Raw genomic sequence first — 72,089 nt, 5'->3', positions numbered from 1 at the left:
AGAACTTGTCAGCAAAAAGCAAACTTCATATGATGGTTAGTTCTTTAATGTCTCATGAAATTTTCATGAATAATCCAAGCATAATTGTTAAGAACAAGTAAATTAAATAGATATAAATAACAGAAGGATATAAATGAACTTTTCAACAATAATTATGTTTTGTTGGCATGTCTACTTAAAAAATAGTTTCCAAAATTTTTGGCAACTTGAAATCTTAAACAGAAATAAGTTAAATGATACATATTCATTGACTAGATCATTTCCAAATAAAATGAAATACTGAAACATTAATTACTAAATCCAAGTTTACCTACTTTTGGCTTCCTTTTACAGAGAAACTGAAGATATGTGGGTCTACTAGTACACATGTTTTGTGCCACATGAAAAGTTTTCTATGAGGAACAATATACTTCTGAAAATTATGAAAGGTATGGTATTTATAAATTTGGCAATCCACAGAACGCTAGTGAAACAGTCCGTAATTGTTTACTTCTTCGTTTTCACTAGGAATTAAGAAATCAAAGTGTTAAGAATTCTAATCAATATGTATAGTTAAGGCTACTTAGAAATAACAAAGGTGAAAAGAAACAATTGTGTATGAAAAGAAAGCAAAGAAAGTAAAATGTTCTGGAATGACAAAGAGGGAAAAAATAGGACAAAATCTGAATGGCTGTAAAAAAGTCATAGAGAGTTCTGTGCAGAAAGAATCTTGTGAAAGGAATTTTGCGTGTGGTCAAGCTGGCTAAGATAGGAGTGGATTTAAGTTTTAAAGAATTAATTTTAACATCAAAAGTGCACTGATGCAAAATTAGAATTTGACTGTCTATTGCTGACAAGACAACTTTCTTGGCCTAGCGGTCTGCTTGTGTGAAAGTTTTTGTTGTTGTTTTGTTTTTGTTTTACCTCATAGGTAATACACTTGGAAAGCATAGATTTTGTGTCTTACCAAAATGGTTCAGTGTGCTTCATGTTGTCTTGGATTATTTAAGTAAACCCAGCTTTCTCAATATTAGAAGAGCTACGTTTTTGAGATGCCTGGGTGGCTCAGTCAGTTAAGCATCCAATTCTTGGTTTTGGCTTAGGTTGTGATTTTGGGGTACTGAGATCCAGCCCCAAATTTGGCTCTGCACTTAGTGTGGACTCTGCTTGAGACTCTCTCCCTCTCCTTCTGCCCCTCCCCGCTGTTCACGCGCTCTCTCTCTTATACATAAATCTTAAAAAAAAAAAAGAGCTAAGTTTTGTTCACAACCGTGTAATCTTCCATATTTGCCTTTAAAATCTTCTGTTGTCATTTTGGTTAAATATATAATTGGACATTATTTTATAATGATCTGTGATGTTATTTAATCAAATGTTCAGACCTTTTGACATTTTCTCAAAATCAAATTTTAAATGGAGTTTTTGGTCTCAAACTAATTTTGAGATTTCTCACAAGGTCTCTGGAAAAGCTCAAATGATTTGTCTCTTACCTTGTAAAGGAGTCATGATAAACTCTTTAGGCTTATTTGGTATGTTAAGTTATGTGGGAAATAAGTGATGATAAACTTTTTTAGGTTATATGTGTATGGATGTATATTATTAATACAAATATTCCTGAAATTGACATACTAGAAATTCAACATTACTCTCATTGTCCAATTATTATCTAATTGTTATAATTATTATAATTGTCCTAAATTATTATATACCACAGAAATAACTGCATTTCCTTATCTAACGAATTTTCCCTAGATCTTTAACTATCAGCACAAGTTAGGTGATTTACCCGAATGATCCCTGCTATCTCCTAAGCAAAGCAACTTCGCAATGGTCAACTTGCTTTTTTGGCTCATATAAGTTCCTTGTTCCCACTCCCTTGTGCCTATAAAAGTCTTTGATCTTGTACCTCCTCAGAGCTTTCTTTCTTCAGGATTGGCTGCTGCCTGAATTAGATTTTTTGCTCAAAAAACTTATAGTTTTAAGTATGCCTCAGTTTATCTTTTAACAAGTATAATACCACAGTTTAAAGACCCTTGTCCACTTTGTTCCCATAATCAAATTACAAATTATGGTAGATCAGAACCTGCTTTTCTACTTAGCCATGGGTCCTCTAAGGCAAAATAAATTGGACATTTTGAGCAGCTATTTAGTAATATAGTAGTAGTAGGCAATGGGAATGGGGAAAGATTATGTGCAAATTAGTGTGGATCATTTAAGGGCCCAAGTTAACATTTATTTCAGTAACTTTGATGAGGCCTAGAATGTCTATAAATGGCTATCATGATGAATACACATCTGTCAGTATGTGTTTTCCCAAACCAGCTCATTTCTTTCGACTATATTATAGCTTTTTCACATGTATTAGATGCTTCTCTTTTTTTTTTTTTACCTTCCACATCTAATGTGCTATTAGCCCATAATGTACCTTTGTACAAAAAAAGAAAAAAAAATACTACTGGATACATTCAGCACCATACCAGGGCTCATGGTATTTTGTGGGGCCCAGTGCAAAATGAAAATGTGAGGCTCTTTGTTAAAAGAAAATCTTGGAGTGCCTGGGTGGCTCAGTTAGCTAAGTGTCTGACTCTTGGTTTTGGCTCAGGTCATGATCTCAAGAGTCCTGAGATTGAGGCCTGCATGGGCAACGAGGTCATCGAGGAATCATCCTCTCCTCACCAGCTCTATCTCTCTGTCTCTCTCCCTCTCTCTGTCTCTCAAATAAATACAATCTTATATAAAGAAAGTCTTAATAATTTCAAGACAACAATAGCAGAGCATTAAACTAAGTTCAAAAACTTCCTAGGTTTGGACCTTTGTGACTGCATGGGCTACATGCCTATGAACATGGCCCTGGCTATGGTTTGGTCAAAGGAGCAAAAGCTGGATTTTGAACCACATTTGCCTCTCAGAGCCAAATACTCTCAGTCAGGAATAGTGGAATGCCTAGTTAACCGGGCTGCGGTAGATTCCAGCATTGACAGGAGTTATATAAAATAAATTCATTTTAAGATAGTATTGACTGCAATTTGTGTTTGGCTAGAGTATTTTTCTGGATTTTCCCCCTGGATTTCTGGGTGTGCCTGGTTCCCCAGAGCACATATATGCTGGTAAGTGGCAAATGGGGCACTAAGTAACTTTCCTTGCTAATCCAGCTAAGTACCCAATCAAAATTACAGATGGTTTTATTCATCTGTGATTCATTTTCATTGCTTAGTCACTGGGATAAGAAGTAGTATACTATCATAGATTAGACTCGGAAGTTAGATCTGAGTGAGAATCCAGACTGCATTACTTCTTGGTTAAGAACATTTGGCCAAATGACTTAAATTGTTAAGTCCCTCATCTGCAAAATAGGGAAAATATTTGTAACAGAATAAGTTAGATGCACCTCTCTGATAAGCATTCACTAAATAATATTTCTGATTATGCAAAAGTAAACTCAGGTTATTTCTTTAAATAGCAAAGAATCTATTAATGACCAATAGGTTTAGTAAAGAATTATTCAAGTTATTACAAATGATGCCATGCAAATCTGAAATAGAATTTCTAAAGTAAATGAATTAAGATCCTTTGTAAAGAGAGAAGGGGTTGTGAAATCAAGAATGAGATAATATCAAACGTATAATGACATGAAGATTTTCTTTAATAATACTGCAATAGAAGCTTAAATGAGGACTTTAGTTATTTTCTATGTGTGTGTATGTCTGTGTGTGTTTTAGGGGAAGAAATTTTTCTTGTTATATTTGTGCTTTCATTTACAAAGACCAATTATTTAAAGATACATCAGCACAAATATTAAGAGACTTAACCATGGATGAACAATGCAAAGGTAAATAACTAATACTCTGTGGAAAGAAGGCAAAGAATTTAATTTGGAAAACTTGAGTGTTAGCCAGTTAAAATATTTGCATTGTGCAAAATGATTTCCATAGCAATGGGATTTGGAGGTCTCAAACCAATTTAATTCTAACATTTCATCTCATTTCCTAATATATTTCATCTTGATGAGAGGCCAAAAATTCTTGTGATATCAAATGATATAAATATCAATGGATAAATTTTTGCCAGAAAAACATATTTTAAGTATAGAAAACATGATGTATTGGATATAGTATAGGATTTGGATTCAAACAGACCTTATTCAAATTCCAGCTCCCAACATTAAATAATATTTTTGTAATTTGGTAAGTTATTTCACTTCTCTGGCCCTAAATCCTTCATTCTTAAAATTAATAATGCCCACTTTATAAAGATTGAATTAAAAATGGAGTATAACACAAACAAGTAGCCTTCCAACCTAGTTCTTGCTCAATAAATGATAATTGTTGGTATTTATTAACATTAAGACATATTTCACTTTTATATTTTCATTTTATCTTCCTAAATAGATTATTAGTTCTTTGTGGGTGTCATAGCAAACTTCCTTCCAGGAGGGAAGAGATAGATTAAACAAGTACATAAATATAATGATAAATAATACCTGATGGTCTATCCCAATGTCAGGGGGCAATGTGAAGTGGAGGAACTATGACAAATGGAGGAGCTTATGCTTCATCCAGAAAGATAGCTATACTTCATCCTTAGCCAATTACTTTAAAAAAAGGTTTATGTATTTATTTTGGTGGGGAGAGGGGCCAAAGGAGTAGGAGAGAGAATCTAAGCAGACTCCTTACTGAGCACAGAGCCCGATGAGGGGCTGGATCTCATGACATGAGACAAAATCAAGAGTCAGATGCTTGACCAATTGTACAACCCAGGTACCCCATCCTTAGCCAATTATTAATAGTGAGATGTAGGCCCAGTATTGCCAGATAATATTTTTCAAATAAATATGGAAATTTAATATTTTGGTACAGTTTTCTTAATTGGAAACAAATCCATTTTATTTTAACATGACTATCAGCATTATGTTTACAAAGCCAAACATTTTTTGGATCCATTCCACTCAAAGGGCCACCATTTCACAGCATCTAATTTAAGGACTAGTAGATCTTAGAAGAATCTATAGACCTCTTGAAGACATGATTCTATGGCCAGCTAGCTGAGTGGTAGTTCACTGACCATTCCTACCTAGAATAGAATGGCAGTGAAAAATTCAATACACATATTCTTATTACTAGATACAAACCCTAGCATGAATAAATGTCAATTTCCAACTGTACCTATAGAGATCATTTATGAGACTTATTGCCTATGTATTACTTGTCCTATTGACAATCACTCCTTTTTCTTCATTACAACTTCTCTGTGTGCTCCCCCATCTTCAAAAGTAGAAATAGATTTAAAAAAAGGAAGAATTAGAATATAGCACAAATTACATTCTGGTAATAGTTTTGACCCATTTTCCTAATTAATCCAAGTGTCAGGATATCTTTGATTACTACTGACTGATTGAAATTAGTCAAAATAATAGTAATCAATGCATTCTTCAGGCCCTTCCTAATCACAAGGGATTAAAGAAGAATTCTTGCTTTATTGCTGTCAAATGGAGGTGTCTTGTAAAGATGTGTAATGAGGTAAGGAAGACAGGAATAAGCCTCAACAGCTAGAGTAGGGTTTCATAGAGGAACAGAATGCTATTGTTCTGGTTCAGAAAGAAGTTTCTGAACTTGTGGTGATTCATCACCTCTTTTAGCATTGCCTCCTGAAACAGGCATTCATTTTTTTCCTAATACAATTATGTTACCCTGCTACTTTCTCAGCTTTTTACTTTCAAATTTTGTATGTTAAAAAAAATAATAATAAAATAAAATAAAAAACAGAATAAAATAAAAAAACACAAAATTTGTATGCTACTATTGAATTTTTCTATCTTGTAATTGTTACTACACTGTTGACTTGCATAACTGCTACTTGTCTCATGGTTTTTATTGCTTGTGCATCAGCTCAAGCTCATACGGAGGGAAGATCTTAAGTCTGTTAGTCACCATTCATATTATATGGTATTGTTCTTGGTAGAATTTTTAGGACAGACACTTAGGATAGGCTTAGCTGGGGGCCTATCAGTCAATCCATGGACAGATGCCTTGAGGTCAGGTGTCCATTTGGCCCAGTTATGGCCAAAGCTGATGGAATCACATGGTTTGAAATCCAAATACTCAATCATAAGAAATTTCTTCCAGGAGGGATGAGATCATGACAGAAACTCTGAGGCTCCTCAGATGGAAAAATTTTAGTTTATAGTGCCTTGAGGGGCAAGTACAGATAATGTTTCCCTATACCCTCTGTATAACTATTGGTTGTAAAGATTCTTGATGATTCACTTTCAATTCAGTAAAACAATGCATTATTCAATATTTAGTTTATTTGTGTTGTGGCTTCTGAACTTAGAGGGGTTACTGTGTCTCTTCTGTTCTTAAGTGGTCAAGACTTTTGATATTAAAATTCTGTTAAGAGTTTGAAAGGAAAAGAAAATAAAAAAAAAAAAGAGTTTGAAAGGTTTTATTTTTTTAAAGATTTTATTTATTTGGAGTGGAGGGAGCACAGAGGGAGAATGAGGGAAAAGCAGAGTCCTCAAGAGCAAAGCACCTGATATGGGACTTGATCCCAGGACTATGAGATCATGGCCTGAGCAGAAGACAGACGCCTAACCAACTGAGCCACCCAGTATTCCAAGAGTTTGTAAAGTTTTAAAATAGAATTAGAAATTTCCATATTACTCTCCACAAAGCTTACATACATAAGAGCTCACTAATATTGTGAAGTGGAACTGCTTATGCCATGTAATTCTGGACAGTGGATTAGTAAAATAAGAAATCAATTATTGGGAGAGATTTATACAAAGTTTGATTTCTAATAGGTAGCTAAAGTATCTGTCTTGAATGTTTGATTTCTAAATAGCTTTGAAGTTCTAGAACTAGGGAATTATGCATCGACTCAGGAGGGAATCCTCCTTTGACATAAACAATGAAACTCTAGGATGAATAATGCCCGTTAAGAACTCATATCTCCATTTTGATAGATCTATAATTTCTTATTCTACTCAAAGTGCAGTAGAGTTCAGGTTTCTGAACAAATGTTAAATTTTAATTCTGAAACTTTATATCTGTGAAGCCATTTTATTTCTTGTTTAAATTCAAAATTAGAATGTTGTATTTAGGGGCACCTGGGTGGCTCAGTGATTGAGCATCTATCTTTGGCTCAGATCATGATCCCATGGTGCTGGGATCGAGTCTTGCCTCAGGCTCCCCACGGGGAGTCTGTTTCTCCCTCTGCCTCTATTTGTGTGTCTTTCATGAATAAATAAATAAAATCTTAAAAAAAAATGTTGCATTGGTAATAAAGTCCATCTTCTCCTCCAGAAGGATGTTCAGTTGGTTCTCACACATTTACACATGCACACATGTGCATCTGTATACACAATGAGAAGTGGAAAATTGAGATGTTCTAATTACAAATAATTCAACATTCCCTGAAATAATTTGTTTTCTATTCAAGTTTTACTTTAGTAAGTCTCCAAATTGAATGTCTTGTCTGTGGTGGTTGGAAAACTTAGAGAAAAGCTATAGTTAAAAAACAACAACAACAAGTGATCAGAAAGGGAGATCTCTGTGGGGTATATTAACCTAAGCCAATATTAATGAAAAGACAATTGTCTTTTCATGTCCTTTTTTTCTGCTTTATGTTGATTTTCAGTAAACTTCAAGTTGGAACATAATAAAAATTATGTCCTTTGTGGGGCTTTTGGGTAGCTCAGTCAGCTGTGTGGCCAACTTTTGGTTTCAGCTCAGGTCTGAGATCGAGCCCCGTGTTGAGCTCCCTCTCAGCATGGAGTCTGTTTGAAATTTTATGCCCATCCCCTTGCTTGTGTCCTCTCTCTCTTTCTAAATGAACAAATGAATTCCTTTTTAAAAATTATGTCATTTTCGTAAAACTCAGACCACAAGAACTTTCCCTTATGATTTTCCCTTTTCTAAATTCATGATAATGAACATATAGCTTGAAATCTACCCTTGAAACAAATTTTATATACCACAGTATCATGTTGTTCACTATAAGCATAATGTTATAATGTTATACAGTGGATATCTAGAATTTTTTTTGTTTTGCGTAATTGAAACTTTACACCCATTGAGAAACTCCATATTTTTCTTTCCTCCAGTCCCTGACAACCACCATTCTACTCTCTGCTTTGATGATTTTGACTACTTTAAATACCTTGTATATGGAATGGAATCGTGTAGTATTAGTCCTTCAGTGACTGGCTTATTTCACTTAGCATATCTTCAAGCTTCAACCATGTTGTAGCATATGACAAGAATTCCTTCTTTTTGTGACTGAGTAGTATTCCACTGTATGTATATATCAAATATTAAAATTCATTCATCCCTTGAGGGGCATCTAGGTTGTTTCAATCTCTTGGCTGTTGTGAACAATGTTGCACTGAACACAGGAGTGCAGATAGCTCTTTGAGATCCTAATTTCAATATTTTTGGATGAACACCCAGAAATAGGATTGCTGGATCATCTGATAGGTCTGTTTTTAGGTTTTGAGGAATCTCCATACTTTTCTTCACACTGGATGCGCCATTTTTTATGTTCCTAGTAACAGTGCACAAGAGTTCCATTACCTCCATATCCTTACCAATGCTTATCATTTTGTTATATTTATTTAATAATGGCCATCTTAATGGGTATATGATATCTCATTGTGGTTTTGATTTGCACTTTCCTGATAATTGGTGATACTGATCATCTTTTCGTATATTTGTTGGCCATTTGGATGGTTTCTTTGGGAAAAACAAATCTGTCCCAACCTTCTGCCCATTTTTAAATTGGGACATTTTTTGCTATTGAGTTGTAAGAATTCTTTATGTAAGTTGTATGGTTTGCAAATATTTTCTCTTATTCTTCAGGTTAGGTTTTCACTCTGCTGATTGTTTCCCTTGCCGTACAGAAGCTTTTTAGTGTGATGAGCCCCACTTGTCTATTTTTGCTTTCATTGCTTTACTTTTAGTGTCATGTAAAATAAATCATTTCTAAGCCCAATGTCAATGAAGCTTTTCCTCCAAATTTTATTCTAGGAGTTTTACAGTTTCAGGTATTATATTTAAATCTTTAATCCAAAAATCAAATCAGTGATTTTTTGTCTATGGTGTGAGATAAGGATCCAGCTTCATTCTTTTGTATGCAGATATTCCAGTATTCCAAACTGTTAGGAAGACTTTCCTTTCCCCATTGTGTATTCTTGGCACCCTTGTCAAAGATCATTTGACTGTATATGTGTGAGTTTATTTCCAGATTCTGTGTTCTGTTCTTTTGGTCTATGTCTGTCTTTATGTTAGTACCACATTGTTTTGGTCACTGTGGCTTTGTAATTTGTTTTGAAGTCAAGAAGTAGGAGGCTTCCATCCATGTCTTATTTCTCAGGATTACTTTGGCTATCTGGAGTCCTTTGTGGTTGTATATGAATTTTAGGAAAAGGGTTTTACTATTTCTATGAAAAATACTATTGAGGTATTAATAGGGATTGCATTGAATTCGTAAACTGCTTTGCATAGCATGAGCAACATCAAGTCTTCCAATTCATGGAGTGAACATGTCCTATCTTTCTGTTTATTTGTATATTCTTTCTTTTTTTTTAAGTAATGTTTTATAGTTTTCAGTGTTCGGTCTTATTACCTTGGTTAAGTGTATTTCTAAGTGTCTTATTCTTTCTGATTCTGTTGTAAATGTGATTGTTTTCTTAATTTCCTTCTCAGATTATTTGTTGTTATTATTTAGAAGTGTGGTTGATTTTTGTATGTTGATTTTGTATCATGCTACTTTGTTGAATCTATTTATGAGTTCTAACGGTTTCATCATTGTCACTGTTGAATCTTTAGGTATTCTACACATAAGATTATGTCATGTAGAGCGGTACCTGGGTGGCTCAGTTGGTTGGGCATCCAACTCTTGATATTCACTTGGGTCATGATCTCAGGGTTGTGGGATCAAACTCTGAGTTGGGCTCCCTGCTCAGCGTGGAGTCGGTCCTTCTCTGTCTGCTCCCTCTCACCTCATTGCCCATGCACACAAGTGTGTGGGCATGTGCATGTGCTCTCTCAAATAAAGGAATAAATAGAATCTAAAAAAAGAAAAGATTATGTCATGTAGAGAAAATTCTATTTCTTCTTTCTGCTTTGGGTGACCTTTGTTTCCTTTTCTTGCCTATTACTCTGGCTAGGACTTTCAGTATTAAGTTGAATAGAAGTGGTAAGGGTGGGTGTTTTTTCATTGTTCCTGATCCAAAAAAAAAAAAAAAAATCAGGTTTTTCATTGTTGAGTGTAATGTTAACTTATATGTGGCCATTATTATTTAAGAAAGTTTCCTTCTACCTGATATTCCTACTTTGTTGAGTGCTTTTTTTTTTATTATAAGAGTATGTTGAGGGATCCCTGGGTGGCGCAGCGGTTTGGCGCCTGCCTTTGGCCCAGGGCGCGATCCTGGAGACCCGGGATCGAATCCCACGTCAGGCTCCCGGTGCATGGAGCCTGCTTCTCCCTCTGCCTGTGTCTCTGCCTCTCTCTCTCTCTCTCTCTCTGTGACTATCCTAAATAAATAAATAAAATATTAAAAAAAAAAAGAGTATGTTGAATATTGTCAAATTCTTTTCTATATCTATTGATATGCCTATGGAGTTTTATTCTTGTGTAATACACTGATTGATTTTAATATATTGAACCATCTTTACATCTCAGGAATAAATTTAGGTTGATCACAGTCCAAATGACCCTTTAATCTGCTATTGAATTGAGTTGGTTTGTGTTGAGGATTTTTGTATCGATGTTTATAAGGAATATTGGCCTTAATTTTATTTTCTTGTAGTGTCTTAATTTGCTCTGGTATCAAGGTAATGTTGGTATCATAAAGTGAGCTTAGTAATGTTGGCTGCTCTTTAGCATGTTGAAAGATTTCAAGGACTGACATTAATTCTTCTTTGAATGTTTAATGGAATTCACCAGTGAGGCCAACTCATCATAGTTTTTATTTGCTGGGAGATTTTTGATTACTGATTCAATCTCCTTATTAGTTATAGATCTGTTCAGTTTATTTATTTATGTATCTCTCTTGGTAGATTACATGTTTCTTGAAATTTATCCATTTTTAAGATTGTCCATTTTGTTGTCATGTATTTATTTATAGCAGTCTCATAATCCTGTCTATTTCTGTGGCATGAGCTGTGATGTCTCTTCTTTCATTTCTGATTTTGTTTAAATGAATCTTTTCTCTTTTTCCTAATTCTAACTAAAGAATTGTCAGTTTTCTTGATCTTTTCAGAAAAACAACTCTGAGTTTTCTTGATTTATTTCTGTTGGTTTTCACTCTCTATTTTGTATACTCCTGCACCAGTCATTATCATTTCCTTCCTTTTGCTAACTTTAGAGTGTTCTTGGATCATAACCTTAGGTATACTTCTTGTTATGTATACTCTTTAGTTATAGGCCTTATTTCCTTCCTACTTTCTCAGACTGATTTTCTAAACCCATGGCAATTCTTCGAGCTTTTGGTGTCTTTCTACTGCACTTCCCTTTAACTTAAAAAAAAAAGTCAGCCATATTCCATTATCTCAAATCAAGAAGCTGTGTTAACTTTCTTTTTTTTTTTTAAGAATTTATTTATTTATACATGAGAGACATAGAGAGAGAAAGAGTCAGAGACAAGCAGAGGGAGAAGCAAGCTCTATGCTGCTTCAACAGTGACAATGATGCAGAAAGAGAGAGAGAGAGAGGCAGAGACATCAGGCAGAGGGATCCCGATGTGGGACTCGATCCTGAGTCTCCAGCATCATGTCCTGAGCCAAAAGCAGACGCTCAACTGCTGAGCCACCAAGGCATACCAAAGCTGGGTAACTTTTGAGCATGAAATGTAAATCAGACTGTTCATCTGTATTAAGTTCTATTATTGAGGTAGACTGATGGCATTAATGGTTTACTTTTTCTTTGCTCCCTGTATACACATCCTTTGTGATGTAACCTTAAAGCTATTTCCATAAATAAAAATATATTTCCTTCCCACATGTTATTTACTTTGGCTAGTGTATTCAATGGAAATGCCAGTGTACCAGTTCTAAGCCTGGGCCTCAAGAGGCCTTAAGTACTTGTTTACTTTTTCATTTCTGCTGCCTGCTATGAGAAGACATTTCTAGGGATTCTCTGATCCCATGTGAAGGATGAGAGGCAAATGGAGCAGAGCTGAATCACCTAAGGCCCAGCCTAGAGCAAATGAGCCTGAACTACATCTGCTAAGTGACTTAGACATATGAGAAAGAAATGCTTATTGTGATATGCCAAAACATTTTGTTGTGGTTTTACATGGCCAAAATCACCAGTGTAATTGTGGTGTGTTATTAATCTCAAATTTTCAAATGAGATACAGAGGCTTGAAAAACTAAGGATCTGGTACATAAAATTTAACTAGCTAGTAAATAGAAGAACAAGGATAAAATTGACAGTGACTGCAAAAAAGTGCATGGGCTTCCACTATTCTATGTGAAATCTGATATAGCAATAGTTCTGTATGTTCAGTAGCCTACATATAGGATGGAATCCAGTAAGAAATATTAAATTTATTTTTTATGATTCGAATTATTTTCTTTTACTCTGAATCCAAGCATCTCCCTTCTTACTTGTACTTTTAGTCTGATATTGACTCACTCTTTATCAAACATGTCTGATACTGAACCTTTTTTATCAAACATAATTTTTAATCTTTTTTTAAACTTATATATCAGTTAGGAGGACTTTATACATTACCGAACACTATTGCTACAAATAGTGTGGTGCTTGGAATAAACACTACCACCATGGAGACAGTTATTTGCTTAAAGAGATACTTAGCAAGGTAGAGGTAAACTTTTCTCCCACAGGAAAATATAGCTCATAATTTTACTACCATGGAAATCTAAGGTATAGGAAAAAGAGTTTCAAAAAAATCAACCTATATTAAAAAGGTAAAATAAATTAGTGAATAAAAGCTTCCTCTAATAAAATCCCTCTCTTTAAAAATAACTGTTAATATTTTGTTTTATTTTATTTTTTATTTGAATGAAAAAGAGAGAAGAGAAAGAGAAAAACAGAGCATGAGCAGGGGGAGGAGCAGAGGGAGAAGCAGACTCCCCGCTGAGCAAGGAGCCAGCCATTGGTCTGGATCCCAGGACCCTGGGATCATGACCTGAGTCAAAGACAGATGGTTAACTGACTAAGCCACCCAGGTGCCCCAACACTTTATTTTTGATATAACATGTATATGCATATTTTCCCCCATCAATTATTTTTCCTTAGTGAGGAGCCTTATAGGTTATTTCCATTGGGGGAAAAAACTCTTACAAATATATCTTTGAGTGCTTATATAATGCTTTATCTTCAGGGTAATGTCAAACTGAGTTAATGAGTATGGGCAAAATTTTCTTAGGTAGTGTCATTTTGATTCCTAGAAATTTGCCCTGATTTGTGCTTCCACACATACAGACACACAAATCTCAATTGGCATTTATAAAAAAATTCCTCATCCTTGCCATGCTTAGTAATTTGGCAGGTTAAAGAAAAGAAATATTTTGATTATATTTCAGCTCTTTGCATAGTAACAGCTGCCTACCCCAATCCTACAGTTTTGTGGCTGGTAGCTGTGCAAATACTCCAAGAGAAGCTTACATATTACTTCTGGGAGCCAAGGTAGGCAAAAAGGACACTTTGGTCCAAATGTTGGAGATAGAGGTGCAGACAAAGAGATGGACAGTCATTGTTGCACCTATCTGAATTGTTGCAAGAGCATGCCCCTACAGACAGAGTGACTTCTTGGGATTTAAAGAGCCAGTGCCTCCCACTCTCTCTTCATTTTTCTCTTTTCCTCCTTTTGGGAATTGAACATTAAAGATTAGGACATTCAAAAGCAACTGCACACTTAGTAGAAATTGGGAAGTTGTTGTGCATACATAGGAAAAGGCAGAGTAGAAGACACGAGTATGTCTTAAGTGTATACCTTAGGCTGATCCTTGGCACAGAGCAGTCTATAAAAATCAAATAAAAATGAAACAAGCCCTGCGGAAGAGGAAAAATCTGATTTCCATGGTTACATAATTAGATTCATATATATCTAGTTTTCAACAACAACAAAAAAAATCACAAGGCATATAAAGAAATAGGAAAGTAATGTCTCATTTAAAAGAAAACAAAGAATTATTCCTGAAAAACACTTGATAGCAGGTCTACTAAACAAAATTTCAAAACAATTGTTGTAAAGATATTCAAAGAACTAAAGAAAACAGAAAAAGTCAAGAAAGTGATTAATAGACAAAATGGAAATATCAATAAAGAGGTAGGAAATCTAGAAAGAAGAAAAAATTATGAAGCTAGAAAGGACAATAATTGAGATGAAAAATTTGCTAGAGAGATTCAAAGACAGATTTGAGGCAGAAGAATGAATCAGCAAACTTGAAGTTAAGGTGATAAACATTATTGAGTCTTAGGAACAGAAGGGAAAAATGTTGAAGAAAAGTGAGGAGTCTAACAGAGTCTTTTAATTTTTTTTTAAAAGATTATGACATTTGAAGAGATATAGGGAGAAGCATCCCTTATATAGCATGTAGACAACCTCTCATTTAACTTATCCTGAAACTGACATTGTAAGTGGACAAGTTTGATTGAGATTATCTTGTCCATTTTTTTTATTATTATTTATGATAGTCACAGAGAGAGAGAGAGAGAGGCAGAGACATAGGCAGAGGGAGAAGCAGGCCCCATGCACCGGGAGCCCGACGTGGGACTCGATCCCGGGTCTCCAGGATCACGCCCTGGGCCAAAGGCAGGCGCCAAACCGCTGCGCCACCCAGGGATCCCCTAACAGAGTCTTTTAAAAATAAAAATTTACAAGAGACAAAGGACACTATTAGCAAAGATTCAATACAGCAAGAAGATATAATAATTATGAATATTTATACACCCAATAATAGATCAACAAAATATATGAAGTAAAATTTGACAGAATCAAAGGAAGAAATAGACAATTCCATAATAATAGTTGGAGCCTCCAATACCCCACAGAACAACCAGACAGACTATAAGTAAAGCAATAAACTTGAACAGCACAATAATCTAAGTAGATCTTATAGACATATACAGAACACTCTACTCACCACCAACATACACTTTTTTTTAAAGGGAGAAGTAGGCTCCATGCTGGGAGCCTGATGTGGGACTTGATCCCGGGTCTCCAAGATCAGGCCCTGGGCTGAAGGCAGCACTAAACTGCTGAGCCACCCAGGCTGCCCCAACATACATGCTTTTTTTAAGCTCACATGGGTTCTTTTTCAGGTTAGATCCGCAGGTTAGGTCACAAATTAAATTTCAATAGAGTTTAAAAGATAGATATAATACAGACTAGTGTATTCTCTAACAAAAACCAGATGAAGTTAGAAATAAGTAACAAAAAGAAAATTGGAACATATACATATTTGTGGAAATTGAACATTGGATTTTAAAATACAGTGGATCAAAGAGGAAGCCACAAGGGGGATAGGTATGAATGAAAATGTGAAAACGTAACATGTCAAAACTTAGGAGACATAGCAAAGGAATGCTGAGGAAGGAATTTATAGTTAAAATTGTTTTAATTAAAAAAGAAGGGAGATTTTCGAATCAACAACCAGCTTTACAATTCAAGGAACCAGAAAAAGTAGAAAGTAAGTGCAAATTCAGAGAAGGAATGAAATTATAAAGATTAGAGCAGATATACATAAAATAGAGTATAGAAGAACAATAGAAAATATCAACAAAACCAAAAGTTGGTTCTTTGAAAAGAGTGACAAAATTGACAAACTCATAGTCAGATGGATTAAGGAAAGATGGAGAAAAGGGAAGAGAGAAGTCTCATTTTACTAAAATCAAAAATAAGAGTGGAGACATTACTACTGATTCTACAGAAATAAAGAATTATAAGGGTACTCTGAACAACTGTATGCCAACAAATTGGATAACTATATGACATAGAGAAGATCCTAGAAATTTAAAACCTACCAAGCCTTAAGTATGAAGAAATAGAAAATCTGAACAGACCTGTAACAGGTAAAGAGATTGAATCTGTAATCCAAAATCTTTCAACAAAGAAAAGCTGCGTACCTGATAACTTCATTAATGAATTCTACCAAACATTTTTTAAAAAAGATTTTATTTATTTATTCATGAAAGACACACACAGAGAGAGAGAGAGAGAGAGACAGAGGCAGAGACATAGGCAGAGGGAGAAGTAGGCTCCATGCAGGAAGCCCGATGTGGGACTCATCCTGGGACTCCAGGACCACGCCCTGAGCCAAAGACAGACTCTCAACTGCTGAGCCACCCAGGCATCCCTCTACCAAACATTTAAAGAAGTAAAACCAAGATTGGTTTTCCAAAAAATTTAAAAGAAAGGGACACTTTGAAAATCACTATAGGCGGCCAACATTATCCTGATATGAAAACCAAAGAAACTACAAAAAAAATGAAACTGCAGATTGATAATTAATATTCCTTGTGAAGACTGATAGCAAAAATCCTTAACACAATGCTGGAAAGCAGAACTCAGTATTATACCAAAAGAATTCCACTCATGAGCCTACTACAAATATATATACACACATATATATGTAATATAACCATATATTTATGTAATTTAAATGTCAATACTATCCAAAGTGATCTATAGATGAAATTCAATCCCTATCAAAAATATCAATGATTTTTTTTTTTTGCAGAAATAGGAAAACCTATTCTAAAATTCTTATGGGATCTGTAGGGCTGTGAATAGTCAAAACAATCTTTAAAATGGAGAACAAAGCTGGAGGACTTACACTATGATTTCCACACTCTTACAAAGCTAAATGAAACAATGTGATATTGTTATTAAGACAATAGACCAATGGAATAGAATAGAAGAGGGAGTCAAGAAATAAACCCTCACATATATTGTCAAATGATTTTTTAAATGCTATTTTTTAAAAAGATGAGAGATAGAGACAGAGATTGAGATAGAGAGAGAGAGAGAGAGGCAGAGACACAGGCAGAGGGAGAAGCAGGCTCCATGCAGGGAGCCCGACATGGGACTGGATCCTGGGTCTCCAGGATCAGGCCCTGGGCTAAAGGTGGTGCTAAACCACTGAGCCACCCGGGCTGCCCCCCCAAAAATACTATTTTGAAGTAATCTCGATACCCAGTTTGGGGCTCACACTCACAACCCTTAGATCAAGAGTTACATACTCTACCAACTGAGCCAATCAGGTGTCCCTATGGTCAAATGATTTTTTAACAAGGGTACCAAGGTCATTTAATGAGGAAAGGACAGTCTTCAGTAATTAGTACTGGAAAAATGGAACATTTACAGGCAAAAGAATGAAGCTAGGACCTTACCTGACACCACTTACTGAAATTAAATCAAAATGGATCAAAGACCTAAATGTATGAACTAAACTATAAAACTACTAGCAGAAACATGGAGCAGAAGCTTCCTGACACTTGATTTGACAATGATGTCTTGGGCATAACATCAAAGATGTATGCAACAAAATAATAAATAGACACATCAGACTTCATGAAATAAAAACATTTGTCCATCAAAAGATAATTTCAATGGAGTAAAAAGCAACCCACAGGATGGGAGAAAGTATTTGTAAATCATATATTTGATAAGAGATTAATATCCAGAACATTTATAGTACCTCTTAACTCAGCAACAACAAAAAACTAACAATTCAATTAAAAAATGGGCAAAGACTTGAATAGGCATTTCTCTGACATCAAAATGGCAGTAAGCCCATAAGTAGATGCCCAATGTCACTAATCATTAGGGGAATGCAAATCAACACTATAGTGAGGTATTTCTGCACACCCACTAGAATGGCTACAATCAAAAAAATAGGAAAAAACAAGTACTGGCAAGGATGTGGAAAAATTGGAATGCTGGTTCATTGTTAGTGCAAGCCTTAACTGGCACACCCATTATGGGAAACAGCATGGAGGTTCCTAAAAAAATTAAAAATACAACTACTATAAAAATCCAGGAATTCCACTTCTTGATATATACTCAAAACAATTGAAAGCAAGATGTCTAAGAAATATTTGTAAAAAAAAAAAAGAAAAAGAAATATTTGTATACCCATTTGCATCTGAGCATTATTCATAATAGCTAAAATGTGGAAGCAAATCAAACATCTGTGAACAGATGAGTAGAGCAAGATGTGGTATATATATTGAATGGAATATTGTTCAGCCTTAAAAAGAAAGGAAATTCCGACACATGGTACAACATGGATAAACTTTGAGGACATTATGTTAAATTAAATAAGGCAGTCACAAAAAGACATATACTGTACGATTTGATTTATGAAATGTGTAAAGTAGTCAAACTCATAGAGACAAAGTAGTACAGTGGTCACCAGGGGCTAGAGGTAAGGGGAGAATGAGGATTTATTTAATAGATTTTCAGTTTTGCAAGCTGTGTTCTGGGGATGGATGGTGGTTATAGTTGCACAAAAATACAAATATATGTAATTCTACTGAACTGTAGGTTTAAAAACTTAAAGTGGTGAAAGTTTGTTACAGTATTTTATCACATTTAAAATATTGGAAAACTGGTACCACTTTTCTGTTTGATTTCTTTGAGAAGTTCAAGTCCATTTCATATATTTATTGATTATTGGTACTTCATTTTCTGTGAAGTACCTGTTCATATCATTTGCCCAATTAAAAGAGTTTTTTTTTCTTATTGATTTGAATGAAGCGTTCTTAAAACAGTCCTCTGTCTGACCTGTCTATGATAAGCAAAAGATTTAATCATTATCTGGGAAATTAGAATAACAAAGAGTTAGTCTGGTGTGGAAACAATTAAGGCCGAACAACACAGATTGGTGATGGGCTACTTTTTCAGTGAACCTGTAATTTGTAGTTCACTCAGATTATATTATTCTTTCAAATCAACTTTCAAAAATAAAGTATTTCTATATCCCTAGGAATTAAAGTCCCAATAAGGTTTTTAAAGTTTTATTTTTCCATAAATTACAATTATTATGGTGTGTTTGGCTTTTATTCTGGTAGATTTTTCAATTCTAAAAGGTGTTATAAAAATAAATGAATTGATTTATAAAAAACACTATGCATATTTTTATTTTTTGTTCTCATAATACTCATTTTCTGTCAATTTCTAAGTGAGTAATGTATTGCAGTAATTCTTCACATACACTATTTTGATTTTAATTTGTTGAACAATATTATCCATAAATAGTAAAATAAATAATTGCATGTTAGAAAGCCAATTCAAAAATGCATCTAATTTTCAGCATGGTTTGGTGTTTGTCATCTAGAATATTTGATCCTCCCAAACACTCATATATATTTTGGATACTTTGCAGCATTTCTATCATTATGCCCAAAACAATATGTTAAAATAGAGAACTTAAACTATCCTAGAAACCATTAAACTATCTTCACTAAATACATTTAAATTAACACATTTAAACTCTCACAATTTAAATGAAATTTTAACTGCTATTAATTAAAATGCGAAGGACCAGGTGTGATGGCGTTGCATAAAACTGATACTTGACACTGCAAATAATTAAAAGACTTCAAAATGGACCAAAAGCTGCTGCTTCGCCTATGGATTTTTAACAGCCAATTGCTTTTTAATATTCAGCAGTGAGAGAAGGATACTTTAAAGCATTTCCTTTCCACTTCAAAGGATGCCCTGTGGGTGTTCTCATCATTCCTTTTATGGAAGTTGAAAAAGAAATATATGTATATAAAACTCAATGTTGAATATATAAATATATGAGTACAGTATGAGGAGTCAGGAGATCTAGAGGTTATTCTCAATCCTACTTCTGACTTAGTGAGTGAGAATATGGTCAATATTCTTAGCTTTTTTTGACCTCCATTCTTTATCCTCCTAAAGGATGGTGGAAATCACAGAGGAATTTACTGTAAAGCTTATGAAGTTTAAGCTTCAGGGACTCTTGCACAGGTCACTTCCAAAACCCTCTGTTACTTGAGTATTTTTATATTCATATTTTAAAAATATTTTTCCTTAGGAGAGGCCTCCTAAATGGAATGCATTCCTAGATTTGCAAAACCTGGGTTCATCACTGGCCAGAATACATTCTCCTAAGATTTCCTCCAGTTCCACACTTCAGTGGGTTTTATATGAAAGCTCAGTAATCATTCATATACAGTAACTCACCACTGTTTCTTACCCATAGTGTTTTCTTTTGTAAGATATTTCTGCTCTTCTTAAATGCTCTATAACTATTTATAAGACTAATTTTCACTGAAATGTTATAAAATCTTCGAAATCTGTCTTCTTTAATGTTTCTCTTTTCTAACTTTTCTTGTCTTTTAGAGTAAAGATTCTCAAATTGTGATTCCATCATCCGGTATGTATATCATAATCACCAGAGTATTTTTTTTAAATGCAGATTCTCATGACTGCAACCTGCATTTACTGAATAATGAAAGGAGAAAAGGGTGGCAGTTATAAGAAATCAGCATTTTGAAGAAGCTGTTTCTAAATGCTTTTTGTGCCCACTAACCTTTAAGAGCACCTGCTTATCTGCATGTTCTGGAAAGTGTATATGAATGTTTCTTAGAAATTAGGGCCAGATGGCAAAGAGAGTAAGAACGCAAGAAAAGATAAATGCAGGTAAAAATTTATGACCCTTTCTCCAAACAGAAGTGATAAGATTATTATATTTTATTATATTACATCGTATTATATTTCATCTTTCAATTTATACTCCCATTTTATTATGTCATTTCTCATTTACATTCTTCTCTGTCCTCTTCACTAGACTAAAGAGAGGAGACACAAAAGTTGAAAAGGAAGGCTGCCTTACTTTCCCTTGCCAGACTTCTTGCTTGGAGGTTTAGAACCCAGGGTACCAGAGGAGGCATGTTTGGGTAGGCAAAGAGAAGACCCAAAGTGGAGAGACTTGGTATCTCCCCACTATTAACACTATCTCCCTAACTAGTTGAACTGTACAACAAGGGGTTGCCAAATAAAGGTAAAAGGGTAAAGCAGAGGGAGAAAAGGTCTGGTTTGCACTGTTGAGTCTTTCTGAGTCTCTGTGCAGTAGACTGAGTTGAGAACTTCTGCCTGTGTGTTAGAACTCAGGATGAACCACAGCAGGCAAGACATCTACTTACTAAATGTGGGTTGGTATCTGTATGGAATGACCAGTAGACACTCAGAGGACTCTGATATGTTTTGATACTGCAAGAAGAGGTCATTTTAGAATGTTGTTATTGTTAGACCAATCTCACTTCATCCTATGTTCCCTCTCCTGGAAGCTCCTAAGAAACAGCTACAGAACACATTTTAGAAACATAATGTTTACTGTGAGAAGCAATCAGCATTAAAACTTGAAGAACCAAGGGGGCATTTTCAGAGAATTTTTTACCCCCTGTAACATCTGTAGCCAGTATTTTAGGGTGATGGTTTGCTTGAATAAGTGTGCCTGCTAGAAAAACAAAGACATAAGAAAATTATTTTCCAGTAGCCAAAATTTCTCTGCTGTGTTCCAATTTTGTGATCCATTGCTGGGATTCCATGCAGGTCTCGGAGAACATAATCACATGTTCTATATGATTAGAAGAGATAAAAGCAAGCATGAATGTGTGTGTATATGTATGTATGTCACAGAGAAAAACCTACTTCATTTGGTCTGTTTGTTGCGCAATTGAAATGTTTATACCACTTTAACTGTTCAGGTCATTTATCCCCTATTCAATAACCATGCTTTTTACTTGCACTTAAAAATGTAGACTTGCCCCCCAAATTCTCTGGAAATGGAATTTTCTGTAACTAGTTGAAAGTTACACTTTAATAAAGTTTTTGTTGTTCTTTTTTTTTTTCTTTTTCGTTTATTTTCAAGTACTTGAGAGTAAAACATGGTTGAAGACAGATTAGAGACGAATTTTAGCAAAAAGTATAAAGGAACATTTGGTGGGGGATGGGGATTTTCAAAATAACTTTTGTAAAAATAATACTTTAAGGAAACAAGGCAAATACATTAAATTGTTCCTGGATTTTGAGTTCTGAATATTGAAAAGATCTGGTAGGAAAATATTGAATTTGAGTGCTCAAATGAATTTCCATTAATTAGTTATCATGCATGTTCATGGTGCTTATAATCTTCCTTTTAATATCTCAGCCAGCAACTTTAGTCTTTCTGGCCACATTTAAAAATACAGTGGATCTATTAATATGATGTTTGGCATTGACCATCCTGTCTAGTAAATAGCTCTTGGTGATCGAAACTATCCTTACATTTTCTATCTCAGACTTACTTGGTGGTGTTCTTATTGAAGATACTGTGTGTTCAAAAAAGAATATATGATCGGTATATAGAAGTCAGGCCATCCATTTATAGGAACTATTTATAACCATGCTTTTAAAATTCTACCTTTTATTTCAGCTTGATTTTTTTATGTCACTATTAACATTTACCCATATTTTATTGACAAATGTTCTGTTTCACGAAGATACAAAGTAATGCACACAAAATGACAAATGCTATTATCATACATTTTCCTAAATGATAGCTTTGAAATTGGAGGAAATTCCTTCAGGCTGTCTATCAGAAAGGAAAATGAGCCTTGGGAAAGAGACTTAACTTGGTTTATAAAATTATTTGAAGGGAATCATCTTGGGAAGTTGCTTCTGTGAGAACTTTCTGTTGTTCTAGGGTCATTCATTATCTCTAAGTTTGGCAGATTAGTTAGTTGTGTTGTCTCTGATAACAGAAAAAATAAGCTGAAAATTATGACATCAATTCTGATGTTAAAGAGTTAGTTTCAGGGTGCCTGGGTAGCTCAGTTGGTTGAGCATCCAACTCAATTTCAGCTCAGGTCATGAAATCAGGAGTGTGAGATTGAGCCCTGTGTCAAGCTTTGGGCAGTGTATAAACCTGCTTGAGATTCTCTTTCCTGTACCTCTCTCCCCCCTAAAAGAAAGGTTTCACATTGTTGCATTGTTGAGCTCAACCAGGACTCTAGGAGCTATTTGATAATTCCGAGGTGTTTATCACAAATCCATTTTCACTACCCAGGATATGCTTTCGTCTACATATCAGTGGTTCCAATGACTAATGCTGGGCATTACAGCAAAAGATGGCATAGCTTTTAAAAGAAATTCTTAGTTATTTGGAAAACAATGTAATTTGTAAAATTTTTAGGGAAGTAATGCACAATCTGCAATCTAATTAAGTAGATGATTTCCAAATTATATCATGAACCTTACCAATTCCCCTCTTCCCAAAAATTCAATGTCTTTCGGATTTTTCATCCTGTATCCTTTGTCCGGGATTTTAATTCCTTCTAGCCAACAATTTTTAAACCTACAATTTTTTTTTCAATGAAGTATCAGTATTATTACCAAATATTTATTAGTCTATATGCATTTTTAGCTTGCCCTCTCAAAGATATTATCCCTATTTGCCATGGGTTGAAGCAGATGACTTGCCATTTGATTAGCATGGCTGTATGAATCAGAGTGAGAGAAAATGCTAGTGGTGATTGAACCTTCTAGCTTGAACCTTCTAGCTTGTATTTGCTACAGTATACTCATTTCCTATATATAAAAAATAGCATCTTTTGCTTAGTACTGACTTTTTTCATGCCTGAGAAAGTATTAAATTCTCCAAGAGAGGAATAAAGTACTGTAGTTACTACATATTTCTGTAGAAACAGGAAAATAAACTATAATAAAAACTATAAATTTGGATACTTATTAAATGACTGAGGAGTATATTTGGTGCTGTGATAGCTATTAATTGCATTTTAACATCCATAATAGTTGAGAATAGTAGCAAAGCAATCATTATGAATAGTGAAACAAACATAAACTAAAAAGAAATTGCTATCCATTATACTGTGGCTTTTTCTAGCATCAGAGAATTTTTCCCCACTGTGATAATGGTATAAAACATCAATGTAAGCTATAAAATATGAAGCAACTTTCAAAATATTTAATATTATTTCATTATGTACACTTTCATTTTCAAAAATATCTCAAAATAAGATAAATCTATAGTTGAGTTAATGAAACTGGACCTTCCAAGGAGATTGCACTGTATTTCATAAAACACTTCTTTCAGTAATATTTATCGTGGACTTATTGTATGCAAAGGTTGTTACTATGTTGTAGGGATACCAAGATGAATGAAACATATGGCTTGTTTCAATAGAGTATAAACTAATGATAGAGAAAAAAAACATTAATAGAAATATGGATAAGGAACCATCGAGAGCCCTATAGAGTAAGATGTAGGAGAAGATGACCCATGATTACTTGGGAGGAGATTAAGAGATACATTAGACTGCCTTTGCCTTACCAACAGCAAGTAAGATAAACTTCAGTTGTCAAAAATATGACTCTTTCCCTCCAAATACTTACCATTTATTTCTTTTCCTTTCCTCTCTCTTTGGGGAATGAGTTTAAAAGAGAAGGGTATATATCCCATATGTATAGAAGATTTCCTCCATTATGAGCACTGGGTGTTATTCTGTATGTTGGCAAATTGAACACCAATAAAAAATAAATTTATTATTTAAAAAAAAGAAAAATGATATAGAAATGCAATAGACCTTAGATTACCCAGAACTAAAAATAAAAAAAAAAAAGATTTCCTCCATTGGATCATGCAAAAGTAATAAATTTACCAATAATACACCTAAAAATAGTGACTTCCTTGGTTTAATTTATGGCATGATAACGTTAAGTTTTGTGACAGAAAAAAACCCTTTAAATTTCTTGTGCAGAGCTCATTGTCTATAGTATAGCAGGATAGACTCATAGTGAGACCTGCCTGCATTTGGGACACGGTAATTGAGTTCCTAGATCTGCACTCTATAATATGCTAGGCTGGCAGTTAATTCCTTTTCTGGTGCATCAATAAATTTCAAAATTAGCATTCATGAGAACTCAAGGAAAACTAGCTAGCCTAAAAGATTTAGGCTTTGTCTACATTTGTCTCCTACATAAAATAAGTAATTTTATAGGATAGTGAAGTGTCCTAAAATATTGGTAACACAGAAGCATTTCACAATTAAAATTCTTTAGCTGGTTCTTGGGTATTTTGGATGAGGACATTAGATCATTCTCAGTACTTACGACTACACAGCAGAAGTAACATCTGGAAAGGAAATAAGTCGTTCAAAATGGGTATAGACATCTGTTTCCTAGTAGAAAAATTGCTCCTATCCTGTAAAATATTTTATCATAATAAGGGATAATAGTGTTTTTGTTTGTTTGGTTATCTTTTTGTTTTTGTTTGTTTGCTTTTAACTTGAGGCCACAGAATTTTCCTGAATAATACTTACTCTCAATATTCTTCCCTTTTTTAAAAGACTTTATTTATTGATTCATGAGAGACACAGAGGAGAGAGAGAGAGAGAGACAGACAGACAGACAGACAGACAGGCAGAGGGAGAAGCAGGCTTCATACAGGGAGCCTGATGCGGGACTCGATCCCGGGACTCCAGGATCACACCCTGAGCTAAAGGCAGGCGCTTAACCACTGAGCCACCCAGGCCTCCCAATATTCTTCCTTTTTAAAGAGCATTTTATTTCGTGGAAAATTCTCATCTCTGTAATGATAATGACAACTAATAAGTGTGGCACGGTGTGGCTTTGGTGTCAGGAAGACATTAATTCAAATCTCAGTATATGTAAACGGAGATCTCTTTAAATTCCCTCTGGAATTCTATCCCCTTATCTATCCTTTACTGAGGAGAGGAAAATCAGTCAAGCTGTTCTTAAATCCTACTCAATAATTTAACCTGGGACTAATGGAAAAAAAGTTAAGATTCTTCTCTGGCAGCCAAAGGCCCTCAAGTGAGAAAATGGAGAATGAGAATGGTTTCAAGGGGGAAAAGTGACCAGAGCAATATGGTAGCAGATGATCTATACAAAAGACATTCAATGATGATTGTGCAGCTTCCACACACTTAGGTACATCCCATGTCAAGTTAGCTTCCTCTAATTGTAGAACCTGTTTTTTACATGTGCCTCTATGTGTACTTTAGTCACTTGAAATAATATGAAGACCAGTGCATCCTTAACTAATAATAGAAGCTAAGTAGATTTGTGCCCAAGCTATCATACTAAAACATGCAAAGATTTTTGTCAAACTTATAACTAATGATTAAAACATAGAAGTGTGATTTTTCCCCTACCATCTTGGAGTATCAAAAGGCATTTTTAACATGATGCTATAATTAATAATCAGTAAAATTTTTCCAGTATGTGGGAAGTTGAAGTATGCTTTCAAAAATGAAATTGGTACTCTACCCCCATTAATGAGTGTTTTAAAATATGTATAGAAATAGTTCTCATTTTCAATAATTCTTCTTGTTCATTACAGCACTTAAAGGGGTAGAGGGTGGGGAGTAAAAATATCATTCTGCAAGTGCAAAAAATTTAACTAGCACCAGATGGTGAGACTGTAAAGAAACTGCTCTTCACATCAAGCTTATGGAAATCAGTCTCTTTCTGCTATAGTCACACATCATTTAGTTCTAGAAACAGGGGTCAGGGCAATACTTGCCATATGTTAACCCTACTATATCTACTTTTTGCTGATATAGGTGCTACATTTTGAGGAATTTGATTTGAGTCAAAGTGTGCTGTAATTTTTATAATAACAAGCCATGACCTTTGATGTATTTTGCCATTGCCTTGATAATGAATTCTCTGGAAAGCTTGAATCTTTTTTTTTTTAATTATTATTTGAAATAAAGCCTGATCTTATCTAAGTGCTTTGTGGAACAACAACAAAAACCACTGCTATTTTTTACATGAAACCTGGGCTTTCTATCTGAGGATAGAGAAAATATGGGAAGAGCATATGTGTGTCTGTGTGTTGATGTGGAGGTAGGGAAGTCATGGATGGAAAGGTGGGCTAGAAGTTTGCAGGAGAGGAAAGACCCTTTACAGTCTCTCTGTGGTAATTAAAAATATAAATGCATAAATTGGGGCAGCTGGGTGGCTCAGTGCTTGAGCATCTGACTTTGGCTCAGGTCCTGATCTTGGGGTTCTGGGATCCAGTCAGGCTCTCTCCGCAGGGAGTCTGCTTCTTCCTCTGCCTATGTCTCTGCCTCTCTCTCTCTCTGTCTTTCATTAATAAATAAATAAATACTTTAAAAAATTTTAAAAAATAAACTCATAAATTCTTGAATAGTCTTCTTTTCTAAAGTTGGAAGCTAATTCTTGTCTATAGTACAAGAATTAGTACACTAGATTCTCTGACTCTCTACTAATGAATGGAATGAGGAAAGTATGATGCTATGTAATTTCCAAGAGTAATTCATAAAAAGAATACCTTTTCTAAGGCTTTCTGTTGGATCGTTTGCCTTGGGGGAAAGACAGCTGTCATTTTTGAGGTAACAAAGATACCTCTATGTGGTATTCTGTGTGAGAAGGACCTGGGGCCTCCTGCCAATAGCCAGCCCTGACTTGTCAGCCATGCCTGTGAGCCAGTTGAGAGCAGAATCTTCAGCTCCAGTTAAGGTTTCAGATGACTATAGCCCTTAAACATATAACTAAACCTCATGAGAAACTCTAAGTTAGAGATGTCCAGCCAAGCCACTCTTGCATTCCTGCCTCATTGTCATTGTGAGCATTTTTAGAAGTTTATTGTTATTTTTAAGCTACTAATTTTTGCAGAAATTTGTTACTCAGCAATAAATAACTAATGTGCACAAGTTGTTTATGCTCATTATTTTATCATCATAACAGTAGTCAGATACTATTGTTATTATCTTTTATTTTATTTTCTTAGACGAGAAACTGAGGCTTTGAGAGTTTAACTAAATCACTACATTGTTTATAATATCTATATATCAGTAAGAATTAAATTCAGCTGCAAATAATAAAAATGAAACAAAAATAATAAGGCAAATACATATTCTTGCATATAAAAACATGCTTTAGGAGGATGAAGGCTGGTTTTCTTGCTGATGGAATACACAGTCTGTCCTAGCTCCTTCTACTGTTTTGTTCACTATTATAATAGGTTTTTATATTCATGTTCACATGATGACTGCTGCACGACCAACTATTGCAACCATATTTTGAGGAGGAATAAGAATCAAGGGCAGAGGTCAACATTCTTAACTTTGACTAGTTTTTCCTGTTTATATTAAGAAGAAAAACCCTCTCCATGACTCTCTCCTATGTCACAGTGGCCTTGGTTATGTTGGATTGCCTCTCTTAGCTGCGAAGGAGACTCAGCTTGTTGTCCAACAAGAAGAAAATCAGGAATCTTTTGGGAAGTAAGGGGTGAAAAAAATGGATATTTCCAGGCAACAAGCTGCAGTTGTCATCATTGGCCTCTTAGGTTCTCCTATATTCACATAATCCTCTCCCCTCTTTTAATTTACACACACATTCGTCCCATAGGATATAGCCTCTGCATCTCACCCAGTTGTTGACTTTAGTTCAAAGTCTGAGAACAATGGGTGGTATACAGATCAATTTATCTGTATACTAAGAACTAAGAATAAAAGTAAACCTGTGCCATGGAAGCCAACTATTTCATGGCTAGAAAAGAGAGGAGTCATTTATTAACAGTTAGGAAATCATTAAAATTTATCAAACAATGAAACAATCCACATTTTCCATAATACTAACATGAACAAATCATTCCAGATATAAAATTATTCTTGCTCCAACTTTCAAGTTTTTTTTTATATCAATCAAATTATTTGTTCCAAATTTTTACAATCTCTTTAGATTTTCCTGTTTCACGTTACTTTTTGTTGTTGTTGTTTCACCAGTTCTTAAGTCAAGGTGGTGACTGTAACCAAAAATTAATTTAGCTCACTCCTCATGTGAATAATAAATTAGAATTTATTAAAATGAATACTTCATTATCAAGAAACAGTTATGTATAATCACCATAAAATTTTGTCAAACTTGTACAAAATTTTCCTTAGTTTAATTGCATTAAAATTGTTAATTAAATAATATGAATATATGCTCTTTTTTCAAATAGACCATTATTCTGGTCAGTTCACAGTAAGTATTACATGACATAGTCTATTAGAAGCATAACAGTATTAAGAATATCTTTCTAAAAGCCTTATGGACTTTACACTCAATTATGTTAACTGAGCAAATTATTTAAGTCCTTCTCCAAATTATAATAAACAATGAAAAGAGGAGTTAAAAAGAATAAGTCCTTATTATACATGAGAATATGAGAATGGAATTTTATGAAATAGACTTAGAATGGTAGCTGTGAAGCATACTTAGAAAGCAATCAGTTCAAATTAAAGCAAATCTATGGTCTGGATGAAGAATGTTTTCAAGAAAAAAAGTGTTTTCCTCTTTATACTACAGTAATGAATGTGAAATATCTAATGACAAGAAAGTCATGGTTCTAGGAGATACACTAAAATGTTTTATCATTTTTTACAATTGCCAGCAATTTAGAAAAACAAAAATGAAAAGATATGGTGGGGTTTTACACTTGAAAACCTTTCCTCTGAGCTGCCAGGCCTAGTAACATACTTTTATGCTATCAGTGTAATGTTACATGATTCTGTAATAAATAATACTCACATAATAATGATATTGGCATATAACCTCTGTTACTTCAGAATATGACTGTATTTGGAGATTGGGCCTTTAGAGAACTAATTAATTTTAAGTGAGATCATTAGAGTGAGCCCACATACAATATGACTGGTGTCCTTCTAAAAGGAGGATATTAGGACCTGAGGGGCCAGAACAAAGAGCATATGAAGATGACAGAGAGAAGGAGGCTACTTGCAAGCCAAGGAAAGAGGCTTCAGAAGAACCAACCCTGATGACGGCTTGATCTAAGACTTCTAGCCTCCAGAACTATGGAAAAATGCATTTCTGCTATTGAAACCGTCCAGTCTGTGGTACTCAGTTATGACAGCCATAGCAGACTAACACCAGAAGTATGATACTCAGAAGTATGAAATGAGGATATGTGAAGTTATTTCAGTGAAGTAACTACCTCATCTTCATAACATAGAGAGAATAGGTCTTGAATAATTTGATAAAGAAAAAATGGTATAAGGATATAATGCAGAAAATTGGTGGTGAACCTGAGAAGAATTAAAATGATCAAAAGGGATTCCTTCTTAAAAGCAGTCTAGAAAGAATAGATGAGAGGGACTTAGTTTTAAAGTAATTCTTTTCTGTTGTTTTGTTTTTGCTTTTGTTTTTGTTTTTTGTCTATGTTTTTGGATTTTTTACTTTTTGCCAAGAAAGAAGTAGATATAATCAATTACTTAGTTTTAAACTATTTATGGATAGTTACCATAGACTTGTGGCTTCTGCATCATGCTTTCTTTTTTCTTAGTGTGTCTTTATTTCATGAAGCATTCTGGTTTATGGAATATAAAAAAGAAAAAAATAGCTATGAGACTAATTTATTCCCTGGTTTCCTAAAATGGAGAATATGTTGGTGACAATACACGAGGAGAAAGTCTAATGTAAGGGACAGACTTTAAAGAAGTTGTTACTGGAAGAAGCAGACTAGAAGTGAGATATAATGTAGGGAAAGTTTATAAATTATAGCCACAGCAATTGAAACAGATGGAGTAACAGGTGGTGAGACAACAATGAAATATAGAATGCTTATGGTGAAGGGGAGGGAGAAATGACCAGATTCGACTTTTTGGAAGGGTTTCATTTCAAAACAGTATCTTTCAGAAAGTTGATACCATTTGAAACAACTGAGGAATAATTCTGTTATACTCTTGTCCTAGCCATTGACATCAAATGTGTCTAGTAATTCAAATCCTAGAATTATTAGAAAATAAGTAATAAAATTTGATTAATTTGCAGCTAGTTAGCTCTTACAGATGAAACTAAGGGTCATAATCAACAAAAGAAAACGCAATGATCATTGTGAGACTAGAAGTCTGAATTAAATTATTTACTAATACATGTCCAGGAAAGGGATAGCTTGGGTCAGAAATTTAAAGATCAGAGTTACCATAGGTTCTGGTAGTGCAAGAGAGATGTCTTTCATGAAGAAAAATACATTTTTTTCCCATATATGCTATATCATTTTGTTACTCGGTTTTAATGACATAGAATTTGGAAATTATGAGCAGATTGGAATATGTGGACAAATTTAGCACAACTACATAATCTCAGATGAAACTCATTCAGAATGAATTTTTTACTTTTGTTTTTAATTGCCCACAAAAAATTACTTTTTTGTACATATAGTAAAAAAAAAAAAAGTCACTAACAAATGACTGACCATGACAGAGTTCCCATCATGTATATCAATTGCATCTTCAGTGTAGCCAGCCGTATTCTTCTACACTTGTCTTTAGTCCCTTCAGGTTGCTATAATAAAACACAACAGACTCAATGGCTTAAAAACAAAATAAATTTATTTCTTATAGTTCTGGAGGCTGGAAAGTCTGAGATCATGGTGCCAGAATGGTCAGGTAAGGACCGTTCTCTAGGTTGCAGACTCATGGTTGTATTCTTACATGTCAGAAGGTGCTGCCTTGAAATTTCTTTCATGAGGGCATTAATCTCATGCGTGAGAATTCCACCTTTATGACTTTACCACATCCCAAAGACCCCACATCCTAAAATCATCACATTGGGCATTAGGATTTTGACATATGAATTTGGGGAAGATACAAACATTCAAACCATAGCCATAATTGTTCACTCTACATCTTCATGTCCCTATCACTCTTCAATCTTTGAAAGATGGCTCTGACTCCCATAATATGGCTAAAATAATCCTCAGAGATGAGCAAGGACTTTTTGTAACTAGGTCTCCATCCCATTTGACTTTTAGGCAGCTCTGGGCTCCAGACTTCTTTATCTAACTAGCTAATGGTTTTTCTATTTGAATGTTCCCTAGATACCTCAAAGTCAACATTGCAATGTGGAACTCAGTGACTTTCTCTTAGCTTTTTCACATAGTAACCAGTGGACCAAACCAGAAATTTGAGTAATATTTCTGATTCTTCCAACTAATTTTCTAAGCTCATGCCATTGATCAATAATTAAGGTGACTGGTATCTCTTAGATATTTTTTTTCTAATATATCTTATTTCTGTGTCCATGTGTCCTCATTCTTGTTTACGAGTCTGTTCTCCACATTGTAGACAAAACAATATTTTTCATAAAAGCACATATATATATGTATGTGAATCATACAAGCACATATATATAAATTACATGTATTCGTATGTTTATATATATATATATATATATATATATATATATGTAAAATTCAGGCATACATTGTGTGTGTGTATGTGTGTGTTTGTGAGATTTCATAGTTTTTTTAAAGTTCCTGGTTTCCTCTCAGGATAAAATTCCAAATTACTTATTCTAGCTTATAAAAAGCCTATACAATTTTGGCTATCTCTACTTATTTCTGTTTACTTATTCAGCCCCGTTTCATACTGTATCATGCCAAATTTTACAGCCTATCCATATTTTGAGTATCCATAGCCATTCCTATTTTGAGTTCCAGAATAATGATAACATGTTTTCTTCTTCTTTCAGTGTCCTATTTTTTAATAGTCATGGTGGCATTATATGTATCAGGTATACAGCATTATAATTTGCCATCTATACAGACGACTGTATCACTACTTAAAGTCTAGTTACCATCCATCATCATACAATTAACCCCTTTCAATCATTTTACACCGACCCATTAACTTCCAATATGTTCTCTGTATCTATGAGTTTGTTTTTGTTATATTTGTTCATTTGTTTTGTTTTGTTTTAGATTCTACTAAGAGTGAAATCATATGGTATTTGTCTTTATCCATCTGAATTACTTCACTTAGCATTATACCCTCTGGGTCGATCCAATTTGTTTCAAATGGCAAGATTTCCATCTTGTTTTATGGCTGAATAGTATTCCATTGTGTACATATACCACTTTGGCCTTTCATTCATCATCGATAGATATTAGTTTTTTTAATAACTTAGATATTATAAATAATATTACACATATTATAAAGCATGGGAGTGGATATATCTTTCAAATCAGCATTTTTGTATTCTTCGGATGAGTACTCAGAAGTGAAATAGCTGAATTGTTTGATAGTTCTATTCTTAATTTTTTAGAGGAATCTTTATACTGTTTTACACAGTGACTGCACCAATTTACATTTCCACTAACAGTGTCTATCGGTTCCCTTTTCTCTACATCCCTCCCGTCTTTTTGATGATAGCTATTCTAACTGGTGTCAATGATGTTTCATTGTGGTTTTGATTTTTATTTCCCTAATGTTTTGAGTATCTTTTCATGTGTCTGCTAGTCATCACTGTCTTTGGGAAAAAAGTCTATTCAGAATCTTTGCCTATTTTTTAATTGAGTTATTTGTTTTTTTCATTTGTATGAATTCTTTTTATATTTTGGATATTAATTCTTTGTTAATATAATCTTTTGCAAAAATCTCCCATTCAGTAATTTGCCTTTTCATTTTGATTGGGTTTTTGTTTTGCTTTGTTTTTCTGTGTAGAAGCATTTTAGTTTTCTGTAATAACATTTGTTTATTTTTGCTTTTGTTTTTCTTGCTTTTGAAGTCAGATCCACAAAAATATCACTAAGATTGATGCTAAGGAGCTTACCACCTATGTTATCTTCTAGGAATTTTATAACTTCAGGGTCTTACATTCTTCAACCCATTCTGAGTAAATTTTTGTGTACGATGCAACACAGTGGTTCTCTTTCCTTCTTTTGCATGTGATTGTCCAGTCTTCTCAGCACCATTTATTGAAGAGACTGTCTTTTTTTTCATTGTATGTTCTTAACTTATTTGGTTATATTTATCACTTTGTGGCTAAATTTATTCCTAGGTATCTTATTCTTTTTTAAAAAAAAGATTTATTTATTTATTTATTCATGAGAGACAGAGACAGAGGCAGAGATATAGGCAGAGGGAGAAGCAGGACCCTGGGATCATGACCTGAGCCAAAGGCAGATGCTCAACCACTGAGCCACCGAGGTGCCCCTGTCTTTAATGAATACATTTTTAATGGGATTTTTTTCTTTTTTGAAATTTGGAATTTTTATTTATTTATTTTTTATTTCTAGTGTAATTAACATGCAGTATTCTGTTAGTTTCAGGTGTACCAATATAGTGATTCAACAATTCTATACATTAGTACTCAGTGTTCACCATGGTAAGTGTATTTTTAATCCCCTTTACCTATTTCACACATCCCCCTAACCACCTCCCTTCTAGCAGCTGCCAGTTCTCTATATTTAAAAGTCTGTTTTTTTGTTCGTCTCTTTTTTTCTTTGTTTTGTGTCTCAAATTCTGTATGAGTGACATCATATAGTTTTTGTCTTTTTCTGAGTTATTTCACTTATCATTATATCGTGTAGATCCATCTATGTTGTTGCAAATGGGAAGATTTCATTCCTTTTAATGGCTGAATAAGATTCGTGTGTGTGTGTGTGTGTGTGTGTGTGTGTGTGTGTGTGTGTATTTATCTATGGAAGGATACTTAGATTACTTCCATATCTTGGCTATTGTAAATAATGCTGTAATAAACCTAATGGTGCATATATCTTTTTGTATTAGTTTTTGTTTTCTTTGGGTAAATACCCAGTAGTGGAATTACTGGACCATATAGTAATTCTGTTTTTAATTTATTGAGAAATTGCCATAGTGTTTTCCACAATGGCTGCACCAGTTTGCATTCCCACCAACAGTGTACGATGGTTCCCTTTTCTCCACATCCTCTCCAACACTCGTTTCTTCTGTTTTTGATTATATCCATTCTGATAGTAATTTTTCTGATATCAGCCATAGAAAGATTTTTCTAGCTATGTGTCTTTTGGTAGAGAAACAAAAGCAAAATTAAACAATTGGGAGTACACCAAAATAAAAAGCTTTTGCACAGTGAAGGAAACCATCAACAAAAGTAAAAAAAAAAGTCCATCAAATAGGAGAAGATATTTGCAAGTGATATATGGATAAAGGGTTAATATCTGAAAAATATACAGAACTTATACAACTGAACACCAAAAAATCAAATTACCCAATTAAAAATGGGCAGAAGACATGAACAGAAAGAAGGCATACAGATGACCAAAAAACACATGAAAAAATGTTCTACATCACTCATCTTCAGGGAAATGCAAATTAAAAGCACAACGAGATATTACCTCACATGGGATCCCTGGGTGGCTCAGTGGTTTGGCGCCTGCCTTTGGCCCAGGGTGCGATCCTGGAGTCCTGGGATTGAGTCCCATGTCGGGCTCCTGGCATGGAGCCTGCTTCTCCCTCTCTCTCTCTCTCTCTCTCAAATAAATAAATAAATAAATAAATAAATAAATAAATAAAACTTTAAAAAAAATATTACCTCACAAATGGGATTTTTTTCTACTTTCTTTTCCTGATGATTCACTATTCATATATATAAATGCCACAGATTTCTCTGTTTTGATTTTGTATCCTGCTACTTTTATGAATTCATTTATTAGTTCTAGCAGATTTTCAGTGGAGTCTTTTGGGTTTTATATATATAGTATCATGTCATCTCCAAATAGTGACAATTTTACTTCTTCCTTTTCAATTTGGATTCATTTTATTTATTTTTCTTGCTTGATTGCTGTAGCCAGGACTTCCAGTAATATGTTGAATAAAAGTTGAAAGATTGGGCATCCTTGTCTTATTCCTGGTCATAGGAGATAGGCTTTCAACTTTTTACCAGTGAAAATAATGTTAGCTACAAATCTGTTATATATGGCCTATATTATGTTTGGATATGTTCCCTCTATGTCCATTCTACATCCACTTTCTGGTGAGCTTTATCATAAATGGATATTGAATTTTACCTTTTTTTACATTGAGTGTATTTTATAGTTCAGTTAACTATATTCTTTAGCTCTGTAGCTTAGATATGGGACTCTCATATATTTTCCATCTCTTTGTTGAGGATCTCACTGTTTGTCCATTCTTTTCCCAGTTTTGGTGTCTTTATGACCATTGCTTTGAACTCTTATAGGGTAGATTGTTTATCTTTGTTTTATTAACATACTTTCTGATGTTATGTTGTATTTTTGTTCTTTTAGAATGTATTCTTCTGTCTCCTGATTTTTGCCTGACTCTGAGTTTGTTTCTGTGTATTAGGCAAATCAAATACCTCTCCCAGGAGAAGGAGTAGCCTTGTGTTGGAGATGTCATATGGGACCTAGAAGCACAGTATCCCTACCACCAAAGATAGGCACTCAAGAGGCAACCCTTGTAAGGGCTGTATGTACCCATCTGCTGTGGCAAGGTCATGTCTATAGGGTAGGATAGATAAGGGGTGGTGCCCAACCTGCCTGAAACTCCTGGCTGTGCCACACCATTGGGGGTGGGTAGGGTTGGTTTCTGGCTTGGTCTGAAGTTTGTCTGTCCTGGTCGGTTCTTGGCTTGTGTGCCTGCTAGCTTTGGTGGGTTAAATGGATAGTTCCAAAAAGGCACTGGCAGGCACCATTACTAGCAAGTTAAGATGAGGTTGCAAATCTGGCATCTACCAGTATCTCCATCCATGGAGAATTTCCCAGTGATTTCCTGCCTCTCCTGCAGGTGCTTAAAGATTAGTAAATTGATCTCCTTCACTTATGGTCCAGGCACTTTTCAAATTGGTGTTTTGCACTGGCTCCCCAGGACAGTTGAGTGTGTGCAAGAGCCCTTTATGAGGGGATTCTTTGTTTTCTACAGTTGTAAGGTTTTCCTGGAAGTAAGCCTCATTGGTTTTCAAAGCTTGTCATTTAGGGGACTCATTTCTCTCAGGCAGGATCTAAGGTTGGAGTGCTGGATGTGGAGTCAAACCCATTACTACCTAGGGAAAAGTTTCATATTTTTGAGATATCTCTTGGTTATGGATTTATGTGCCTGGGCAGGGGTCTTCTTGCAAGATGGTATCTCTGCTTCTATCCATCTCAGTGCTGTCCTTTTCATCCTTTATTGTGTAGGTTCTGTTCATCCAGTTTTCTGATATTTTTCAGAGGAAATTATTTCATATATAGTTGTATATTTGTTGTATCTGTGGGAGGGAGTAAGTTCAGAATCTTCCTACACCAACATCTTGAACCCAATTCTTCTGCCAAATCTTCCTTTAGGGTGTTTTGAGCTTGATTTTCCTTCTGTTTGCAACTTATTTTTCTTTCTCAAACTGTGTTCTCCTGCATTTCCACTCTTACTTCTGGATAGCTCCATGGATGAAAAAGCCGGTTCTGTAAACTTTCTGTAGCTCCTGCACCCCTAAGGGTTCCTTGTAGTCAATTATTCCTATGACATCAACTGAGGGAGCTGCTGGTAATATACCCATATTGGGTCAAAATAAGTGAGATTCCAGTTGGGAACAATAGTACTGGCTGAAGCACCTGTTTGTTTTTGTTTTTGTTTTTAATAACTAGTATTGGTAAGGTGTACCTACCCTAGACTGTGAGAGAAAGTTACATACCGTTGAGTGACTGCCTAATAAACTAGGCAGAAAAGATGAATTGAGCTTAGAGTTGGGACTTTTCAAAGCTGAAGCTCTGCATATACTTAGCTTGCCTTTCTTGAAAATGCTTCTCTTGTGTGTTGGGATGTCAAGGAAAGTGCGCCTGGGAGTCATGAGAACTCTATAGTGTTGCTTTTGTACATGCCTACTTGTTACTTCTTTTTCCTTCTCTTTTTTTTTTTTCAAAGATTTGTTTATTTATTTTGGAAAGAGAAAGAAAATGGGGTGGTGGAGAGGAGAGAGAATCTTAAGCAGACTTTATACTCAGCATGAAGCCTGACACAGGGCTCAATTTCACAACCCTGAGATCATGACCTGAGCCAAAATCTACAGCCAGACACTTAACTGACTGAGCCACTCAGGCACCCCTCTGCCATTTCTTAAAGTTGAACATGGTGCTAGTTGAAGTGTGTTATGTCCCATAAGATTGTCAATGCAAACTCCAGACCACTGCTGCTAGTAGAACAGAGAGGCAGCTGCATCTCTATCCATTATTTACACTTAGCTTATAAGTCATTTCCTTCAGGAAGTATTTCTTGACTGATCAGCTAAGTCAAGAATTGAGAATCCTAAGCATATTCAATTCTCTCCTCAACATTTAACAAGCTATATTCTAATTATTTCTTATTTTGATCCCTTACCGAAATTCATGGACAGTCTACAGTTTAGTTAACTTGAGGATCCCTGGGTGGCTCAATGGTTTAGTGCCTGCCTTCGGCCCAGGGCGTGATCCTGGAGTCCCGGGATAGAGTCTCGCATCAGGCTCCCTGCATGGAGCCTGCTTTTCCCTCTGTCTCTGCCCCTCTCTCTCTCTCTCTCTCTCTTTCTCTCTGTGTCTCTAATGAATAAATAAATACAATCTTTTAAAAAATAAAGTTTAGTTACCTAAAGCTATGTTTTCTCTTGTTTTATCAAGTCATTCTTGCTATGTAATAAACCTTAAAAACTCAATGACTTAAAACTATGATAATAACTTATTATTGTTCATATGTCTGCAGGTTGTCTAGGATGTGGCTTATTAAGGCTAAGCTTAGTTAGGCAGCCACATGCTGCTAAAGCAGTGGTTTTAGTCACTGTGGCTGCAGTGACTGGTTGGTTCTTTCAGTGCAGGACTATAGGTTAGTTATAGCTACTCTACTACCTACATCTCTCATGGTTCTTGGACCATGCTTTCTGTATGGTGGCAGTGGAGGTTCAAAAGAGGAAGTGTAAGCATGTCAGTCTTCTTTCAGCATAGGCGTGGCACTGGCATGCTTTTACTTTTGCCCATATATCACTGAGCAAAGTGAGTGATAGAGCCGTATCCAAAGTCAAGGACAAGAAAGGTATACTTCCTTGAGCCATGACAGAATAAGTGAAGCACCAATGTGAAATTTTTTAACTGTGTAAATGATGGATGTGTTAACTAACTGTATTGTGGTAATCATTTTTGCAATATATACAGGTACCAAATAATTACTCCGTACCTTAAACTTACACAACGTTGTATGTCAGTTATATCTCAATAAAGTTGGAGGAAAAAAAAGTTAAATTTTATAGTGCCTCAGATTTCTGTTTTTAATTCCAATTTGTCCAGTAGAAATTTTAGGCAACATGAAGCTGAACTTTAATAATATGAATTTCTTGGGGTGCCTGGGTGGCTGTCAGTTAAGCTTCTGACTCGTAATTTCAGCTCAGGTCATGATCTCAGAGTCCTAGGATCAAGCCCCACATCGGGCTCTGTGCTCAGCGGAGAGTAGACTTGGCATTCTCTCTCCCTCTCTGCTCCTCCCCTGCTAAAATAAATAGCTAAATGTTGTAAAAATATAACATTTTTCATTGATTATAGGAAAACATTTCTCTCTTTCTCCCCGTACCCTCTTTCTCTCTCTCTCTCTCCCGATAGATAGATAGATAGATAGATAGATAGATAGATAGATACTTATGACCAAATTGGTTTCTTATGAAATAAAGACTGGTTGACTTAAATGTAGAATCCCCACTGTTCAAGCCTTTAGGTTAAAGTATTGCTTTTGTTGTTTTTACTTCAATTATGTGGATAATTTTCTTTAAAAAAAAAAGATTTTATTTATTTATTCATGAGAGACACACAGAGAGAGAGAGAGAGAGAGAGAGAGAGGCAGAGACACAGGCAGAGGGAGAAGCAGGATCCATGCAGGGAACCTGACGTGGGACTCGATCCTGGGGCCCCAGGATCACGACCTGAGCCAAAAGCAGAAGCTCAACCACTGAGCCACCAAGGCACCCCAATAATTTTCTTGATCATTAACTGGTCTGGTCCTGAAAATATCTGACTAAAGTTGTATTACTTTCTGGTAAACAGTTGAGATAATCATTAGCATTACTGAACATGTTTTTACCTTATTGTAATTTATTTTAGTCAAAGGGAAGATCAATTACATTTTGAAAATACTGTTCACGTTGTTAGAATCCTTCCAATCAATTCAAGCTGGGAAGATGTAGATTCATTATTTTATAATCTAGGTAGCATCTAAGGTAATGATAAATGCTTACCTCAGAATAAAAACACACATTTATTTCTTTTCTAACCTACAAATTATTTGTATAACTCAATATTTTACTCTACTTCCAACATTTAAAAAGTAGATGATTTAAGGTGAATCAGTGAATTCATTCCTCTTGACTTTAAATGTGTCTTCATTATATGCATTCCAAAGAAAAATTATTACCTAATCTACAAAGATATATTTTAATCACTAAATAATATGCTGAATGCATTTACAACTGTAATTTTGTGCATGTGAAGCACTTAATTGCTCAATGTTAACTCTAATGCTTTGCAAACAGAATCAGGGTGCAAAACTATTCAGAATATACTGACTGCTGATAAGCAAATGCACTCAGGGACAAGAAGAACTTGGCAGTATTTGAAAGACAGTCAGTTTCCTAATTCTTAAAGCCTTAATGCTGATTATAAAAGTGGTTAAGGTAGTGAAGGAGGAGAATATATTTGTGTGGAGGGGGTTATAAAATAGAGAGTTTTTGTATTTCTTCTGTTATTTTTTTGTGGTAGTTATATTAGTTATATTAGGATGGAAACTATTATAATCTGAGCCATTTTGCCAGAATATAATGAAGAAAGTTGAGAAGTAGTAGGAACTCAATAAATATGCCAGTGTATCATTATCATAGAATGGATGCACCCCCAGGTCCCCCATTGATCAGTTGAAAACCTACCTCCCAAGGTGATGGTGTTAAAACAGATGGGCCTTTGGGAGATGATTAGGTCATGAAGGTGGAGCTCTTGTGAGTGGGATTAGTGATTCTATAAAGGAGGCCTCAAAGAGCTCTCTTGCCCCCTCTTCATGTGAGGACATTGAGAAATTAGCTATGAACTAGGAAAAGGACTTTCACCAGATACCTAATCTATAGGGTCCTTAATCATAAGCTTTCCAGCCTCCAGAACTGGGAGAAAAACAAATTCTATTGTTTATAAGCCACTTAGTCTACTGTATTCTGTTATAGCAGCCTGAATGGAGTAAGAAAGTGACCTATAAATCCTTGTTTTATTTTACTGAATAGATGGTAGGTGAAAGTAGGATGTTACAGGGTTTTGTACCTTTGTATTTATGTACACATGCGTTTTCTTGATAACCTTAGGATAAAGGTCACCATACTTTGGGGGGCAGAATAAGAAAAGTACATAGTAGAAATCAGTGGTGATAGTTTGATACTTGAATGTGTACATCCCTATAGATCTTTTATGATGTCACCTAAGTATATACAACTTCTTACAATACTTGATGTTTCAAAGAGAATGTACATTGATTCACATATGACCTTTAGGATGATGGTATTGAAGATAATTAGACCCTGAGGGACAAGGGATGAATGTTAATAGGACTGTTTCCATCTTATTGTAGTATTTCCCTATTTCACATATGGCAAACTGTTGATATTCATTGAAAGAATGAATAAATTAATGGTATAGGAGTCAGGAATTATGAATTAAAAGTGTAGCATATAAGCGAGAGAAAGAGATTTATATTATGAGGCAGATAGACTGGGATAAAAATAGAAAGCAAAACCTGATGGAAAAAGTAAAGGAGATGAACTGGGAAGGATGTAACTATAAAGCAAGGAGGACAAAGTCATTATATGGGACCTGGTTTGACCTGAACTGAGCACTTAAAGACAGACAGAAATTGAGATTGAGTGTCAGAACCAAATATGGAAATTAGTGTATAGAAACTAAAATTTAGCCTTGAACTGGAGATCCTGGATCTGAGTCAGAGAGGGTCTCCTAATAAGACTCAAATTTGATAGATTCATACTATTTTTCAAAAACTGTATAATGTAATTTATCTGAAACATCTCATTCATTTCTTGCAACATCCCTGGAAAAAGCATTATTTTATGAACTGTCTTTTGAAAAAGGAGAAATTGAAACAGTAAGAGGTTTGAGTAATCTACCTTGGGAATGGGAGAAGTCACTATAGGAACCCAGGTAGTATATTGTGAGCACGTGCTCTTAACCACTGGAAGGGTCCCTGGAGAAAGAAAGGTTTTAGGATTATGGCTTCTCACACTGTGCAATGCAATGGGTAGGTGGAAATGTCCCGATGATACACAAGCCTGCCAGAAAATCAACATTTCCATCAGCAAGTCTCAGCAGGTGTGAAAACAATAGCACCATCTGTGTGAGTTCAGATTCCCAAGGTGTCAGAAGAGATGGCCTTGAACGTTCTTCATTATGAGGCTAGATAGGTATAGTTCTGACTTTGGTCAAGATTGTACATCAGGACATGATGTCATCAAGGCCAGACTGACATTCTGTGGTTGGAGCTGCCTGGGAGGAAAAAAAAAAAAAAATCCCACTAACTCTTTTAAAACATAGTTCAAAGTCAGTTATACCCTTAAACATTTCAGAGAGCATTGGTGCCTAGATTTAAACTGCTGAATTTAATCATTTTGCATTATCCAGCTTTATAACAAAGGTTTATAGGTTTTAACTATTTTAGGGGACAGTCTGGTGACCACAGAAAGAAAATTTCTTTTCAACATGCTATTTGCTTGAGAGGGTTCTAGCCCTCAAGAGGATTATGCTAGGCGCTCATAGACAATAAAATAAAATGAAATAGAGACTCCCAATACTGTTAAGTTATACTCGGTTACTAATAGATGGCTTCATGGTAAAGTGCTGAATTTGGAGTCGCACATTGAATTCTATCACAATGGCTACTAACTGTAAAACAAATGCAGTATGTTTCTTATAATTTCAGACTTCTTGAGCAGCATTCATTGAATTTTCTCAGATTATTTATAACTGGACTCATTGTTTTAAATTTAGAAGTACCCTCCTGAACAAGATATCTGAAAACACTTGAAAATGCAAATAATATCCCTTTATAAAGAGTTTATCTCATGTTTTCTAGATATTCAGATTCACTGATATGTACAGAGTAAGTGCTCGATAACTTGTAACTATGAGGCTTTCTATATCCAACTTTTAAAAAACTGATTTGTGATTTATTTGCTAAGCTGTTGTGTGCTATACTAATAGAATACCTTTGTATTGATGAGTGTGTATCATTGAGGACGCTGAGGAATAAGGCTGAGTTTCTAGGCCTGTTATCTCAAGAAATAACTGTTATTTAAGCTGGAATATCTCTTTATTTCCTTGGACAGTAGAATGAATACAGATATGAAAGGGGAGAATCTTTGCTGATAATTTTTTCAGATCTAAGGATCCTGTGACTTTTTATACATTTATTAGTACACCTGTGGGACACGTTTGAAATAGTGTGGTAGAGTTTGAGATTTACATAGCAGACAAAAAGAAAGTTGCGTAGAAGAGTGTGGCTATTTTATGTATTCATGTATGTATTTACTTGGTTTACTCAGCATTTTATCTTATCTAACTTCTATAGGTAGCATAGTCCCATCTCCTTTGAGAATATTCTCCTGCATTCCACATGATCCTGATAGGGATAGAAAAGCCATTCACTGTAGTGGTAAGAATGCAAGACTCACATCCAGATTTTAATACTTACTATATGACCTGGTGCGTGTTACTTAACTTCACTATGCATCTTTCATCTTAAAAATAGGTTAAATCATATTAGGCCATTGTAAATTAGGACATGTATAGTCTGGGTTCTTTTTAAAAGCAGACCTTAACTAAGGATTGGGATGCAGGGGCACCTGGGTGGCTCAGTGGTTGGGCATCTGCCTTTGACACAGGCCATGATCCCGAGGTCCTGGGATCAAGTTCCCATCAGGCTCTCCGCAGGGAGCCTATGTCTCTGCCTCTTTCTCTGTATCTCTCATGAATAAATACAATCTTTTTTTTTTTTTTTTTTTTAAGGATCGGGATGCAGTTGGTTTGTTCTGTGAAGTGATCCCAAAGGGTTGGGGCTTAGGAAGAATATAACAGTGGAAAGGTAAAAGCTAATCCAAAGTTATGTTATTTAGCTGGTCGCTACTGTCGGATGGAGCCTCCACCCTGCTGCAAGTCCTTTGAGGCCTGTGCAAACTATCCCATTGAAATGTCTACCACAAGATTGAGGGGGAGAATGTTTCTTAAGATGATAATTCCTCTCTTGGCCAACATTTGTGCTGTGCAGTGTTAACTGTTACACACTTATAGGTTTGCATACATGTATCAGAATAGTTTCATAGGAATCTCTCCCAGCTCTGGCACAGAAGCCCAGGGCAGAAATTGGGAGGTTTGTTGTGACACCTAGGCCAGCTACAACCAACCAGGTGAAGTAGAAATGAGGAGTAGGAGATATGACATTGGGAAGACATTGATACAGAATTCAATGAAAGAATGTGTGCAAAATGTCTAGCCCATTGTCTGGGTCATGGTAAGCACTCAGTACATGTTAACTAACAGAGTTGTATACTTTTCTGGGCAGAGGTCTATAAAAATGTTACAGAAAATCATGTCTGTATATTTCTTTCCCTTCTTTTTTTTTTTTTTTTTCTTTCCCTTCTTATAACATGTATACTTTGTGTCTTAGAATCATATGGTCAGATCTCCACTGTACCATGTTCTAGGAACAGTCATGACCATCTTCCACCTCCATTTCTTCCCAGGAACAGGAAGAATTAATTTGCAACTTGACCAATGTCCAAAGAGTCCCCAGACTCGCAAGCATCCAGGAGATGGAAAGGCTAACAAATTCCTGTGGGCTCAAAGATGCCTGAACAGTATATGTAACTAAATAGGATAACTTCACATCCTCAATGCTTGTGCATACAACATACAGAGTGAGCTAAATGAGAGTATCTGTGAGTATGATCTGTTTCTCAAAAAAAGTTTTAGATCTGTTTCAACCCACAAATAAAGCAAGCAGTTTGGGCTGACATTTACACCTACTTATTTTCTTAATTCCCAGTTGCTTCACCTGGAACATTGAACTTTTCCTAATCATTGTGAATAATGAATTAGCAAGCTTAGCTGTAGATCATTCATAGCTTTTTTTTTTTTTAATCCATAATTGAGAAAGTGCCTCCTTTTGTCTTTTTTTCTTTGATGCTTCTTCATAATATTTAAATTTTTATTTCTTATGCTAAAATATTTAGAAGCACATAGATAGTGTTCATCAAGATATGTATCTATTAGTTAAGACCTTTTCAAATCTATCTTTCTTAGAAAAGATAGGGAGATTGGATATATTATCTGAGGAGGTAGGTAGACATAATGAACATAGTATTTTTTAATTAAAAGTAGAAAGGACTGCTGAGAAATGTAAAAATGCAAATGATCATCAACCTTTTTGCTCACAAAAAACGTTCTTGTGGTCAAATGTCATTTTAAATATTTTAAATTTATTTTGAAAATTTTCAGTTATTTGTGCATTCTTCTAGAATATCTGTTTGGTATATATTACATGTGCTTTGCAATATTATCAAAAGCCAAACTATCAGTACGCTTTTTGACAAGATCCTTTTTGGTTAAATAAGATATTTTGACTCCTGTGCATGACCTTAAAAAGCAGCACACTGGCTCAATTTTTAAAAAATCTCAAATATAATGAGATTGGTACCCAGAAGGAGTGTTGAGGGCTGGGGAAAGTGATGGGTAAGGGGAAATTAAGCTTGTCAAGTCATTTTATTAAAGAATGTAGTGAGGGAGAGTTAGCTAGAAGGAGTACTTGGACTTGATTAAAATCCCCTGAAGCATCTGTCAAGGTAGTTCAGATGAACACGTTTGTGGTTCTGCATGCTATTTCACAGAAAATGCTAACGATATCAGGTATGTGCCCCATCATGGATTTACCTTGGCTCCAAACAACACATTTAACTACATCTGTGATAATGAATGGTCACAAATCTAGGCATAAATTTAAGACTTGGGAAGTTTGGGTCTGGTGTTAAGAGTGCCTTACTATAAATAAGGACTGGCTGCCCTTGAGCATTTTTAGAGCATGTGTGAATCTGGTGTTAAAACTAGCAAAATTCATTGCCCGTTTTTGCTTTGCTAGTGGAAAAATTTACAGTATCTCTCTTGGGTCTCTTGAGCTATGTGGGGATACACAAATCTCTTTTTTAGTGAGCACCATACACTGACTTTATTAGTCTTATGGGAACCAGAATCAGCTACATTGACTAGGAGATTTGCTCATTTTAGAAAATTACATGGACTTCTGTATTTAGGATACTCTATATTATCTTAATTGTGACTCTTAACATAGTTATTACTTAATGTACAGCTTTTCTTTGCAATTTTTATCACCTTAACTCTGTTGCTTGAGGTTGAAGATTATAGCAATTAGGACAAGATGATTGACCTTCCCCAGGGTCAGCACGGAGAGCTTGTGCCAACCATGGATTCTATGAGGACAATGGTGATCTAGATTATTTAAGGTAGTAATGACAATAACTAATAGAAATTTAGGAAAATGGTTTGTTGCCTGATTTCTCATTTTATGGAAAGTGGCATTTTCCAATGGATTTTATACACCAACATATTCAACTTATAATTATCTATATTCATTGCATGAATGCTCTAGGCAAAAACCTGGAAAAGAAAATAACTAGAGACATTGCCCTAAAGATGCTCATAGCTTCATATGGGCAAGAGGCAGTTTAAAAACAACTCTATACCCCAAATAAATGCATATATATGTTCATATATGAATTAAATATAAATGTTTACATATTAACTAAAATACCCATAACAACACTATCATGAAGTAAAAACCTGGAAATTATCCACATGTCCATCAACAGTAAAGTGATGGACCATCTCATAGTTGCATGATAGGGTATAATACAGCTATGAGAATGAGTAAGTCACAAGTACATGTAGCAACATGGATGAATGCCATAAACCTAATGTTGAAAGAAAATAGACACAAATGAATTTCTATGATATGATTCTATTTATGAAAAATATAGGCAGACATATTTCTGTGCCATTAGAAGTCAGGAGAGTTACTATGAGAGGCATAGTGACTTAGAAGAGGACCAGAAGGGAACCTCTGCAGTGCTGGCATCATTTTTCTTTGAGCTATATGCTGTGTGTTTAGTTTATGAAAATTCGCACACTGCACATGTATGATGTATGCATTTTTTGCATAGATATTCTTTGAGTTTCCAAATGAGGCAGTGTCATTAAGCAGAAGAAGATGATACCTTTTTGGAAGAAGTCTTCTTAAGAGCCTGGGCTATGTCTATCAGTTGTCATTGCCTTAGTTTTCTTCATAAATCGGGAAGGGTTGGAGGTCTAAAGAGAAAACATTCCTGAAAGAAGTAGTACAAACAAAAGCAAAGAAGTGGAAAAATATGAGGCAACAGTTAGATGAATTTTCAAGTGCTTGAGCAAAGTTGGAAAAGTATAAAGGGGAAAGTACTAAGTTAGGTTTGTGCTAGACCATGAAACAAAAATACTATATGCAAACTTATCATTTTTTCTTTAGGTTTTAGGTGTCTTTGGAAATTTTTGAGCTATGGAATGGCCTAAGTTTGCTTTTGAAGTCTGGAAATGGAGCTTTGGAGAGTGGAGGGACCAAAGGGGCAAAGATCTGACCACTCTTGTGGTGTTAAAAGGGAATTTCCTGCAGATCTGCCCTGGACAACTAGCAGCAGTGGGATGGTGACTGGCACATAGTTGGCACTCAGTATTTACTTAGTGAATACCAACAGAAGCAATACATGAAAGAATAGGATTTTGTATTAGACTGTGTCAATTGGCATTCTTGAGGAATGAGTTTGCTTTTCTGGTGGCTCATCTTTCCAAACAATCTGTTTTCTGTTAGGTAATGCCATTTGAAATCAGATCTGTATCATGTGGTAAACTCCCCCACAATCTCAGGTGACATTTAGATTACTGAATCTTAACTGCTTGAGGTCCACAGTGTATATTGAGCACAATAGTGGGCCAGATGTGTTATCTTTTTGTTAATTCTGTCAAAATGCATCTTGAAGTAAAATATAAACTTCCCTCAGGTGGAATATTGTATCTCTTTCTTGTTAATTGTCCTGCATAGAAAAGCAACAGTGAGTAACTCTGGGTTATTTGGTTTGGAATTGTTTACACTGTAATTCTTAAGTCGTTTTTTTTTTTTTTTTTTTTTCCCTTGAAGGTCACTAATTCCAACATTTTGAGAAAAAACCTCCATGGTGGTAAGTGTTACATTAGTGTTTTCCCTTAGAATTCTAACCACTTATTAGGTTTTGTGTCAATTTTCACGGAAAGGTTTTGTGTCGGTTTGTGTTGAATTACATTGTCAAACTTAGTCTTGATTGTGAATACTGGAAAGAACTTGGGGACATTTGGTGACAATTGATGACGGCCATTTGCATATAAAGAGGGTAGGAGGGATGATACAGCTCCCAAATCCAAGCAGGGATGTGTGGCAGGTGAAACATGGAGACAATTTATCAGAAAAGCTTGTTGGATGAAAAGGGTGTCTGAATCATCTTATTTTTTTCAGCTAGTGTTAGGTGAAGTGAATCTACTAGACAGTTGTCTTCATTTTCTCTTTTCACTACTTGACACAGTTTAATTGTAGAGTAATGAAACAGACAGCAAGCTGATCCATTGTATATCAGTGAACAATTTTAATTCTTATTTGTCTCTACACCCTTCCTACTTCCTTTCTGCTGTTGCAATTCTACTTTCAGTCCACATTTCAGATTCTCATTGTTATCTTTTTATAAAGATTTATTTATTTATTTAAGAATGAGAGTTTTAGGCTGACTCCACACTGAGTATAGAGCCCTGGCCCTGGGCTTTATCTCAACACCCTAAGATCAGTACCTGAGCTAAAATCAAGAGTCGGACGCTACACCAACTGCACCACCCAGGTGCCCATTAATATTATCTTTAAAATTTTTTAATTTATATTATGTCATATCTCCATTCAAAAAGTTTGATGGGACATTTTGGCTTCTGCATTTTGGATCAACACTCATTGAGACAAAGAGAAAAATCTATTCTTGTAGGTGTGCTCAGAAGTAATATGACCCTAAAACAATTTTAGCATAGTTTTGTTTTGCTTGGCTGATTATATATTGAACTATGTCAAGGTCTTCAGTGACAGTAATGAGTTAATTAGCTCTGGAACATGTTCTGGAGTTCATTGTAAGTAAATATTGTTCAAATTTCAATTCTGATTTAGGAATATTTATCCGAGGTTGCCAAATGTTTTTCTAAATAGTCCTGTTATTCTTTTTTTTTTTAATGTGGCAGAGAAAAAAGAACCTTTGAATTTAAATTTACATATATGAGAGCTGAAAAATGTACTCACTGCCCAAGGAAATATATTCAGAATTTATAAAGGGAACATAGTGATTAGAAGAAATAACGGGTTTAGTGCAGGTTAATTACGAAAGGGATCAGGCAACTTTACCTTCATAAATCATATCCATTTCTCAAATTTGACTATTATGTGCCAACATGCTATACTTTTAACGGAAATTCTTGTAACATTTTAAACTTTTAGCACACATACCTCATACAGTCCATAAACCTGTAAACATGGAACTATTTAATGTTCCATTTAATGTTCCAATAATGTTCCATTATTTAAAATTTTAAAATGACAAACAAATAAATCTGAAATACTGTTTTGCTAGGTTTTTTTGCTAGTTTTTTATTGTCGTATAGAACTGAGACACAACTATAGGAGATGATATATGCCACCTATGAATTGGGATGTGGAATCAAAGATTGTTCTTAGAATTTTCACTAATGTTTCTAATATATGATTTTTTAATAAAAATAGTAGAAACCAAATTCATGTTTTTCATCTTTCAAGGTGAATTTTGCTCTTTCTGTTGACATTGATCTTTTCTTTGCAAAGTGACAGACAAAATCATTTGTAGGTCATGGTTTCTTTCCTAAGATATGATTATAACAAGATAAGCAATGCAAATCCAGTGTTTCTTGTTTTCTTTACCTTTTCAAAAATTTTCTTTTGCTTCCACAGATTCACTTTCTTACACTCCATCTAAAAATATTTTTTGTTTAAGAAGGAAAAAAGTGCCTTGTGGCAATTTGCATAATATGTTAATGCAGATATGCATCTAGACATCTGGATGGCATTTTAATATCTCATTCTCATTCAAGGAACTAGACCTTACACAGATGGTAGAGACAATTTTAAGAGCATTGTTGTAAACAAATAAGGCAGCCAGGAAACCAAACACACTCCAAGTTAGGCTTTGCCGCCAAAGAAGCTTTTTAGCGAGATGTTTTGACTACAAGATTGTACAGCCCTTATCAGTCTCTGACAAAAGGAGAGGTACCAGTAGGCAGTTTTCCTATGCAAAGGAAATAGGAAAAAATCCACACACCAGCATGCATTTTCAGTTTTGAATATTTGAAAGACTAAATGTATTTTTTACACTTGTACAGAATATGAGTGCATATATATACATATACATATGTTAACATAATACATATATGTACACATATGTAGATTTTAATAAAGTGGGCATATATGATTTAATAAGAAGTCATCTTTTTCTTCCTTCTCTCCCTAGAGAGACTTTCGGTCCAATTTTTGGCTTTTAAAAGGACAGGACTCTGGAATCACACTGCTTATGCTTAAACATTGAGTTTAAATTCACAGTTTACTAGCTTGGTTATTTGAGCAAGTCACTTAGTCTCTTGTTGCATATATTTTGTCATCTGGGATAATAATGGCCCCTGTTTCATAGTGTCAATAAGAGAATTCAATGTATGAAATCATAGCATATGCCCATACATGGCAAGCATTCAATAAATGTTAACAGTTATTATCATTGTTTTAATTAATTATTTTTTAAAAAATATTTTATTTATTTATTTGAGAGAGAGAGAGAGAGAGATAGCACATGGGAGGGAGAAGGAGAGAGAATCTGGAGCAGACTTTGAGCTGAACCCAGAGCTCCATGCAGGGCCTGATCCCACAACCTCAAGATCATAACCTGAGCAAAAACCAAGGTCAGACACTTAACTGACTAAGCCACCCAGGTTCCCCTTAATTTTTTAAAATTATACTGTGTTTTTTAATCCTTCTTTTTTCCTTTCCTTCCTTTTCCTTTCCCCTTCCCCTTCCTTTCTCTTTCTCTGTCTTTATTTCTCTTCCTTTCTTTTCTTTTCTTTCCTTCCTTCCTTCCTTTCATTTTTGGCCATCTTTAATACAAAAGCATTTGAATTGTTCTCTTACAAGAATAGGTTTCTGGGTCTCCTGGGGGGTGTGAGAAGACTAGGCTCTGGAATCAGACAGATTGTGTTACACATGAGTCTTTCTCTTACTAAATGGACTGTCCTTAAAACTGTGCAGTAAGTTTCATTATATAATAGGAGGGGATAATTTCTAATTCATGGACTTGTTGCCCATGTGAAAATGTATATAAAGTAAAATGCTTTTAGGGAAATTTATGCAGGTCACACGCTTTGTTACTGAAATTTGCATGGATACTGCTATCTAAGGAAAAGAACACTCAGCCAACATTTCTCCTTACTTTAGTGCTCTGGTAATCACTGATTAATTTGGATTAATTTGAGCCTATTTAGATTTGAGACTGAGTAGTTTGTGAGTCTAGGTTTAGCTTTTAAAATAATAAAGATTCAGTTGAGGGACTATGTATTTGTCATGTTTGCCCTTGGTTATGACAAAAGAAGTAATAGCTTTTCAGTAGAGAGAATCGGAAAAGGATAGAGATAGAGACATGAAAGCCCATCTAGAAGAGAGAGAAGACACTCAGGGTGAAATTGAGATAAGATAAAATAGAGAGTGTATATGATAGATTTCTTTCACTGGTAACTTAAGTACCCTGATTAAGATAACAATCAATTTGCTTTTCACTATTAGATCATCTCTGGGACTCATGAACTAGTCTATCTTGTCTACAGAACACAAATGAACATTTGCAGATTCCATACTTTAAATACACTATGAAGACCACATCTACTATGAACTTTAGACATATATTGACAGCACCACGCAAGGGAGAGAACAGACATGGCAAATTTTTGGTATGTCTGCTGGCACTACCTTATGTTACACCCTTGAAGGACATTACTAATCAATCAAAACTTCTCCCATTGAATACAGATGCAGTCTTAGAATGCTTTTCATTGAATAACTTTGGCAAAACAGGGATCCCTGGGTGGCGCAGCGGTTTGGCGCCTGCCTTTGGCCCAGGGCGCGATCCTGGAGACCCGGGATCGAATCCCACATCAGGCTCCCGGTGCATGGAGCCTGCTTCTCCCTCTGCCTGTGTCTCTGCCTCTCTCTCTCTCTCTGTGACTATCATAAATAAATAAAAATTAAAAATATTAAACTTTGGCAAAACATTCCATTGGGTTACATTTAGAGTGGGAAATGTTATCACAAATAGGTCAAAAAAAATGGTTTAGAACTAATCCCAGGAAAAGCATTCTAAGTGGGAGTTACCTTCCATGTCATATGTGGGGCAAGTTTAGTGTCTTAAAGGAAATCAGAAAGGATAGACGTAAAAGATGAACAATATATTACATGATTCGTATCTTAAAGAGACAAAATGAATCCTGAGTGATAAAGCAAGTATATCAAAACAAAACAAAACAAAATAGTACTTATACTACTAAGGGCCAAATAAACAGAATGGGTATTAAAATCAATAGGAGGTCATATGCCCTGAGGATTGAGGAGATTGGCCAGTGCTAATAAAAAAGAGGAGATGAGAAGGGTTTGTTTGAACACCAATAATCAAGACAAGTTTTCTGAAATGGACATTCATGTCAGAGAACAATGGGAGGTAGAATTGACAGGGCATGCAGGAAACAAGTTGTGGAAGGCCTTGAATGACACACCAAGAAATGAGTTCATTTGTAGGCAAAGGAGAACATTTGGAGATTTTGAATAGGCGATTGTAAATGTCAGAACTGAGAAGGATCTTAAGAGATCAGTTGGCCTAACCCTCTACATATGAGGGCTTTTACTTATTTGATAATAGCAGCTGATTATTTATTTTCAGAAGATTAGATGCCTTTCTAATATAGCTGATTATATATGTCCAGCTTTAAAAAAAAATGGAGGGAATTTTCCACAGTAAAGGGGGAGATAAGATGACTTCGGCCATGCTCTCAAGGACACTGATTAGAGTCCATATGCTTTTCTTAGTTTTTTATAGTCTATTGCATGCACAGCATCAGTTTCCACTTAGAGAAGGGTTTGTTAATTTCAGCACTATTGATATTTTGGACCAGATAATTCATTATTAGGTGGGAGGAATCCAAGGCATTGTATGATGTTTAGCAGCTTCCTGGCCTCTATCACTGGATGCCAGTAGCACCCCATTTTCCTCATTGTGACAACCGGAATTTTCCCCCAGACATTATCAAATGTCTTCTGTGGGTTAAAATCATCCCTGGTTGAGAACCACTAGTTTAGAGGATGGGCTTCTGTTTATAATTTCAAAAGAGGGGGATCCCTGGGTGGCGCAGTGGTTTGGCACCTGCCTTTGGCCCAGGGCACAATCCTGGAGACCCGGGATCGAATCCCACATCGGGCTCCCGGTGCATGGAGCCTGCTTCTCCCTCTGCCTATGTCTCTGCCTCTCTCTCTCTCTCTGTGTGTGTGACTATCATAAATAAATAAAAATTAAAAAAAAGAGAAATAAGTTACTTAGAGTTCAAAATACAATCTTTACATGTAATCAATCAGGCAGTGATTTTCAGGATACATTAAAGGAAGTAGAGATGGGAGACAATGAGTATGCAGGGATGACCATGTTAATGTAGTCATGAATCGAGGAGATTATTAACTAGAACTGTGAACCTGGGAATAATGGGAATAAGAAATAGAGGTGCTAACAGGAGGAAGGAGTAGCAGCAGCAGTAGTAATAACTATAGAAGCAGCATTTATTGTGCACTCATATTACTCCTCAAAAGAACCCTTTCACACCATTGCTACTATCATTATTCACATTTTACAGATGAGGAAACTGAGGTTTAGTGGCTTCCCAAGGTAGAATCAAGACTCCACCCTGCGCTTGTCTTACTTCAACACTCTATTACGGTCACTCCTCAAACAGTGAGGCTTTGTGTTGCAAATAGTCAATAGGAAAAGGCCCTCAGAATGGTTACACTCTCTGTTAAATTATGCCATTATTACCTGAATCCACTCACTTTATTTAAGTAAGGAAACACAAATGACTCCCCTTAAGAATAGAATAGGCTGGTTCAAGGCTCAGAGCCCCATCTAGAGGAGTTGCATACTGCCACAGCATGCTAATTCATCAAGAGACAGCATCCACAACATATAATGTGCCCACTTTCCATGGGCATATTTTGCATGTCTTTTCATTAAAAATTCATTACAAAGATAAGAGTTTGATTATCATATAACAAATAAAGCCAAATTATGGCATAAAGGAAGTTTAAAAAATGTAGACAGAAGTAGTTATAAGATTTTAGGCATTATAAAATCTATTTCTTACTGTTAGCATTGTAAAAAGTTTTGTGCTATCTTAAAGACTTTTTATAGATATTATTTTATGCCCCTAACTCGGTTTCACAATTTGAATGTGTTCATGAATATAGCAAACTTCCATTTTGCTCTGAAACTAATTAGCTTTTTTGTGGACCCCCCCAAGCTGGTCACATCTTTCCTTTTATTTGGAGATTAACAACAACAACAACAAAAAACTTTTTGTTTATTTGTCAAACACAGAAACAACTACATTAAGACCATGTGGGAGAAATATAAGGAGAAAAACTCCAGAAACCACCTTTTGGAGCTGGTTGTAAAATATCTGGATGGAATCATAATGATGGAAAAATACAGATGCCTATTTTGAAATCAGCAAATAAATTATGCTTATGATAAAATTCCGATTTTCTCACGTTAGAGTTTTACTATATATGTCCATTGAAGCATGAGTCTAAGAATAGATCAAAAACAGGGTTCAAATATGAACCCTGATTATTCAGTTCTTCTTAGTTTTAGTTTCTCCACTTGTGAAATGGGAATAAATTATAAACCTCACAGACTGTTAAAAGAGAAGTGAGATAATGTATTTAAAATGTTTACACAAGGTCTAGCATAAAGCATATCAAACATGGTCACTTTCCTATAGAAACAGAACCATTTACTAACCTCTGCAGTTGCCATAATGGGAGGGTAGCAGAACTGGACATAAAAGGCTGATGTTATTTCAGTTCAATATTCAATATTTATGGAAATAACCATTATTTCAGCTTTTCTGGGCGTGGCAGTTTTTCTCTCCCAAACACCTTTTTAGGTGGTCTTTATTTAACCACTAATGAGTCAGTAACCTCCCTTCTATTGCAAAATTCAGCCTATGTTATCAGGAAAGGATATATGCTTATGTACATAAGAAGTTTAGGCATGGGACACCTCAATTTGCAATCATAAATGGGCTGAGTGAATGCTATCACATTCTAGCATTGCCATTGAGATCCTGGGTTAACTCTACATTCTAGAGCCTAAATTTGTGTTCTTTGAAACTTCCCTAGGCAAATATATTTCAAATGCACTTTCTATTTTTATTATTAGTCTCCCAAATTTTAATTATGCATAGTATAAATAATAAGAATAACACAGCATGAGACAAAGTGCAGTATTTATGCATATTCCTTGTGAAAAACCAAACTGAAAGGTTATGAATAGAGTTGACACCCATTTAAAAAATTGAATCTGTCTGGTTTAGTTAAAGCTATTACTGAGGGAAGAAATCATGCTCACTTATATTTCTGGTATGTTTTGTTTCTAATAGGAAAAAACACATACACCAAAAACATGCTACATTTGTCATTCTCTTTCTGTGTAGATGAGGCTAGCATGCCTCTCTATTTTTTAAATTTTTTTTTTTTGAAAATGCCAGTGAACACTTTGCAGAAGTGTACGCTGTATTAGCAATTAGATTTCGTCAAATGGCAGGTGGTTATGAATTTTGTTTCCAAAAAGGAGACCTGAGGGATACTCCATATTAAAGGCTTTATTCCCTTTTGGTAGAAACATGCAAATCATTTGCTTTTGCTAAAAAACATCTATGAAACATTTCTTCACTTATTATTTCCCTTGGGAGCAACAGTTCCCTATTATTCATAATTGTAAATGCGATTGACATTTTGAAGTTTATGTTCATGGGGATAAGATATTTTTGGGCATTTTTGGGATATGAAGCCCAGGAAAATCTAGTTTTTCTTTGTAATCCATATGTATCTACCATATGTTAATTGGGCTAACTTAGATGACCATTTCAGATTGGCTTTATTATTCATGTTTCTAGGGAACAAAGAAGGTTGGAAAGTGAATTTAACAAGCAGAACAATGGACTCTTCATTGAAATTATGGAGAATAAAGACATATGCATGAAGCAACAATTTGTGAAGTAAAGTGTCATTAAATGGAATCTGTTGCCATTGTAAAGTAAAAAATGTTTGAAACAAGGAAGGTCTGTACTTTCAGTTAAAATGGCAATAAAAAGACGACAGGAAAGCAGGACACTCCAGGCTAGGCTAGCTGCTTCTGTGATGTCCCAATCTTTATTTATCTGCTGGAGAGTCAGTCAGTGATAGCACTGATATACCACACCTGAAACACTGGAAGAGCACCTTTGAATCTACTCCAGTCTATCATGTGATGCAAGTACCAGGACATCTGGTCTTCCTAGTAAAGCTCCATAAAAATCTCACCAGGGAAAAAGGAATCCTCTATATGTGGAGTAGAGATGTGAATCAGACAACTGCTAAACTGCATGACTTATCTGCCTCTAAATAATTGGTTAACTTAAGCCACCTGTATTTATAAGCCCGGAGGTGTTCCGTGCCACTACACATTCTCCACTACTAACAACTGCCTGGAGTTGCCAAAAGAGTAATTGCACCATGGTGAGACACTGCTGTTTGAGCTCTGCCAAAGTAAGGGATAAAAAATGAAGAATATCAATGAAAAGTAAGTGAGGACTGCATTATAATATAAATTCTATCTCGGAGTTTGTTCTGACCAGCAGAATTGGCATATAACAGATGATGGGCTGACGCTACTTTCAATGCTTACTTCCCCAACCTCATTTTTTCTCAGACCCCAAAACACAAACCCCCCGGCAAATAGACACACAGCTGTATGTGCTTGGCAACTAGCTACCCATTTCATTGTTCAGTGCTTCTGGAAGGGCATCGGATGCAGTTCTAGCCTGGAAGCATTCGGAAAACTAATCCTGTTCCTGATATCTTTGTTTCTTCCTGATTGACAGTTAAAGGTGACTTTCCCTCATACAGTCCTGCCTGCCGTTAGCAATTTTCCAAAATTAAATACCATATTTTTGTATTTGATAGGCACAGCTGTGTCTTACCAAGGGCAAACCCACCTGCACAGCACTCTGTGTTCATTTATATACTGAGAACTTTATTTAGAACCCAGTTTTAGTGTGGAAAAAAAAGTCAAATTGTGAGAACCAATTTTGAGAGCAGTGAATTCTTGAATTCCACATTGAGTTGTGAAAAGGGCAAATTCATTTGCTTCTAATAGAAGTAATATAGGCCTAGTCAAAATCTTTGCAGTGAGGCAAATGGGATGGCCATCTACCTGCGTGAACTATGTATGTATTAGTTTCTGCATCTAGTTTTAAAAACTCCACAGTGTTCTACACTTGATAAATACAAGTGGAAAGTAGCAAGTTTAAGTTTAGAGATTGGTGTGAAAGTATTACCTCTGGTGTTTGGCCAGATGTCTCCATTTCTAAAAGTCTCCATTATATTGACTGCCAGTTGTACTGTCTGAGTAGTTGAATGTTCATAGTCATTTGGGGCTCAAAGAATTCTCTAATTTGGGATTCAGGGAGGTGGACTATATGAACCATTCCAATTAAAATAGCATCTCTCCAGGCAAAATTAATTTGATACTTGAGGTAACATTGGTTAACTCTTGATATTTATGAGAATCTGCCATTTTCCAAAGTGTCACTCAAGGGGCATTTCCTAGTCTCAAGGTGTTTTTTTAAGAACAGAGATTCTGTAATAATTACATCTGAGTCATAATTCATATTAGCATTTCAAGGCTGTGAGAAATCCTGCAGTATGGAAAATTGTTTCTCAAAGTTCATTGACCTTATGCATTAGCTATCATCTTTCTTTTGCCCCTCCAGGTTTATTTTTCCACCTCTGTATTCATGGAGCTACCCTGGATGGGTTATAACATTGGGTTTCCCTTCTACTGACTTGTAGTATTGCAGTAGTGCTGAGCACCCTCTGGAGAAAGGAGGGAGGGAGAAGGGTTTGAGGGAAGTGAAGTCAAGATTATTATTTCTCTGGCTTCCTTCTTACATCCTGTATCCTTCCATCAAAGATCATACTTCCTGCCACGTGGGCCTCTCCACAGAGCTGTCCCTCCAGGTTCTGTAAACTCTTTTCTCCCTGCACCCTTTCATTCATATCCTGGTAACACACTGCCTTTTGGGTACTGGCACCCCTTCTGATTTTGCTACAAGTTGCCCACACCTTTAAAAGAGTTTCTGCTTTTAGACTCTTCTTAGATGACTAATTTTGAGTATGTCTTCTGAGTGATACACATTATATTCTCTTTACCTCTTTACCTTGCTGCTTCATGCATGATATTTTGATGGAAATAAAAATTGCAACATTTAAAGTGAGGAAAATTATTGTGGTGTCAAAGTATCTAGAACATTATCGATTAATATATAGCTAACAATAATTAGATACTCTCCCTGTGTAGACATATTCTCTGGCAGTAAAATCAGATACTTCTTAATTTTATCTGCGTTTATTTCACCATTGTCACCTTTCCTTTTGCTCTTTTAATTTTTTTATTTGAATATAGTTGGCACACAGCACTGTTGTTCTTAATGGATTTTATTGTTATCCAAGAGTGATAACAATTTAGATAGTCAAACATCAGTAAGCCATGCCATTTATCTATTTAGTCAATAAATATTTATTAAGCTTATATTTTTGTGTGTCTAGCATTGTATTAGGTGCTTGAAAAACAAAATGCAGAGAAAAATTAACATGATCGTGGCTCATCCCAAAACAATCTGTATTCCCACCACCACAGTAATAATAGCATACCAATATCAATACTGAACTTACTAATAGTTAACATTTACATAGCTCTAAATGCAATGTAGCATTTATGTAGTATGTTTTTCCTGTATTAACTCATTTAGTTTTTCCAGCAACCCTATTTTAAAAAGTATTAATATTATCCCTATTTTACAATAAAGAAAATTGTGGCAAAGGCAGATTAAATGACTCTGTTTAAGTTTACACTGCAAATTAATGCTGACAGAGCTGGATTTTGAGTCCATGCAGTCTGAGTGCAGGGGAGGCATAGCTGATGAATGAAGAGAGGGCAATAGGAGGCCTTAACTAAATTGAGATCCAAAGGATGAAAAGATGAAGGGAAAAGAGTGTTCCAAAACAGAAGAACTTGTGCACATGCCCTTAAAAACCTAAAAATAGAACTACTGTATGACTTAGCAAACCTACTTGTGGATACTGATATAAAAGAATTGAGGTTAGGATCTTGAAAAGATATTAGTATTCCCATGTTCTTTGCAGCACTATTCACAATAGCCAAGATGTGGGAACAACAAAATGTTCCAGATCAATGCATAAAGAAAATTAGACATATACATACAACGGAATACAATTCTGCAATATGTGACAACCTGAATGAGACTGGAGGATGTTATGTTAATGAATGTGAAATAAGCCATTTCAGAAAGACAAATACTGCATGATTCCACTTGTATGAGGTATCTGAAATCATCACATTCATTGAATCAAAGAGCAGAATGGTGGTTACCAAGGACTGGGGGGAGAGAGAATGAGGAGTTACTAATCAACAGACAAAGTTTTATTCAAGCAATATAAATACGCTCTATAAATCCACTGTATGACACAGTACCTATGGTCAACAGTAATGTACATTTTTAAAAATTTAAGAGGTTAGAGCCCATGTTCAGTGTTCTTGCTACAATAAAACACAGTTTAAAAAATTGGCACAGCACTGTATCATCCAGAGAAGAAGCTACACAGTGAGGACAGTCAAAATGGAATTGTTAGGTAGTTGTCTATACAAAGATGTCAGTCATTGACTTACTGGCCCTATATGTAGCAGTGGCCATAATATGTGTTGGGAAATGATCACAGACCCTCAATTTAAAACCTTGGTTGTCAACCTTCTTGTATAATCAATACATTTTTAAAAAACTGGATAATTTGATGGCACTCTTGAAGGAAGAACTAAAGTAAAAATAAAGTAAGTTTCTGAATATTTAAAAACTACTTTGGCAATTATTGAAAAATTTGTTTGTGATTTTTGAAAAGCTAAAGAACTCTTTACTGTCCTGACCATATTTTCTTGAACAAGTCGTGATGCAAATTTCTTACAGTGTCTAGTATACAAGATATCTTTCTTTAACACTAGTGTGCCTTTATATTAAGCCTTATCGCTTCCTTGCAGCAACTTACTCCCAGCCCGGCTGAATGAGCAATGCTCTACCAGAGAGCACACTGTAAGAGTGTGTTGTCTCAAACGTAGCAAAAATTGGTTTTCATATGGTGTCAGGTAGAAAGCACTTTTGAAAACTGTTTCTTGCTTTCCTGACAATACTGAAAAGCAGAGTAAACTAAGTGTTCCACACTTCCAGGTTCAGAAAAATGCCCACTGTTGTGCCAGTCAGCGACTGCAGAGCTTGCTAGGAAAAGGTACTGAAAAAGTATCACTTCTGGAAGCCCAAGTCTCTGGGCATTTAGAGGTAGAGGAAAGGCCGAGAATTCCATAATCTTACCTCTGTCCATGCTAAGGGGACAGAAAAGGATTCGAACTGTCTCCTACCCCTCCCTTTCACATATGGCTACAGAACATGAAAAAAGGTGTAGGAAAGAGGCTAAAGTGTCAGAGGAAATCCCAAAGCAGCCTGTGTTCCCTCAGGTTGCCATGGCAAAGACACTAGAGTTTTCTCAAGAGTGAACCTTATTCTACAGAAGTTAGCTGGGACTTAACCATCTTCTTAGTACTCGTCAAGGACTCTGATAAAGGGGAGCCTAGCAACAAGAGTATGGAAGGTAGATCGCTTTGGGGGCCAGGAGTTTGGGACAGAGTGGTATTGGGGACTTTGAAACAAAAGTGTGAAATTTTAGTAATTGGATTGCATCACAGAAACAATCACGCCAGGCTGGATTTTCCACCAAAATCGAATGAAAAGAAAATTATGAGTGCTCTAGGCAGATGGAGATAGAGGACTGCTCTAGACCTAGAATGCTATATTCATATTTACCCTAATAGCAAGATACATGTTGTTTGCACATATCTGTGTTGATATTTCTTTTTTTTAATGATTTTATTTATTTATTCATGAAAGACACACACACACACACACAGAGAGAGAGAGAGAGAGAGAGAGAGAGAGAGAGAGAGAGAAGCAGGCTTCATGCAGGGAGCTTGATGTGGGATTCAATCCCAGGACTCAAAGGATCATGCCCTGGGCCAAAGGCAGACGCTAAACCGCTGAGCCACCCAGGGATCCCCTGTGCTGATATTTCTACCTGAACATTGGCTACCTTATCTAAGGTCAAAATTTGGGAGCCCATTTGTAAAATGACTTAGTGTAATGTACTGTTGATGATCATTTAAGAGCTGCTGGTCTATGGTCTTCTGGGAGGAAAAAAGAATATTGCTTATCTGTGTAAAACTCAATGTAAGAAATTTCCCTCAGACATGAATACTAAAACAACTGCCCTCCACCCTAAGAAACAGGGTGCTGAGCTGCTAGGAAGTTTCAGTCTTGGCTTGCTTTATACTGGCTCACAGCTACTGTTATACTTAGCATAGTTGCCTTTTTAAAATTGCGACAACTTTTTCATATTTTGTGGGTTTTTTTTTATCTCGATTTTGTGTTCTCTTTCTTCCTATCAATTTTATCAGACCAAAATCTTTTTTAGAAGTGTTGATGTTAGGGGGCCTGAGAGGCTGAGTCGGTTAAGTGACTGCCTTCGGCTCAGGTCATGATTCCAGAGTCTTGGAATCGAGCCTGGCATTGGGCTCTCTCCTCAGGGGGGAGTCTGCTTCTCCCTCTCTCTCTGACAGCTGCTTTGCCTACTTGTGCTCTCTCTATCTCTGTCAAATAAATAAATAAAATCTTAAGAAAAAAGAAGTGTTGATATCTAAATAAAATTAATTATGTTTGTTAGATATATTGCATTTTTTCTTGATTTGTTCATTTCTTCTATGATACATGCAATTTGGAAATAGATCTATGTAGGTAAAAGTTACACATTTATAGATATTGATTATGCAGTTATATAGTATATATATACATATATGAAACTTTAATCATATATATGATTATATACACACACGGGACTTTTAGTAAATTCTTTTTAAACTTTTATTTTTAAATGTGAGTGAAAAGAGCTGGTGTGATGGTATCTGAATCTGTTGTCCCAATTATAATCTCACAACTTTGAGCTCCCAACACAGTTGGAAATACCATTTATCTGCAGAATTCTTCTGCTGGTGTTTTGCTCCTAGGGAAGCAGAGAAAATAAAGAGCTGACTGCCTTTAATGTTTCAGCTTTTTACGTCCATCATAGTGTTCTGCTTTTAGCAAACACCCCCACACATTAAAAGTTTGCTTCATATTTAACCTTAGGAATTTCCTTCGGTAAGCTGGTCCTAAAAACTTGCCCCAGCATTATACAAATGCTGTTGAAACATCTATTTGTGCTTTTCTTTTCTCTCTTTTTTTCTATTTCAACTGAAAGTATACTTACCCTAAAGTGCACATTTGCAATAGGCATATATTACTAATGGCAGAAATAAATTTCAATGCAAATTCATATTGTTCTTGTACATAGTGAAGTAACAGCTTTTTGGAAATCATGTGCACAGGCTCTCCAGGACATCTCTGATCTATTATTGATTTCATGCATTGTGAGACTTTTATTTTTGTGTCCCCCACCCCTTGCTTTTAGGTGAAATTTTTTAGCCTCTTAGTATTATCCTTGCTCTTTGGATCGCCCAGGAATTTGTCTAAGACCCCTCCAGAGAAGATGACATACTAATATGTGACTGTGTAATTGAATTTTTGACATATGCAAAAATAGTTGTAAAGTCGGTAAGAGAGAAAGTACTGTAAATAGATATTTAAAAGAAGGGAACAGATGGCCTCTTTGTGAAGATGTTCAGATAAAGCCGAAAAATCACAAACAGATGGTTTATATGTATGGGGTAGGTTGATGAGGGAACCTGAAGCTCGTGGGGCGGAATGGACAGAGCTCCAACATTTCCTAAAAAACTGGAGTTTGGATTGTCAGATGAAAGCGTTATAGACCACATGAAAACACAGGCAAGCTATTAAAAATGTGGCACACTCCATTTCATCTTCCTGGAAACCTCCATTTGCATTTCCTTGTTCCAACAGTAAATATATACCTAACACTAAACTGTTGAGGAGGAACATTTTAAATGTGAGGATGATAGGGCAGATAAAATACAAATATTGCAAAGTGTACACAACTAAATTAATGCTGACTTAAGTTTAATTCCTTTTCAATATTGGCTTAGCCTTGTTTATTTACTTTATAAATAAAATCTTAAGAACATTCAAAATATAGCAGCTCATTTTCACACATATACCTATTTCTAGTTGTGGAGAATATATAGAGTTTTTAAGAGAATAAATAGTCCATGAGCTCTCAGGCAGCACTTTCCATGTGAGATGGTTCTTATAACAAAAAGGCAGACAAACTTGTGTTTTTGTTTTGTTTCATTTTTTTAAAATAATTACACAAGCAATCCTTGAATCATATAGCTGAAAAAATGTAGAATTGTGTAGATTTAAAAGTAATCCCTCACCCCCCATAGTTCTCTTCGTCTGATTTTAAATCTGTACTGATCTTTAGTAGTAACCACTGTTACCATTTTAATACCTATTTTCTTCTATCGTTTTATAAGAATATGAATGTGTGTGTATATATATATGTGTGTGTGTGTTCAAATTCACATATATGGATTTTATTTAAACCTTTATTCAATCATTTCTGTTCATAGGCTCCCCCTCCCCTACTCCCCCCCCCCCCGTTAATAACATCTTAGATTTTTACACAGAAATCCAACTCATTTTGATGAAGGATCACATACTATTGCATAGAATCAAAATACCACCATCTATTTGAGGAGTATTTGGCATATTTCTGTTTTAAGCAGTCTACTACCAATATGCTTCATTGAACAAATATGAACAGATGTATTTATAATCATGTGTGGAAAAATGAAAGAATTGTTAGGTGAATACCAAAATCCAGAACCATTAAAATTTTTTTGAGAGATGGTACCAAATTGCATTTAACAAATTACATTTCCCTCAAGATTATGTGAGGGCACCATAACTCAATTCCTTATCAAAAGCAATTGAGATAGTGATTCTAACTTAGTTTTACAAGTATTAGTTTGTAAAATACCTATAGAATTATTGTTTAACACCTAACTATAATTTGAGCTGTTAGAAAAATTTTCTCCTCACATCTGAGCTGAAATTTCCCTTTAACACTGATCCGTCCATCCTGGTTCTACTGTTAGGAATCACAGAGAAAATGTTTCTGATCTATTATAGTAACATATTCACATCTTAGAGACAACCATGATGTCTCTCTGAAATGTTGTCTTCTGTCAACTAAGTGTCTGTACCTAGTTCCTTAAATCATTTCTAATTAGATTCGTTTTTGATCATTTCACTCATTCTCCTCTGTATGTATTCTGATATAACATACGAAAATAATATTCAGAAACAAAGACTAGTCACATGGGAAAAAACAAGTAGTTTACAGAGTCCTACATGAAGAACAGCTTTGATATTACCTGTGTTTTATAGCCTTATACTTACTCATAAAAGGAATTTGAATAATATGGAACAAATTTTATGGAGTCGCATTTCTTTTTTTCTTGAGAACTGATCTATATATTCATGCATGTTCCTTGTACAATTTGGGCAAGAAGATTGATAGGGCTATGCTCTATCTACTCCTCCAATATATCCCCCTGGAAACTTGCTCTATTAGTTATACATGTTGATTAAGATCACCAAGTTTTATTCCAATTCTACTTTACTTGACCTTTGCAGATACTTTCTTTCTTCCTATCCGTCCTTTTTGGCTTCTTCCAGGCTTCTGCTATTTCATTCTCATTTTTTTTTCTATTAAGCTCCGTACTCTTCATGGTCTTTATCATGACAATCCACTATAATTAATTTCTCTGGGTTCTAAAAGAGAGCATATTTATCTTGTTTCATTTAGGTGTGCTTTGTCCCTGAGTAACACAACCTTTGAAAAGATATATTGGCTGATTTATTTGAAAATGATATTCATAACTCTTTGCAGCAAATATGCCTGATTCTAATTTTTAAAACGCTCTTATTTCAGAAGATTCCAATTATATTTTAAAACAAATTTAGGCTCAACAGACATTTTAAGGAGCATCTGTTTTGAGTCAGACATACTACTAGGAACCTTTACTATGATTGTTTTGTTAGCAAAACTTATTAAGTACATGGAAGTGAAACTTTGAAATGTGAGCCACTTTTTATATCAGAGGAAGAAGAAACAACTCCTATTTTAGGTCTAAATCTATAAAAAAGAATACCAGTATTTTATGTGTGCGTGTTTTCCAATTTCAAACCACTGAGATATATTAGCTCAAGTGATACCACAATATGGTGGAATATAATAGTTTCATTTTTAAAGAAGAGAAAATTGAGTTTGTTACAAATGCTGATGTTCTTACCACTATTCCACAGTTACCTTGGCTAGGTCTGTAGTGTTTTTCTTTCTCTCTGGCTTCCAACAGGGTGCCAAATTATTTCTTAGTTTTAATTGCCTTACTCCAGGAGTCTCCATAATCAAAACAGGCAGCAATTCTTTCTTAGTTATTGGTCTGCATAGTAGGTTCATATTATTTTTAAAATGAATATATTTTACTCAGGTTTCCAACTGTTTTGTGTTTGTGTGTGTGTATGTGTGTGTGTGTGTTTTCCAGTGAGTGAGGAAAGAAGGCATGCATGCCATTTTTGCTCAACATAATCCTATATTTCCATGAAGTCGGCTTATTTTCACTGTTTACTTTGTTTACCATACATTCTATAAGTCTTTATTAAATGAATGAATATAGGAACTCTGTGGTATTTAAGTCACTGTGAACATGGTCCCTAATTGGCCTATGTGTCTATTTGCAGCATCTCAATCTCCAGTATTTTGATAGCACTTACATAAATATTCACTTCACCGTAGCAACTTACTTTTTTTTTTGCAACTTACTTTTTGAATAAATATTGTGATTTAAAACTTTGTACATTGGGAAAAATGAATATACTTAAATAGCAACCATTTTATTTCTTCTGATATATCTTTGTCTATGTTGATATAGACCATATACGTATAAATTCTAATAGCGACATACTTTTACACTCCTCTGGGAAACTATCTTTTGCTTGAAACTTTTGCACTTGTTGAAATTCATAGTTGATTGAACTAAGTTTTGCATTTCCATTATAAAGAGTGATACATAACTTTTCCTCTTTACATACTTGTAGTTCCATAGGTGTACAGTTGTTATTCATATAACAGCAAACTTGTCTGTGACTAAAGTATGTTTTTTACAAATTTTCAACAGTGATACTCTCATTCAAGCTTTTAGGACAAGATAGTTTGTATCCTTAATACCTTACCACTCCCCCTTATACTTGTAATTTTTTAAATGCTTTCAAAAACTGGAAACTTTGTGAAAGGTCTAAAGGCACTTGTTGATTTTTTTTTTTTTTTTCTGATACCACTTGTGAATGGTGCTGTGGCCATTTTCAAACAGCTGAGCCTCCCACTCATTTAGCATATTTGTTGTCATTTTTTCCCTTAATTATAGTTTCTACATTGGGAGAAGTTTTTTTTCTTCTGATACCTTCATTAACCCCAAGTTGAGTCATTCTTTTTTTTTTTTAAGGTCTATCAGTTTATTTTGCATGAATTAGATACATAGTTAATTTAGCCATTTCCCAATTTGCTCTCCTAATACACAATATTCATAGTAGAGTATTTTTTGTGCTGATCTTATTAACCATATATTATTAGGTAATCGAGTCTTCTTGAAGTATATAATATAAACAATAAGATCAATATAAGACTATATTTATATACTTATATATATATATGAGATCAATATAAGACTATAGTCATGTATATATGTAAGATCAATATAAGACTATATAAATATATAAAATCATTTTCTTACATTGAAAAAATGCTGTGGTAGCAACAGCTTTTGAGGTGTGATTTTGCTAAATTTGTGGTCTTAAATGATTCTTCTAATCATGAAAAGAACATGTGAGTGGAAATGCAAACGTCATCTATTCTTTTAATAGAGTTCCCAGTCTTCTATAACTTTGGGAAAACTCTCCATTAATTATTGGCTTTCTAATTCCCCTTCAAAGTAACAATATAGTAGGCTATTATAATTTTCTCCCTAAGATTGGTTCATATCACCTCTTTTTTTTTTTTTTTGTCATATCACCTCCTAAACCAAAATGGATTTTGAGATTTTGTCTTCCTTTCCGTGTGAACTGGTCTAAGAGAAATAATTGCCAACAGTATCGCTAAAAAAGCTATGACAGTGATTTTAAGCAAAATATCCCACTTACTACAACGGGTCTTTGCTCTTGGTCACACCAAATGTTCATTTGGAGTAATGTTTCTCCCCACTCAGCCAAATATTTTGGTATCCTCTATAGATACCTCAATTTCAATATGGCCAAAAAAGTCTCTCCAAATCTCTCTCTTTCCCAAACTGTTTTCCCTCCATTATTTTTAATTTTGTTACTATATCTGTATCCACTATTTCCAGCTTAAAACGAGTTACCATTGACTGTTTCTGTTACTCATTCCCACAAATCTTTTTGAGTCTACTTTCAAATACTTCTCAAATCTTATCTCTTCTCTCTTTGCCCTTTTTTTTTTTTTTAAGATTTTATTTATTTATTCATGAGAGACACAGAGAGAGACTGAGAGAGGCAGAGACACAGGCAGAGGGAGAAGCAGGCTCCATGCAGGGAGCACCACGTGGGACTCGATCCCGGGTCTCCAGGATCACGCCCTGGGCTGAAGGTGGCGCTAAACCGCTGAGCCACCCGGGCTGCCCTCTCTTTGCCCTTAGTAAATGCTTTCTTTTCGGTAACTTTTATCTTTTACCTGGACTATATCTGATCATCCTGACTTATCTCCCCATCCTCTGTTCTTCCTTAACCTTACATCCCTGGATATTTCATTCTATTATCTACATAGTTCCCCAAGTTACTTTTCCTTTATATTGTGACATCACATTAAAGGCTTCCAATGCAAGCTCACTAGCTATTAGGGAAATGCAAATTAAACCCACAATAACATACTGCTACACATTTATTAGAATGGAAAGACATACTGGCAATACCAAGTGCTGGCAAGGATGTGAAACAGTGGAATCTCCTCTGTGTTGCTGGTGGGAATGTAAGCTGACACATCCATTCTGAAAAATAGTTTGGCAGTCTTCTACAAAGTTAATAATACATTGACCAATGACAAGCAGTTATACCCTTGGGTATTTATCTAAAGAAATAAAACTTACATTCACGCAAAAACCTGTACACAAAAATTCATAGCAGCCCCAAACTGAAACAACAGAATTTGCATTCAGTGGGTGAATAGGTAAACTGTGTCACATCATGACAACAGAATACTTCTTAACAATAAAAAGGAACTACTGATACACACTATGACTTAGGCATTATGCTAAGTGAAAAAAAAAGCCAGTCTCAAAAGCTTACTTCCTATATGTCCATTTATATAAGTTTCAAAATGAAAACTGTAGTGATGGAGAACTGATCAGTGATTGCTAGATATTAATGGTTTTGTGAGGGAGAGATGTAATTATTAAGGGATAACCCTAGGAAGTTTCTTTATGATGATAGAACAAACAGTTCTGTATACTGATTGTGGTGACTACCTGTTTTTTATGAATATGTATGTGTGAAAGTATTTCAAAGAACTATACAGTGAGGGAAGAAATTCCTGTAAAAGCTGATGAAATCTGAATAAGGTCTGCAGTCTAATTAATAGCATTGTATGAAAGTTAATTTTCTGTTTTTTTTTTTGATAAGACAGGTACATAGGAATCTCTGTACTATTTCAAAACTTGTTCATCTTTAGCTAATTCAAAATAAACTATTAAAAAAAAAAAAAGATGAGGGAGGCTTCTGATTCCTCAAGGTGCAGAGAGGTAAATCCAGACTCTTACCAAAGCATACATGTTAATGCAGATCATTTTTAACTTCCTTAAGTATCATTCCTCTTAATTCTTACAAGTAGTTTATATCTTAGCCATTCTGAAATCCTCACAGGTATGCATGGAATTCCTTATTCCAACCTTTTGGTGGCAGATCCCTACTTATCTTTTAATACCTGAGCCAAACTTCTCTTCCTTACAATCTTTCTCAAACCTGAAGTGCTCTTCCTACTGTTTCTTCTATTACCCTCCATGATACTTCTACTTGAGAACTTTTACCAATTTTGCTTTATTTCCCCTCCTTTGGTCCTCCCTTAGACTGCAAACTCAGGTGGTACTTGCTATTCCAGGTTTAGTCCAGAGGAGACTCTGTTAGTCCAATGAATTTATAAAAACAGTGTGCAACTGATTTTATTATTTAGCCCAATGTAAGTGAATGTTTCCTGGTTTTTGTTTTTTTCTTTTCTTTCTTTTTTTTTTAAGTCTGTTACCCTTAGACTTTGTTAATAGAAATATTTTTATTCACTCCCACCTACGAGGAGTTTCTACTTTGCATTGTTGTTTCTGACCTCCTTATTCTGGCCATATTAGCAGAACTTCAGTGTTTTTCAGATATATTTTTAAAAGCAACTTTCATGGATCTAATAAACACTAATACCATCTGTGCTTTTCTATAGCCCAGGGAAATTCTATCTACAGTTACAGTACATTTTTGAATAGAGTTAGAAATATCTACAGTTCCCTTGGAGTCCATAACATTTTATTTGCCAGATATTACGTCCATGGCATCTAATGCCTGCTGTTATGTGCCATTATAGGCACAATTTAAAAAACATTTGTTTTATATATAAGCTCTTAGGTCAGGATCTTAGGAAGTCATTTTATATTATGCTATTTTATATGATAGAATCATTTTCTAGAAATGACAGTAGTGACAACATGAATGACAATAGTATTTCGCTATAGAAAACAAAAGCAGAAAAAATTTGCATGAAGCAAATTATGTATTAAGTTGAATGCCACAATTAGTAATATTATGTTGACACTTACTAATTCCAAAGTTTTATTTAACCTAGTTCCCAAATATTTTCTAATGTTTGTCCTATCACAAAGAGCCAAGGCCTGTCCTTCATTCTGCAATAACTTTTTTTACCTTACTATGAACAGCACAGAGTAAATACTACAAGTGTTTTATTTATTTTTTTAAAGATTTTATTTATTTATTTATTCATGAGAGACATCGAGAGAGAGAGGCAGAGACATAGGCCCAAGGAGAAGCAGGCTCCCTGCAAGGAGCTGGATGTGGGACTCGATCCTGGATCTCTGGATCACGTCCTGGCCCAAAGGCAGATGCTCAACCCTTGAGCCACCTAGGTGTCTCACTACAAGAGTTTTAATCACTACAATATGATTAATAGATCATCTAGTAGCATCCCAGCCATATTATATACCCTATATTACAAGGTTCCCTGTGAAGGCTCTGGCTGCCTTTCCAACCTCATGATTCATCCTCCGTTTGCTTGTTACACTTCAGATTCACTGGCCGTCTTTTTGTTCCTCCATAGTCCAAGCTTGTATTGCCTTTGGGACTTTTTACGAGCTGTTTTCTCTGCTCAGAATATGGCTTATATAGTTCCTCACCCATGATTTTTTTCTGGTTATTCAGGCCTTAGTTTAAATGTCATTTTCCCAGGGAGACCTATTCAACTTAACTTAGCCTTATCATGGTATGCTGGAGCCCTCTTAGAACAGCTCACTAGAGTTCATGGTATACATCTCTTCCCAATTCTCTATTCAGCAATGTCATGTTCCATGGCTTGAAATCAGCCATGCTGGGATTATTTACACAACAGAGAATGGCAAACACTATAACCAGAGATTTTTTTTTTTGAGAATTGATTTTTGAACATTTACCAACATACCATTGCCTACATCACCTAACAATGTATAACTCTTTTATTCTCTTTGTACTATTTATTAAAATCATTTGTCTTTTAAAAAATCTGTATTTATATGTGTCTTGTCAATTTCTTGTAGAATATGAGCGTTATGAGAACTGATTCACTGCTTTCTTCTCAGTGTCTAGAAAAGCACTTTCCACATGACAGGTGTACAGCAAATATTTGCTGAATGAAGGAATAATCAGGCTATATTTTTCTGTTGTTTAGTCATGGATTTTTCTAATATCTAACATCCATTACTTGATATTTTTCATATAAAACACATATTCCTCCATGAATGATTTGCTCAACTAATGTTATACATATCATTTGTATACATGGTATGTTATGCATTTCTTTCAATTAAGGTCAAACCCCCATTTCAGGATGGCTAGTTAGAGCTATCTCATCCTTACATATGAACTTAACTCAGAAGAGAGAATTTTGAAATCCTTAAATCATCAGTGAAATCTCTCCAATTCTTTCATGTCAAGGTTAATAATTAAATGTTTAATACCTCTTTAAGCTATTAAGCTAGTAATAAAAATGCAATATTTTAACCCAATTTACTCGATTAAAGAACAATCCCAGATGTTATTTAACATGAAGAATTGCAGTGATCTGCATTTCATTAAAATCTACACACTAGAAAGAGAATTTTAAACATATTATGTGAAGAAGTTCATTTAACTCTTTCCAATAAGGGAGTATTATCCTCATTTCCCAAAAAGCATGTTGATTATCATTAGATGTTGGATATACCTACTATGAATCATTGCATTTTTAATCTGCATAGCTGCATAACATAGTTATTAAATAGCCCATTATCAACTAAAATTTAATTGCAGGCTCTGTTCTTTTTTCCTTGACTAGATTTCTCTTAAATTTATTAACTTTTGTGTGTGTGTGTGTGTGTGTGTGTCAAAATGATCAGTGCCTTGGTGTTAAAA

General features: G+C 35.1%; 1 long non-coding RNA gene across 1 annotated transcript; it reads right to left on the bottom strand.

Annotated features, from left to right (window-relative positions):
• Positions 1-41,819: 41,819 nt before the first annotated feature.
• Positions 41,820-68,209, bottom strand: LOC140611279 (uncharacterized). Its single transcript, XR_012012560.1, has 5 exons — positions 68,131-68,209; positions 67,178-67,250; positions 65,014-65,159; positions 47,069-47,176; positions 41,820-42,272 (listed from the first exon to the last, which is right to left on the bottom strand). It is a non-coding gene; the product is annotated as an uncharacterized lncRNA (long non-coding RNA).
• Positions 68,210-72,089: the final 3,880 nt, after the last annotated feature.

This window comes from Canis lupus, chromosome 19, assembly GCF_048164855.1.
Source record: "Canis lupus baileyi chromosome 19, mCanLup2.hap1, whole genome shotgun sequence".
NCBI lineage: Eukaryota > Metazoa > Chordata > Mammalia > Carnivora > Canidae > Canis > Canis lupus.
The sequence above is the reverse complement of the archived record's forward strand: the minus strand, read 5'-3'. Positions and strand labels throughout refer to the sequence as shown.